Raw genomic sequence first — 62264 nt, 5'->3', positions numbered from 1 at the left:
TCACTGAGTTAAGCAAGCAAGGTGGAAACTGGTGAACCAGAGGACTACAGGCCTCAACTGAAAGGAGTAACCATTACTCCATTAGCTGTAGCTCAAGGGCTGGCATGCTTTTTATGTAAATGGCTAGATAGTAAATAATTAGGCTTTGTGGGACATGGTCACTCTGCAGCCATTCAGTCTGCCACAGTAGTATGAAAGCAGCCCTAGAAAATATAACATAAATGGGTATGTTCCAGTAAAAATTTATTTAGCAAAGTAGACAGCAGGCTGTAGTTGCCAATCCCTGCTCTAAATGGTTGTTGTCGTTCAGTATGCTTCCAGTTGTTTTCAAGAGAGAAACCCTAAATTTGCATTTATCTGTAATCTTCCCCCCCCCCCTTTTTTTTTTTTGAGATGGAGTCTGTCTCTGTCGCCCAGGCTGGAGTGCAGTGGTGTGATCTCAGCTCAGTGCAAGCTCTGCCTCTCAGGTTCACTCCATTCTCCTGCCTCAGCCTTCCGAGTAGCTGGGACTACCAGTGCCTGCCACCATGCCTGGCTAATTTTTTGTATTTTTAGTAGAGATGGGGTTTCACCGTGTTAGCCGGGATGATCTCGATCTCCTGACCTTGTGATCCGCCTGCCTCGGCCTCCCAAAGTGCTGGGTTTACAGGTGTGAGCCACTGCGTCCAGCTGCAATCTCCCTATTTTTAACTGTGTGTAACTCATTTTAAAAGTTTGCATAAACAGTGTGGCCCAAAGAAAATGTGTCTAAGGTCCGATTTGGCCAACTGATCAACTGTTTGCAGCCTCTACTTACTCCTTCATTAGTCTCATCATTCCCACAACCAGTTACCTTCTATCAAGATGAGTCCCAAATTGGTATTTCCATCCTGGAGCTCTCCTCAGGGCTGTTCTCAACATCTTAACTATTTGATTCCTTTGTTTGCTTATGTCAAAGATACTTCAATACAGCATGTTTAAAACTGAATATCTAAAATAAGTCTAAATTTCCCATCTCTCTCATAGGATCCTTTTCCAGTAATTGTTTTAGTGGTAGTTATTGTCATCAAATTGTACGTGGCGGAAATCTATGCACAGTCTTTACATCTCCCCCTCTCTCCTTTATTCAATTCATTACTGTATTTACCTAATTATTTTCTAAGTATTTCTTCACGGTCAATTTTCCTTTATATATTTTTTTGTTTGCCTGGATTACTGTGATAATCTTTCTGATTCCACCTTTGCCCCATATACTTCATTCTTAACATTGTAGTAAGACTGGTATTTGCATAATCAAATCTGATCTTGCCATCACTCTGCTTGAAACATTTGAATGGCTTCTCACTGCCTTCAGGGTAACAGACAGAATCCTGGAGGTCTACAAAAACTTGCGAAATCTGGCTTTTACTCATTATCCCAACTTCATTTCACAGCCACTCTTCTTCCCTCTCTGCGCTCTAGGGTAGCAGTTCTCAATGCTTTGGCATCAAAGGACCTACTGTAACTATAAAAATTATTAAAGACCCTAAAGATGTTTCATTTATGTGGGTTATATCTACCAATAGTTACTATACTACAAGTTAAAACAGAAAAAATTTAAGCTATTAGCTAATTCACTTTGCAGTGAGCTGAGATCCAGCCACTGCACTCCAGCCTGGCCAACAGAGCGAGACTCCGTCTCAAAAAAATAAAAATAAAAAAATAAAAAAATAATAATTGGCCACTGTGGTGGTCCACACTTGTAATCCCAGTGCCTTGGGAGGCCAAGGTGGGTGGGTCGATGGAGCCCAGGAGTTAGAGAGCAGCCTGAGCAGTAAAGTGAGACCTCATCTCTTAAAATAAAAATAGAAATAAAAAATTATAAACCTGTTACGTGTTAGCACAGTATTTTTAAAATTTAAAAACAGCTATTTTCTTTAACCAAAAACTGTTATTAAGAAATATGGCATTGTTTTACACTTTTGCCAATCTCTTTAATGTATGACATAATAGAAGGTAGTTATATTCTTACAACTGCTTCTGAATGCAACTTGATATGACTTCTTGTTTTGGTTGCCATGCATGGAGAAAATCCAGCATCACACGGGTATAAGTTGGAAAAGGAAGGAGTATTTTATAGTCTTTTCAGGTAATTATGGCTATTCTTCTTTGAAACAGCTCTAAAACTGAACAAGTGGTACTTTCTGAAAGATTAGATTCAATGTAGAATCTGAAACCACATCCGTGAATTTTTCATATATTGAAATCTGTCAGTCTTTGGACAATATTGGTTCACTAAGTTATGCAGATCTTTGTTGACACTTTATATTGTGCAATATTTTTGAATATTATAACTTTTAGTATCACAACTGATGTTACCAGAAAAGCCTTTAAGTTTTAGGAAGCCATCAAGCTCTCGGTAGTAGATAGAAGTTTTCCAAACCTTGTAATTTCTGCCTGAAAGCTCAAATTTTATAAAAAACTCATTTGTTGTCCTTGATACGACAGGTTTACTCTGTTCATTTTGGAGAAACTGTCTGCCAGATACCCAAGTTAGATAACATAGTTTGCCATTCAGTCACCCTTTCAGGTAAAATGGTGGTCTGTGAAACAAGCGGCTGGTTCAGCTCACAACTCATTTCCTCAAGATGACCATTGTTCTTTGGTATGAACAGAATTGCCTTATGAATATTTCCTATTTCATTAACCCTGAATATTAAAAAGGCACTTCAAGGGTTAAAATTCAATGAAATTAATAATATTTATGCTTCCACAGACATTTTTAAATAAAACTGGCTTTTTTTAATTAAAAAAAAAATGAAGAGTACATGATGGGGACTACTAGTAAGTTTAGTATCATTGTGTTCATTTGTTTGAAGTTGTAAGCAATTTTACCATTACTTTACAACATCATTGAAAATGTTGAGACAATGAAAAAGGCAAATAACATCTAAATCTTATTTTGAAAGCGGTTTTGAACTTACTGTTTCCCAGGGGTCCATGGACCATCCTTGAGGATCTTTGCCTCTACCTACCTATACAAGCCTTCTATCAATTTATGTTTTATTTATTTAACAAACACTTAATGTAGCACTTATGCTGTGTCAGCGTTTTTAAGTGATTCATAAATATTTGCATTTAATGCTCTTTAAGGTAGGTATTGCTATCATTCCTTGTGAGATGGGGACTGTTATTATCCCCTCTTACACATAAGGAAACTGAAATAAAGAGGTTAAATAACTTATCCAGTATCACACAGCTAGTAAGCGGCAGAACTGCAATTCAGGTTTTGCTTGTGAATGTTAGATTAAATTCTTTCTTCCTCTGTATGCATAGTGACTCTTTTTTCCCAGTGACTAGTTCAGAGCCTAGCACGTGGAAGATATTCTATAAATATTTGTTGAATAAAATGGATAGAAGATGAATAGATAGATGAATGAATATAATTTATTTGAGTGGATGAAATGAGTGACTCATCTAACTTAATTTTCTTCAAATAGTTAATCAGTTTCCATGGCATCATTGGAAAAGCAAATCTATGTTTTGTTCACTGACTGAAATACCACCTTCATGTTATCTTTGATTCTTACATATACTCTATTTCTGTATTTGCTCTTCTGTTTTACTCCTCTGTTTATTTCTTTGAACTACACTATTGAAAATATTTTATGTCTATATAAATTAGCTTTGTATTGGATATAAAAATTCTACTATATTTATATTGGATATATTTAGAGAGGTTAAGCTTCCATCTCTGCCCTCTCTCCCCTGTTCTGATGTTTTCCCTATAGGTACAAATTTTTATTGGTTTTCCGTTTATCCTTTTTTTGTTGTTTTTTAAAATGTAAGCAAATAGTATATGTATTTGTACCCCCTTTTTTTTTTCTTTATAAAACAGTAGCAAACTGTGCATACTTATTTGTATCTTGCTTTTTCTTTTTAAACTTAATATATCCTGGTGGTCACCTTATAGCAATATGTAAAGATCTTTGTCATTTTTTAAGGAGTTGCATGGTACTCCATTGTATGTATCCACTGTATGTTGAATCATTTCTGTATGGTAGGATATGTGAGATGTTATCAGTCTTTTGCTACCTCGACTAGTGCTTCAACAAAGCCTTGTGCATATATCATTTCTTGTATTTGTCATTACGCCTTTGGGAGATCATAGGAGGTTTTTGATCAGCGAAATGTTATAAAAGCATTGTTAGGAAGATTAAACTGGCAGTGGAATACATATTTGGATGTAAGTAGGACGGGAATAGTGAAAATTTAGAAGCCATAACTGTGCTGTACACTAAGATGGTTGTGTGCCTAGAAATTTATCACAACAAGTAGGTATTCTATAAAAAGTTATTTCTTCCCATCCTGATCTGTGTATGCATTGCCTGCTCATCTGTGGATATGTTGCTTCATCAGCATCTCTACTCTTATATTTCTTGTCATCTTTCCCCTCTTTGATTCTCCTGGATAGGATGTACTCGTTTTCTCTGCATATTCTGAACATTTGTTTTCCTCCATTTGTTTCTCTTTGCAAATCATCTAAAAGAGTCAAATCCACTTGCTCCTTGAAGGCATGCTTTTCACTTTCATTAACTCTTACCTATTACAGAACTGCCTTTTTGTTGAGCACAGAAAACGAAGGAAATTTGCATTTCCAATGTCTTTCAGACGTGGAGACTAGACCACAGAGCAAGGATTCAACTTCAGTGCAAGATTTTTCCAAAGCAGAATCATGCAAAGTTGCACTAATAGACAGACTGACACGGAATAGTGTCTATGACTCCAACTTGGAAGCAGCTCTTGAATGTGAAAATTGGTTAGAGAATCAGCCAGGAAATCAGGAGAGACATTTGAGGGAAATGTTCACTCACATGAATTCACTCTCTGAGGAAACAGACCATGAGCATGATGTATGCTGGAAAAGCTTCAATCAGAAATCTGTCCTTATCACTGAAGACAGAGTTCCCAAAGGATCTTATGCCTTTCATACACTTGAAAAAAGGTTGAAACAAAAATCAAACTTAATGAAAAAGCAGAAAAGTTATAAAGAGAAAAAACCTCATAAGTGTAATGATTGTGGTGAGCTCTTCACCTACCATTCAGTGCTTATTCGACACCAGAGAGTCCATACTGGAGAGAAACCCTATACCTGCAATGAATGTGGGAAATCTTTTAGCCACAGAGCTAATTTAACTAAACACCAGAGAACTCATACTAGAATTCTCTTTGAATGCAGTGAATGCAAGAAAACCTTCACAGAAAGCTCATCCCTTGCAACACATCAGAGAATTCACATTGGAGAGAGACCTTATGAATGCAATGAATGTGGGAAAGGTTTTAATCGAAGTACACATCTTGTGCAGCATCAGTTGATTCATACTGGAGTGAAGCCTTATGAATGTAACGAATGTGATAAAGCTTTTATTCATTCATCAGCACTCATTAAACATCAAAGAACTCATACTGGAGAGAAACCTTATAAATGTCAAGAATGTGGGAAAGCCTTTAGCCATTGCTCATCCCTAACTAAGCATCAGAGAGTTCATACTGGAGAAAAGCCATATGAATGCAGTGAATGTGGAAAAACTTTTAGTCAGAGCACACATCTTGTTCAACATCAGAGAATTCATACTGGAGAGAAACCCTATGAGTGTAATGAATGTGGGAAAACCTTCAGCCGGAGCTCCAATTTTGCTAAACATCAAAGAATTCATATTGGAAAGAAACCGTACAAATGTAGTGAGTGTGGAAAAGCCTTCATTCATTCATCAGCTCTTATTCAACATCAGAGAACTCATACCGGAGAGAAACCCTTTAGATGTAATGAGTGTGGGAAAAGCTTTAAGTGCAGTTCATCTCTCATCAGACATCAAAGAGTTCACACTGAAGAGCAACCCTGAAAAATTAATGTGAAGAAATGTAAGTTGGTTTTATCACTATATTAAATACTTGTGTGTTTAGGTGGAAGATCCATCCATAATATGCATGTGAGGACCAATTCTGTATACATCTAATTTCATTTGTGTAATACATAGTTTTGAGCCATAGGCAGGTTCCTTATGTCCATTAATTTGATCATTATGAAATCTAGCTAGAAATTTCAAAATTTTAATCTCCAACCTCCCAAATAGCTATTTGTGGAAGTTCAAGAAGTCCCTGAGAGTGGGTAGCAGTACAAACATTGTGAAATTCAGTTTTCCCCTCTCTTGGTTATGTCAGAGCTTTGTTGTAAGCCTCTTGCTTTGTAAGGGAATTCTTATTGGGTGGGTTAGGTTGAGGGCTTATATCCTTATCATCAGGAAGACACAATGTTGTTATTTATTATTCTTTGAGTCCCAAGTAGAGATCTAGATACACATATGGTACAATTCCTCTAGACTGTCATTTCTTTTATCCATAAAAACCAAAAAGGCTGCATTGAAAGTCCTTAGCATTCCCTTCCTCCCTCAACAAGCTGCTGTCTAATTTGATGACCATAACTAGGATATATAATATTTACAGACAATTCTAAGTTATGTTCATATGGATTGTGTTCATCTTTTTTTTTTTTTTTTTTTTTTTTTTTTTTTTTTTTTGAGATGGAGTCTTGCTCTGCAGCCCCATCTGGAGTGCAGTGGCGCGATCTCGGCTCACTGCAACCTCCGCCTCCCAGGTTCATGCCATTCTTCTGTCTCAGCCTCTCAAGTAGCTGGGACTACAGGCACATGCCACTACACCCGGCTACTGTTTTGTATTTTTAGTAGAGACAGGGTTTCACTGTGTTAGCCAGGATGGTCTTAATCTCCTGACCTCATGATCTGCCTGCCTTGGCCTCCCAGAGTGATGGGATTACAGGCGTGAGCCACGGCGCCTGGCATCATCATTGATTTATATCATTGTTATCCCTCTACTGTGGAGACCTTCTTTCATTTTCCATTTCCCTGGGAGTTCACGTGAAGTAGCAGATAGGTCAAAATCTTAACGGTGGTTGTTGATCAAGTCCCTCCTTTTTTATCCTTGGCACTGAATGAATCCTTGGTTTTCTATAATCAAAGGGTCAGGGAGATTTCCTTTGTCTACATTATTCAGCTTTCTGTAAGCTATGCTGTGTCCATTTGAGAAAAAGCCCTAGGGATATTGAGGGTCTGAGAAGTTGAGTGGCTCAGTGTGTTATTATATTTAGGGTCTCAGTAAAGAAGAACTGAAGCAACTGTGAGACACAGGGCATACTTCCCTGTACAAGTGGAAAACAGGTACAGAAAATAGCTCACAAGATAGTCCTCAACTGACTTGCTTAAGGATAAGCAGCTTCCCTTCATGAAGAAGTTGCCATTTCTGTGGCCTTCGTATTTACCTACTTTTTGTTATTGTCCTCCTCTGTTTAGTTCAATCTCACACTGCTATGAAGAAATGCCTGAGACTGAACTTAAAAAAGGTTTAATTGGCTCATACTTCCATGGACTGTACAGGAAGTATGACTGGGGAGGTCTCAGGGAGCTTTTACTCATGGCAAAAGGCAAAGCCAGAGCAGGTATCTTCACAGGGCAGGAGCAGGAGGAAGAGAGAGGGGAGGTGCTACACACTTTTTAAACAACCAAATCTCATGAGAACTCTATCACGAGACAGCACTAGGGAGATCGTGCTAAATCATTCATGAGAAACTACCTGCATGGTTCAGTAACCCTGCACCAGGCCCCACCTCCAACATTGGGGATTACAATTCAACATGAGATTTGGGTGGGGATACAAACCTAAACCATATCATTACTCAAAAAAACAAAACAAAACAAAACAAAACAAAACACACACACAGGAAAAGGAACTCACCTCTTTTATCGTCTTAGTATTTAGGACCAATGGTTTAGAGCAGGAATTGACAAACTGTGGCCTGGATTCATGGACCAACTCTGGCCCACCACCTGTTTCTCAGAAGAAAATTTTATTGGAACTCAGCCACACTTACTCATCTACATGTTGTCCTTGACTGCTTTTGTGTCCAGTGTCAGAGCTGAGTAACTGCAGCGGAGATTGTGCCTTTGGCTTTAATATCACAAACAGAGCAGCTTATAAACACCAGAAATTTACTTCTCACAGTTTTGGAGACTGGGAAGTCCAAGATGAAGATGTCAACATATTTAGGGTATAGGGGAGGTCTGCTTCTTGGTTAATAGAAAGCACCTTTCACTGTGTCTTCACATGATAGAAGGGGAGAGTTCTGTATCTTCAGCCCCTTATAAGGGCACTAATCCCATTCATGAGAGCTCCACCCTCATGACCTAATCACCTCCAAAAGGCCCCATTTCATAATACCATCAATTAAGTTTCATTATATGACTTTGGTGGGGATATAGCCCATAGTAGGTTGTATGTCCCTGAAAGCCTAAAATATTTACTATTTGGCTCTTTACAGAAAATATTTGCTTGGCCCCTGTTGTAGAGGATTCATCAAGAAATGGGATAAAGGATTTAAACCAGTCAGAGAAATTAGGTGGAATAGAAAAGTTGAACTTACTGAGAGTTAATAGGGGTCAGAAAAATAAAAGAGATGGGAAATGATGTATCAAAACACTCCTACCTCTAGGATGTTACTATATATTGTCAGGAGAATTCAAGTTATTGAAACTTGCCAAATTCTTGAGTGAAAATAAATTCATTTGAGGGCCAAAAATTTGACCAAGGAAAGAAGACCAACATGGGCTTTCCAAAGTTGAGTTTGAATTCTGCCACCCCCGCTAAGCAGTCATGTGACTTTGAAAAACTCCCTACTCTGAGTCTTAGTTTCTTTATCTGTATTAGGTTTCAACAAAGGGAATAAATCATCAGCTTCTCATAAAGTTGTCATAAGGATTAAATAAGACAATGCATATAAAGGAACTGGAAGACAATAAATGTAGAGTCCCCCACTCCTGCTTGGTGCTCTCTTTCTCTCTCCCCTACATAGAGAAGTGCTGGAGCATCTGTCAGTAGAAGTTACTTAAGGGTGGCTGTGTCTTCCCCATCTTTTGTTTACCCGTGAAGAACTGTGACCATCCTGTTCTCTGGCTTATCATAAAGATGGGACTTGACTTCTTTCTGCTCTTGCTTCCATCTGGTGCTGTTCTCTGCACAGCCTCCTTGAGACCATCCAGAACCTTCTTTTTTCCTACTTCATATCACTTAACCAGTAGCTATCTGGGATGGTTCCAGAGGCTGAAGTTTGCAGTTGAGTAACATTTTAAATAGTGTTAAGGGACTTGGGATCTCTGGCCCTTTGTGTTTCAGTATTTGTCCTTTTTATGCCTGATGTTTAACCTGCCACATGTTAGTACTGCAATGTGAATCTTGGAAATTTTAATGTTATGCATTTCAAATGTTTTGGTTATCTGTGAACTAAATGTGTTCTTATTGGCTCACTTGTCAATAAAGATGTTTTATATGTATTGTCAGAAACTTTCATAAATTGCTTTTAAATTCTTCCCTTTTTAAAATATATTTTAAGATGTAATGAAGGACCAACCAGAAAATATCTCCATACCGTTCAGAATACCAGTCCGATTTCTAGCTGTTCATCTGGCTTCACAACTTCTGGAGCGATGGAATGGGAGATACCCTCAGCAGCCCAAGTATCTACAAGAAGGTTAAGGAGTAGAAGAAGACAGTTCCTAACAAGTAGTGCTAAGTCCCCAGGACAGGTATAGGCACCACTCAGTAGGGCTAATTGGGGTGAAAGGGAGGGAAGAACTTCGTATAAAAAGCACAGTTAAAATTAGGCAAAATGGGCCAGGCACAGTGACTCAAGCCTGTAATCCCAGAACTTTGGGAGGCTGAGGGAGGCAGATCACCTGAGGTCGGAAGCCGAGATCGTGCCACTGTACTCCAGCCTGGGTGACAGAGCAAGACAACATCTCAAAAACAAAATGAAACAAAAAAAAACCTAAGAAAGTATTTCCAACATTGATTTCATAGAGTTTCTGTGAGGGTTATGTGAAATTATATATGTGAAAGGGCTTTGTTGCACATTGCTGAGTTATATTTTGGTGATAATTTTCTATTCTTTGATGCCAGGCTCTGCTATACAAAAAGCATGGACCTCTCACCAGGGTGCCAGTTCTTAATGCTAACTTGTGCTACCTGTCCTTTGTGACCGGTCAGGGAGTCTTTGCTCATCAGTAGTCATTTAGGGACCCGATATGGTATAGGGCAGCCACCACCATAAATATTTCTTCTGCCATATCAACATAATTTTATGTATGGTTGATTCAGTTCCCAGTCTTGTGACCTATGCATCTCACGTCGTAGTGACTCAAACCTGCTGGGTTATCCAGGACTGTAATTTTTTTTTTTTTTTTCTGAGATGGAGTCTTGCTCTGTTGTCCAGGCTGGAGTGCAGTGGTGCAATCTTGACTCACTGCAAGCTCCGCCTCCCAGGTTCACACCGTTCTCCTGCCTCAGCCTCCCGAGTAGCTGGGACTACAAGTGCCTGCCACCAGGCGTGGCTAATTTTTTGTATTTTTAGTAGAGACGGGGTTTCACCATGCAGGCCAGGATGATCTTGATCTCCTGACCTTGTGATCCGCCCACCTCAGCCTCCCAAAGTGCTGAGATTACAGGTGTGAGTGACCACTTCCACCCCAGGACTGTAATTTTTAAAAACCCATGGTGAGATCTGGCTTCAGATATGACTGGATTCAGATATTCAGAAGATGTCATCAGATCATTCTCTTGCTATCTCAGCACCATGTAATTCTATCTGAATTTATAAATAACGATTTATAATTTATTATAATTATCAGAATGAAGGAGAGTAAAATCCTTTATTGGAGTATAACACATGATTATTTCAAAGAGGAGTTGATCAGTGTTCCCCTGAGAGTAAGAATGCATTATATACAGTGTGGACATCTCCAGGACCTTCCGAACATAAGTAAGTATATAGTTTCTGAAACATTTATTTTAGTAACATATCTATACAAAATTAAACTAGGGAAGGTTTCCCTTCTCTTTGATCTGACACCTCTTCCCATAAACAGAGCAGCTCTTACAATCATTTTGAACTAATTAATAACTATAGGACATACCAAACAAACCCAAGTATTTCTTACATTTTCCTGTTTATGAGTGCCATATCATAGGCTCCAAGATAAGGGTCTGTTTTGACTTTGTTCATTTATGTAAATATAAATATATGTGTGTGTGTGTGTGTGTGTATGTATATATATAATGAAAAGCATAACAGAACAAAGCACAAAACTGTAGTTCTGATGAGAGACAATTTCTACTATTTGGGCAGATTACACAGAAGGTAAATAATAATCTTTCTCTTGTTGAACAAACTATCACTTAAGCAAAGATAACCAAAGTTGAATCTTTTTAAATATAATATTTTGAATTAAAGATTTTACAAAGATTTTAATGAATAAACCCATCAAAATCAAGCCAACTTTTGTCCAAATTTTAATATATTTTATTTCTTCTTTTCAGTATTCGCAGCTATTATAAAGCACAAGTAAAGTTCACTTTCCCCAAACCTTCCAAAACTTACAGCATCCTCTCCAGTTTTGTGCTTTACTATCTTTCGCATGCTGCAACAACCACACATTTCACTCTAAGAGAAAAATAGTCCTGTTTTCTTTGGATAAACAAAAACATCACATTTTCTTTTTACATGTTTAGGGATCCCCAAGACCACCCCCGGGTTCAATGATTCACTAGCAGGATCCACAGGACTCAGCATGTTGTCATTTTCTTGGCTGTGGTTTTTTACAGTGAAAGGATACAGAGCAAAACCAGTAAACAGAAAAGTCTCATGAGGCGGCAAGGTCTGGAGGAAACAAGGAACAAGCTTCCCCGGGTCCTCTCCCAGTGAAGTCACACAAGACTTGCCCAATTGCCCCAGCAAGGAGTTGTGACAGCATGTGTGAAATGTGATCAGGGAAGCTCAGTAAAGATTCAATTCCAAAGGTTTGTACTGGGTGCTGGTCACATAGGCACTCTCTGTGTAGCATGTACCAAAACTCCAGACTTCCAGAAGGAAAGCAGGTGTTCAGCATAAACTGCATTGTTTTTACAGACAGTTGAGGAGCAGTGATTCACTTTAATTCTGGAATTAGTGGGAATGATCCCAAAGTTATAGTTCCCAGATGCCAGCCATGGCCAATCTTGTAGGCAAGTCTTTCTAAAGACAGCAGGCTCGGACTTGCTATGTTAACTTTTCTGCACAGTTTCATTGACACTGTTGTTTTCATACAGCCTCCCAGCCACTCATATTAATCACAAATTTGCTAACCAAAGAAATTAATTGGGATGTAGATAATCAGAACTCTCTACATTGACAGGCAGCTTAGCAGATGAGCAAAACTCACAAACACATATAAAATGACCTCCTGCAGTCACACATCCCTTTTACACCTTCTTAGCACACACATTTCCTAGCTCTGTCTACTGAAAGGGGCTGAAAGCAATGACACCTCCTTTGCAATGAGCCCAGATCTTGGTTTCTGACATTGTTCTCTACTAAAAGGAACCAAGGCTCCTCAAAAATGGCTGATTGCAGGTCTAAGGGAAGGAAACTCCAAGAAGATCCTGGAACATCTTATTCCAGAAAAAAAAAAAAATTAATACTCAAAAAAATGATGAGGTAGGTCACAAAGACACAGGAAGTAACCCTCACTGACTAAATCCGAAACAATTTGAGCAGCAAAACAAGAAAATGATGAATTGTAAACCATTGAAAAAGTAGTAGTCCTTGAGTTCACATTGATAATAAGTAAATAAATGAGCGATAACAGAGGACCCTTGCTTTTGCAGAATACCCTGTGCCAATGGGTGAATGCGAAGGGAATGTTGGAGCTGGAAAACTATCATTTTGTAGCCATAACAGTAAAGACTGATTCAAGCAAGAATCATCAATGGATGCTAAATCTAAGGGGAAATTTTGATGAGGAACAGGATATTTGCATAGGAATTGAAGTATCTTTTCCAGAGATTGTTATGATTAGCAATTGCAAGGCAAAAAATAATTGTGGAAGAACTGGGAAAAACTTTGATTACATCATCAAAATTAATATAATGAGTAAGCGGCACATGGACATTGTGTGCCTCAGATGTGATGCCATGAGAAGGACATAACATAGTGTGTATACTATTCTGGCTGGGAATGCATAACGAATCTAATCATGAGGAAATATTTGACAAACTCCAAAATGAGGACTATTAAAAGGACTGCATTCTTCAAAAATATTAATGTCACACAAGGAAAAGCTGAATACCTGTTCCAAATTAAAAGAGACTAAAGCATCATGACAACCAAATACAATACAGGATCTTTGACTAGGTCTTGTGTGAGAGAAAATCTCTTAAAGACATTATTGGTTCAATTTTTCAAAACTGGAATACAAGCCATAGAATAGATTAAAGTAATGTATTGATTTTAAATTTACTGCAGTTGATAGCTATATCATGGTTGTGTAAAGTATTAATAATATCCTCATTATTGAGAAATGCATATTGAAGTATTTAGAGGTAAGGAAGAGTAATGTACGAAATTTACTCTCAAATGATTCAAGAAAAATTTGTATATAGAAAGAGCAAATGATAAAACAAGCAGGATTAAATGTCAACAGTGTGTCGCTCTAAGAGGAACCTGGCTATCCTTTGTAATTCTATTGCAGTCTTTGTGTAAGTTTCAGGTTACTTCCAAATTTAAAAAAAATTAAGCGAACACATATATTGACCCAAAGTTAGACCCATTCTGTAACGTAAAAATACAAGGCAAAAATATATATAATACAACTATGTTAAAAGACCCTTTTTTCTATCTTACCTAAAACTTAACATCTCCAATGATTGATTATCCATTAATAAGCCTTTTTTTTTTTTTTTTGGAGACAGAGTCTTGCTCGGTAGTCCAGGCTGGAGTGCAGTGGTGCGATCTCAGCTTACTGCAACCTCCGCCTCCTGGGTTCAAGCGATTCTCCTGCCTAAGCCTCCCCAGTAGCTGGCATTACAGGTGCCCGCTACCATGCCCGGCTAATGTTTTGTATTTTTAGCCTCCTGGGTTCAAACGATTTTCCTGCCTCAGCCTCCTGAGTAGCTGGGAGGTGTAGGTGACCGCCACCACAGCTGGCTGATTTTTTTTGTATTTTTAGTAGAGACAGGGTTTCATCGTGTTAGCCAGGATGGTCTCAATCTCCTGCCCTTGTGATCCGCTGGCCTCAGCCTCCCAAAATGCTAGGATTACAGGTGTGAGTCACCATGCCCGGCTTAATAAGCTCTTTTTTAATTTTTTTTTTTTTTTTTTTTCTGAGGCGGAGTCTGGCTCTGTCGCCAGCTGGAGTGCAGTGGCGCGATCTCGGCTCACTGCAAGCTCCACCTTCTGGGCTCACGCCATTCTCCTGCCTCAGCCTCCCGAGTAGCTGGGACTACAGGCACCTGCCACCTCACCCGGCTAATTCTTTTGTAGTTTTTAGGAGAGATGGGGTTTCACTGTTAGCCACGGTGGTCTGGATCTGACCTCGTGATCCTCCCGCCTCAGCCTCCCACAATGCTGGGATTACAGGCGTGAGCCACCACGCCCAACCAAAATCTTTCATGAAGAGAAGATACTTCCACCTTTAACTGACAAAAATCCCAAAAACTTATGTCAATAATTTATTTTTAAAAACTTCTCAAAGATCATTTAGAAAGATTGATACCACAGTAGAAAAAGTATAAAAAATTGCATAGACCCCTGAAAATATGATTATATACGTTTTCTTTTTTGTTTTGTGTTTTTGAGACTGAGTTTCACTCTTGAAGCACAGGCTGGAGTGCAATGGCGCAATCTTGGCTCACTGCAACCTCTGCCTCCCGGGTTCAAGCGATTCTCCTGCCTCAGCCTCCTGAGTAACTGGGATTACAGGCATGTGCCACCATGCCTGACTAATTTCTTTTCTTTTTTGGTCTTTTTTTTTGAGATGGAGTTTCACTCTTGTCCCCCAGGCTGGAGTGCAATGGCACGCATGTTCTTGGCTCACTGCAACATCTGCCTCCCCGTTTCAAGCAATTCTCCCGTCTCAACCTCCCAAGTAGCTGGGATTATAGGCGCCTGCCACCATGGCAAGCTAATTTTTTTGTGTTTTTAGTAGGTTTCATCATGTTAGCCAGGCTGGTCTTGAACTCCAGACCTCAAGTGATCCGCCCACCTTGGCCTCCCAAAGTACTGGGATTACAAGCATGAGCCACCGTGCCCAGCCTGATTATATACATTTTCAATAAACATTTATGAAAATGGTCTCAGGCCTTTTAATAATCAGAAGACCAAAATAAATAAAAATGAAATAACATTATCCACTAACCAGATGATATAAAAGGAAGACTGACAAAATCAAGTGTTGGAAAGGACATCTAATTAGAACTTAAACTTGTGGTTGGGTTATATATTAGTCAAAAAAGTCTTTGGAATTAAAATTTAATTGATAAATTGTATGTATTAGTGCTGTACCACATTTTACATATATATATATACACACACAGAGACACACATTGTAGAATAGCTAAATCTGTGTATGTATGTATAGCCACAGACATACGTTGTAGAATGGCTAAATCAAGCTGTCTAGCATATCAGTTACCTCAGATACTTATCTTTTGTGTGTGTGTGTGTGTGTGTTGAGAACATTTAAAATCTGCTGTCTCAACGATTTCAAGTTTTACCACATTGTTATTAACTGTAGTCAACATGTTGTACAATAGAGCTCTTGAGCTTTTTTTCCTAGCTGAAATTTTTAGTGACATGCATTGCATTTGAACGTATGCAGTTACTATGACCAAGCTATTTTATTTGTAGGTCTGTACTTAACTAAAATATCTATGCATGTGTACCAAAATAAATTAACAAGAATGTTCATAGTAGCTTTATTGCTAATAGTCCCAAAATGGAAACAAACCAATGTCCATCAACAGTAGAATTGATAGATGTGCCATATTCATACAGAGCACTACCAAGCAGGGAAAAGAAATGAGCTGCTTGGGCCGGGGACGGTGGCTCATGCCTGTAATCCCAGCACTTTGGGAGGCCAAGGCGGATGGATCACGAGGTCAGGAGATGGAGACCATCCTGGCTAACACAGTGAAACCCCATCTCTACTATAAATACAAAAAAATTAGCCGGGCATGTGGTGGGCGCCTGTAGTCCCAGCTACTTGGGAGACTGAGGCAGGAGAATGGCATGAACCTGGGAGGCAGAGCTTGCAGTGAGCCGAGATCGCACCACTGCACTCCAGCCTGGCCGACAGAGCGAAACTCCGTCTCAAAAAAAAAGAACTGCTTCATGAAACTGCCTGAAGGAGTGTCACAAATGTAATGCTGGGCCAAAGAAGCCACACACAAAACCATTCCTACCGAATGGCCCTCCATGCATCCATTTAGGAAACAGGCAACACTAACTGAGGCTGCTAAAAACCAGGTGATTCTTTGCTTTGGCAAGACAGATGGGCAGTGGTTAGGGAGCAGACCTTCAGGAGAGGGATTTCCAGATTATTATTTTTATTTCATTTTCTTGGACTGTGTGGTAGTTCCAAGCATGTCTCCTCTTTGTGAGAAATCACTGAGTAGTAGAATAATAGGATTCCTGTGTATATTATACTTGAATAAATGTATTTGAATTCATTTTTGCCATTAGGACAAATAATATAAATTATAATAAATCTTTGCAATTTTAATATTATTTCTAGTTGATGAAAAATAAGTCACCCGAAGGATTCCACACTTGGGTATTTCAATATAGAACCTATGCATGCAAATATATATTTCTAGAGATCCAAAACTAATTAATGTCGTTTGAGTATCAAAAAGCACAGTTGTGTTTACAATTTGCTCTCTAACCTTTTACTTGAAATTAAGCTAACTATCCACATCCATCAATGAAACGACTTTCACAGAAGAGTCCAATCCATGGCATAAATGATAGGAACTTTAGAAAAGTCATTTCTTCTTCATTATTTATGTAAAAACATTAAATTTCTTAGGAACACAGGCTAAGGCTAACAAACTCTGTTTAATGTTGCTTTCATTGCTTTCTGTAGTCTTGTTACCAGAGAAGATTTTTATGTTCCAGAATTGCACAGAGAGAAGAACTGACTATTATGGTTACCACTGTGGCCATCGAGACAAGGCACATGATTCCTAGGATCCCAGCAATGACCCTCCCTGGAGGTGATGGGAATTAAGGGAGCTGCTATGGAAATTGTGGGGGCAGAGCACACAGTCTCTACAAAGCTTTCTCTGCGTCTGGTACTTGAAGTCCACAGGCAGTAAACGAGGGAAGATTACAAAACAGGCTGGGAGGGATTCCATGAGCAAGAGTTGGAACCCCATAAAAATAAAGTGAAACCCATGTTCATGAAGCTAAACAGGCCAGTAACCCAGCAGTCAGAGAAACTAAAGGAAAAATCCCGGGAAAGGCAGAGCAATTACAGGCTTCGCTGCTGTTTCATGCCAGTGAGAGAAGTCAACAGATCAGCAACAAGTTTATATGTGTGTGCGTGTGTGTGCACGTGTGCACGTGGACACTTGCTACAAAATTCAATTCATTTCATTCCAGTATGTGAGTGTACACATGTGTGCATGTGTGCACTCCTGTTGACCCAGTTTCTGCTGTGTGGCCAGGTTGGTGACCCTGGACAACCCCAGTTGTGCCCTCAGTGACGTCTGCAGGGATGGAGCACAGCCCATGCTGTTGGGCATTGCACTGTGTGATGCCATCCTTGGGACCCTCGGGGTGATGGAACCCAATAGGCTTCCTTAGGCTTTCCTTTCAGATGGACAGGAAATAGATGATGCTCTATTGTCATTCTGTTTTCTTTCTTTCCATGGATTCTGTGACCATCTTCGTCTCCTCATCGACTCTGCAAGAAGGGGATTCCTGGTGGGGGAAGGGTAACTGGTGAGAAATGAGGTACCAGGAAATTAGCAAAGGGTCTTCTGGTCATCTGGGAACAGTTCTCATGCGGTCCCCAGCCTAGTCTCAAGAGTTCTGGGCCGGTCACCCTGCAGCCTCGGTGCTGTGCCTAGGAAGAACCCTGGGAGAGCCAGCAAAATGGGGTGCCTGGTCTGAAAAATGTCCCCCCGTTCCTCTGGCTCTGCGGCTCAGGAATAGGCTGAGATATCATGTCCAGGCAGTGCCAGGCCACCTCACTACCCCCTTTGAGGGGAGCCCAGAGGGCTTTTGGCTGAGGCCAACTGTCCCTCCCTGTGTCCTGGAGGAAGGGCCTGACCAAGAAGACCCCCTAGGGCATGGCCTGTGGGTGCTGATGAGGGAAAGGGAGGTCTGTGGACTGAGGGAGGAGTCATTGGCAGGGGACATTGAGCACCGCAGCTCAGAGTTCTGCCCAGTGGGAACCTGGTCGGTGGGGGCCTGGTCAGTGGGGGTCTGGCTGGCATAAGCCTGGCCAGGTGGCTGCTAGGTGACTTCAGGCAGGATTTGTCCTTGGAGCCTCCTTGCCGCCATCTGTAGTGGGAACGAGTCATGACACTCCAGAGGGCTGCTGGGAAGAGGAGGTGAGCAGGTGTGTGGAATCCAGCTCTGCCAAACAGATCTAGCACTTTACAGCCTAGCTGAGTCCCTTGCTAGGGAGGGGATCTGCCCTTTGCCTTTTGCCCCCAACCCTCAACCTTCTGCCCCCTATCCTCCATCTGCAATGCCAGGACTGCCCTGGATGGGGAGATCTGAGTTTAGGGAACACCGTGGATGCTCTGACGATGGCCATGGGTCCCGAGGCAGGAGACAGTGACAAGGGTGACCCAGTGTCTTGGGTGCAATATGAGTGGGGCAGCCGGGCCCAGCCAGAGCAGTGACAAACGCATGCACACATGTGTTCACCCACATACACATGCCTGCTCACATGCACAAACTGCACACGCGCATGTTGACACGTCAGAGGGTGGAGGGTGCTGACTGTGCCCTGCTGACCCAGGCAGGGGCCCATTGTGATGGGTGTCATGACCCCACAATATCACTGGTGCTGAGCACTCGCCCACCTGCTTGCCTGCCCTCTCTATGTCTGGAGCTCTTAGAGACAAGACATAGAGTTGTTTGGTTCTCAGAAGAGAAGATTTTGCTAAGTAAGAGACACAGCCGACTCAACCAACTCAGGTGAGTGTGACCTGCTCTGTTCCCTCCCTGCTGACCTGGGGACAGTCAGTACCTGGTGGGCAGTGCTGGCCTCTGGGCAGGTGCCAAGGAGGGTCATCCCTGAGCACTCACCGGGTGCCTGTTCTGGACTGACCTGGTGGAATCTGTGGGGTGGGTGCTATCTCCAAATGTACCCATTCCACAGGTGAGATGTCTAGGGTCAGAGAGGTGGTGACTGGCCAAGGGACCCAGATGTGATCCTGGCCTGTGCTTTCAGTCCTGCCCTGTGCACGCCCTGACCTCTGTAGCCCTAGATTCCAAATCTGCCCAGGGTTTTCTGCCCCCTGATGGGACAGAGTCTGGCCATGGAAGAGCCCCTGGGATGGAACTCCTATGGTGGGGTGGAGGGAGGTGGTGCTCGGTCCAAGTCTGTGCCCTAAGCTGGGTCCCCACAGGAGGAGGTCTCACCAACTCAGACTTCACATGCAGTCACTGATGGTCCCTGCGGGACCCACTGGACACATGGGGTCCCTTGTCTGGGAGTAGGGAGCCCTCTGCCTGTGGGCAGTTCTGGTAGGGGACCTTGAGCACTGCTGCTCTGGGGCCTGGGCAAGGGGGGGGACCTAGACAGTGGGGACCTGGTCAGGAAGGCCTGGTTGCTGGGGGACTGGTCAGCGAGGACATGGTCAGTGGGGAATTGGTCATCAGGGGCCTGGTCAGCAGAGATGTGACCACTGGGGCTTAGTCAACGAAAACCTGGTCAGTGGGGACGTGGTCAGCTGGAGCCTGGTCATCAGGGGCCTGATCAGCGAGGACCTAGTCAGAAGGCCTGGTCACCAGGAAAATGGTCAGTGAAAGCCTGGCCAGCAGAGGTCTGATTAGTGGGGGCCTGGCCAGATGGTTGCTGGGTGACCTCAGGCACAGGGTTTGTCCTTAAAGCCTCCCTGCCTCCATCCGTAGCAGAAATGAGTCATGGCATCCTGGAAGGCTACTGGGAGGAGGAGGTGAGAAGGTGTGTGGAATCTGACCCTGCCACTCACACCTAGCATTTTACAGTCTAGCTGAGTTCCCCCTAATGAGGGGCCTTGCCCTGTGCCCTCTACCTCCTATCCCCCATCTGCATCTTCAGGACTGTCCCGGGTGGGGAGGCCTGAGGTTGGGGAGGACCCATGGATGCTCTGATGCTGGCCACAGGCCTCAAGGAAAGGTGACACTGCTGAGGACTTGATGAGGACTTGGGTGCACATGGAAGCGGGACAGCCAGCCCTGGCCAGAGAAGCTACTTGTGCACACACATGTTCACCCACATAAACATCCATGCTCACCTGCACAAACACATTTTGACACCTTGGGGGCTGGAGGACACTGACTCTGGGCCCTCTTGACCTGGGAAATGGCCCATTGTGATGGGTGCCATGACCTCACAATGTCACTGGTGCTTAGTGACTGCCCACCCGCTCACCCGCCCACCTCTGTGTTGTGCAGCACTTGGACACAGGATACACACAGGTGTCTGGTTCTGTGCATAAACGACTTTTCTAAGTGAGAGATATAGCTGCCTCAGCAGACTCAGGTGAGTGACCTCTGGGCAGATGCCGAGGAGGGTCATCCCTGAGCACTCACCAGGTGCATGTTCTGCACTGACTAAGTGGACCGCCCTCTCCTTTGTCCTCACAGTGACTCTGTGAGGTGGGTGCTGTCCCCAAATGTAGCCATTCCACAGGTGAGATGTGTAGAGTCAGAGAGGTGGTGACTGGTGCAGAGACCCAGATGTGACCTGGTCTCTGCTCTCAGCCCTACCCTTTGCCATGCTGGACTTGAGCTCTGACCTCTGTGGCCTCCCTACTGTAGATTCCAAATCTTCCTGGAGTTCTGGACTTCAAGGAGGCAGGGTCTGGTCCGGGAAGAGCCACTGGGACAGAGCCCCTGTGGGTGGGGTGGAGGTTGCAATTCTCAGTCCAAGTCTGGGTCCTAAGCTGGGTCCCAAGCTGGGTCCCCACAGGAGGAGGGCTCACCAACTCAGACTTCAGATGCGGTCACTGATGGTTGCTGGACCCACTGGACATATGGGATCCTTTGTCTGGGCGTGGGGCAGGGATCCTTCTGCCCTCAAGCAGTTGTGGAAAATGAAGGAGCCCTGGAGGGCTGCCTGGAGGGTGACGATCGTCCCTCCTGGTCAAAGGGGCTTGGGGACTGGAACCCTCCCGCAGCGTCCCATTCTCTCTGTCTGATCCTCTAGAGGCCTTACCATCCCTTTGCCCCGAGTGTTCCTGGCAGGGATGGTCCCCCCAGGTGTTCTCTAGGACTAAGGCCCTAGAGTTCTCTTGCTCTTTCTTGGTGACCCAGGAAAACAAAGTCCCCTCCGGTATTGACAGCTAGGAATTGTGGTGTCTGCCATCCTCCACCTGAGACGGGGTCTCCACGAGCACAGAGGCTGCTCCGGAGTCAATAGATCATCTTTTCCTCAAACCAAACTGCTTGGCTGGTGTTGTTCCTGAAGCGGCTTCACTGGCTAGAGTGAGTGAGAATTGGGGCAGAATGAAGCAGTCACCAGATGTCTTGTTTCCTACAGAAAACTGAGTATCTTCCTGGTTTCTGAACGATCCTAAGAGACATCCGGTCCCTGACTCCACTTGCCTCCAGGTGCCCAGAACAGGCCATCGTGGGCCCTTCACCATCCGCAAGTGGACACTGTTTGTCCTGCCGGGGCAGGTGTGTGTCTGCCTTGGGGTGTTCGGGGACAATGGGCCTCTCTGTCCCCGAATGGGTCTCCACGTGCTCAAGTCCTCAGGAAGGAGCCCGTCACTGGTTGGAGGCAAGGACTCCAGAGATCCAGCCGGGGGTGGGGCCACTTAGTCTGGCCCCTTGTCGTCTGGGAGGGGTGGTGGAATGGGGCTCACCAGACTGGCGTGTGTCTGGCAGTGCAGTGAGCGTGGTTCGGCTGTGCTCTAGAGATCTTGGGTGCGGCAGAGCCTTTGGATGACTTTGTCTTGCAGGATGGAGATGGATGAGGACCCGGATACCCTGCCTGCCCAGGGGCAAGGCAACACCATCATTACTAAATATGAGCAGGTACAGGTTGGGCTGCTCCCTCAAGGGAGGCAGGACCTTGCCTCTCCCGCTGTGCCCTGGTCAGAGGGTCCTGGGCTCCCTAAGATCACCGGGTGGAGAGGGGCTGCCCACATCCCTGGGCCCCCCACACCTCTCACCTTGCCCCCGCTTACCCTGGCCTCCTCTGGGTTTCAGGGACACCAAGCTGGGGCAGCAGTGGACATGGGGAATGAGCAGGTCAACATCAGGAAATACATGAATCACCTCGGGATTGTGCAGTGAGTCTTCTGTCCCCCTGCCCCCAGCCACCAATCTCACCTCAGGGATGGGTTTTGCTTTTAGAAAGGCTTCTCTGAAGTAGGACACGTCTCCCTGGCTGGACCAATCTCCTCTCCAGGGTCAGAACTCTTCCAGGCTCTCCTGCAGGCCCAGCCCGTGGTCACGGTTAGGGCATAGCCTCATGACACATTTAGGGAACTCAGGAGAGGGAGTCAGGACAGAGAGGGGACTCTCAGGGCAGGCCCGTGGACTCTCAGCACTGTCATCTCCAAGTAAGCTGGAGAGGAGGAGGCAGCCTGAGGATCTGGCCCTGTCCCCTTAGGGCCTGCCTTGGTGAGATCTGAGAGTTGTGGCCACAGGGCAAGGGGGCATCTGGCCTGGCCTGTGGGCAGCTGTATAGCAGACCTCTGAGGGCTCGGGGGCTCAGCCAAGAGGAAGGGGCATGGGGACAGTGAGGGCCTTGGCCCTGGCCCTGATAGGTTGTGGAAGAAGAAGGGCAGGGCCCGGCCTTGGCTTCTCCCTGAGGCCAGGGGGACAACAGAGCGAGCAGCTGAAGGCCCTGGGAGTGGTGCTGGGAAGGGACCTGTGCTTGGTAAGGGGAGCCCAGCCTGGAGCCAATCCCTCAGGACTCACAGGATGGAGAGAGGGAGGAGCCTGGGGGAAGGGGGAAGGGTGAGACCTTGAGACCTGCCACTTCTGGAACGCACCTGAACCAAGCCAGCCCAGGGTGGAGTTGACAGCCTGGGCAGGACAACAGATGGGGTGGGCAGGGAACAGTGACTCATCTGGGACCCCTCAGTGGGGGGACTCGGTCAGTCCCCAAGGCTCTGCGTGGCCCTCCAGAGACTCTGTTTCCTGCTGGCTCAGTCAGCACTGTGCAGGGTGGATGGAGGGGCTAAGTCGGGGCAGACAGGACAGTAGGTGGAGGACAGGTAAGCATCCCATGTCCTGGTTTTTGCAGTGGCTGGGAGGAGGCTGAGGGCTGAAGGCCAATTACCCTGAGAGCCAGCTGAGGCTGCAGCGGGAGTGGTGGGGCCAGCCCCACTGCCTGAAGGGCCCTTGGTCACCCTTGTTGCCCTGGATGTCTCCCCAGCAGTGCTGGGCAGCCCAGTGAGAGAGTGACCAAGGCATGGGTGTGGATGTATCTGGGAGATCTCACTCAGAGGTTCTGACAGGACAGGGTCACAGAAGGGCCAGGGTGGCCGGAAAGAGGGTCACAGTCTCTGGGCCAGGCAGGATGGGGGAAGGTGGGGAGCAGGCAGGGTGAGCGGCCAGGATGCAGGGGAAGGCAGGTGCACGCTGGGAGATCAGACCCTGCAAGGCCCATGGGGAGTGTCAGATGAGATGGGCTCCAAGTGTGTCCTCAGGGCACCAGGCAGTGCTCAGGCCAGGCTCCCTGGACTCTGGTGGGTGATGTGGTCACTCCTAAGGCACTGCTGTAAGTCGGGGCTTGGCCACCCACCCGGGGCGGCACCCATCCCGTCTCAGAACTGGACTTTCTCAGCATCCACAGAGGGTGTCACCTCCAGCCCTGGAGGAGCAGCCCCATTGTGCAGCCCGAGGCACCCCATGGGCCCCGAGTGACCGCCACCAGACCAGCCTCGAGCTCCCTCCTCTTCAGGGTCCCAGTGCCTCGCAGGTGTCAGATCCGCAGGAAGGCCCTTGCCGTCCTTCTCTGTGTCTTCTCCCAGGCTGAGACTTAGGGTGGATGGGGATAGGCTGGTCCTTCCCCGGGGCCCTCTCAGGTAGGGGGATGGCTCCTGGCCCGGCCAGGTCCTCAGCTCTGCCTGGGTTGCCTTACAGTGAGATGGAACTGCCCCCGATAAGAGCCCTGGAGGTGAAGGTAAGAGTCTGTGCCTGCTGCGTGGGAGGCCACTCCAGGGACCAGGAATCGAGTGGTCAGTGAGGCAGAGGGGGTGGCCTATGGGCCTGTGTGGTGGTGAGTGGACCACAGCTGTCACTGGGAGGGGCGACCTTTCCTGCTTCACTCTGTTCCCATGAGGGCTTAACCAAAGCCCAAACCAAGAACTGCAGTCCTGGCTCAGAGTCCACTGCCTGTTTGAACCAAGACCCTAGCTGAAGGCTGGACCTAACCCAAACTCGGGGCATTTATGGCCTGAGGATGGCTTGTTCTGGCATCACCAGTCCAGACTACCAGCTCTGGTTCCTTCAGAGGGTCTCAGCCCCCGGGGTCTGCCCTTTCCTGGTTCCTTCAGGCTGGGTCTCTTTAGGGCCCCAAAGCCCTGGACCCAGCATCCACGGGCCACTGCCAGGGGCCTGGCAGCTCCACTAACTCCATCATGGCTCATTTGACAGCAAAGACACAAGGAAAGTAAACGTACCAACAAGTGGCTAAAGATGTTTGCAGACTGGCCAAAATATAGGAACACCAAGAAGGTAACATGGGGAGGGAGTGGCCCCCGTGACAGCTCTCTGCAGAGCCAGGGGACAGGCACCCATAGCAGACCTGGCACTGTCTGCCTCAGTGGGTGGGTGGCACCCTGTCCTCACCATAGCACAGCAGGCCTGTCCACCAGCTTTCCTCCGCGGAGTCACCCTGTGTCCTGTGTCACTGGTGTGTTCTTCTGTCTGTAGCTGTCTCAAAGAGTATACAAAGGCATCCCCCTGGCGGTGCGGGGCCAGGCATGGTCACTTTTGCTAGATATTAACAAAGTCAAGTCCCAGAACCCGGGCAAATATGAGGTAAGTCCCTCCCACACTCAGCCAGGGCAGGACAAACAAGCCAGGCTGTATCAGGAGCCCAGGACTCCAGCTGGAGGGAATGTCGAGCCTGGGTTGGGGATGGGGGCTGTGGTCAGATGCACATCCTGGGCACAGATGGTAACTCAGGCACCACAGGTGCGCTGGGCTCCGTGACCCTCCCTGGCTTCAGAAACAAGGCAACAAGGAGCTTTCTGCAGAAGGAAACCTTCCTTGCTTCCTTCCAGAAGTGCTGACTGACAGATGACTGCTGTTTGGGGCAAGGAGTCTTTTTGTCTGTTCTGAGGCTGCTTCCTCCTCTTGGTCCTGCCCTACAGGTCATGAAGGAGAAGGGCAAGAGGTCCTCCAGAATCATCCACCGCATCCAACTAGATGTCAGCAGCACCCTGCAGAACCACATGATGTTCATACAAAGATTTGGAGTCAAGTAAGGCCTATGAGGGCTGCAGGGGTCACAGGGAAGATGGGGGCAATCCAGAGGGATGAGGGCATACCCAGGGCAGAGGCCAGGGTCACCCAGGAGGGGTGACAGAGCCACCAAGGCCTCTCCTAGCCCAGGGAGCAGCCAGCACCATGGACTGAGCACCTCCCTGGCTCTAAGCCCTGGGCCGGGCTGGGACGTTTAGGGCCAGAACCCAGGTGGCTCCCAAGGAGATGGAAGGCAGAAAAAAAAATCATGCAGATGGTAAAAAGTGCTCTCGGTGACCCACAACTACCCAGGATAGGGACCCATGGGAAGGTGGCAGGATGGCAGGGCTTGGGAGCCTTCCCGGGCAACACGGACAGCCCAAAATACTAGAAAGCATGCGGGGCTCTGGAAACTCTCATCCCTGGCTGGTGGGAACGTGACAGGGCACAGCCACTTTGTAAGTCAGATGGGCTGTGACTCACAAAGTTCAGTGGCCTCGTACCACACATTCCCAAAGTGTCACAGATATTGACCACACTGATTTGAAAACTGAGGTTCAAGTAAAACCCGCATGCCACATTCACTGCTTGATTGATTGTCACTCACACCCGGAGGCTACCGAGATGCTTTTCAACACGGGAGCTTAGGAGGAAGGGGGTTCCACTCTTTAGAGAGAGGTGACACAGGGAGGAAAAGGAACGAACCCCTAATGCCCGCAGGAACATGGGTGGATCTTAGATGTGTATTGCTGAGGGAATGACGCCAGACCCCACAGGCTACCACCGTGGGATTCCAATTCATCAGCCATTCTGGAAAAGGGCAAACCATAGAGACAGAGAACAGGTCAGGATGGCCAGGGACTGAAGAAGCCGGGAGACGTTGGCTGCAAAGGGGACACGCTGGGGACTTGGAGGCTGAAGGAGCTGCTCTGGGAGGGGCTGCAGTGGTGGACGGGAGGCTCTGCACATTGGTTCAGAACCATGGAACTGCACATCCCAAAGACTAGACTTCTGTGTGTGCAAACTGAGAAAAAGGGGAGGAAAAAATCAACCAGAGTGAAAATAATCACTGATCCAAATGTACACCTATGATATTTGCATTGCAAGGAATGTGGATTTTACAGAAAAAAAATTCCTAAAAACTCAGGTGTCCTGAAGAGCTCACTGCTTATTTGGGGGATCATCTGGACCCAGAATTGTGTTTGCTGTCTGGGTTTGTAGAGAAAATGAAACTGACAGCATCTGCACAAAACATACAAAATCCTCTTTTCCCTCTTTTCTAGGCAGCAGGAATTATGTGACATCCTTGTGGCCTATTCTGCATATAATCCTGTGAGTATTCCCGGGCAGCGATATTCCTGGGCCATGTACCCATATTCACAGGCATGGGTGTCTCTTGGGGGTGTCGGCACTTCTTGAAAATTCAGTGTTCGTGACCCACCAGCTCGTAGTAGGCAGAACTCAAGCTCACTGCTGGCAGAAAAGGGTTGAAGCCCAGACTCCTGCTGTCACCTGGACCCAATCACCATGTCTCAGATGAAGAAATGACCTTCCCTTCCTAGTGTTGCCCCAAAGCCTAGGAGCCTGTCAGGGTCCTACCAGGATGGTCCTCGTAGGAGACAGGTTTGAGAAGTTGCTGAGGTGTCTGATGGGTCAGGCTCCTGTCATGAAATGAGTTTGCATCCTGGGGGAGCCTCTTCTTCACTGGAAACCTGGCAAGGATCCAATTTCCTCTTTGCCCGATCCCCTTAGAAGCATAGCAGATAGGGAGGTGCGTCACCCAGGTGGCTACTCCTGCTTGGCACCCACTTTCCAGACCATTCCAGGCAGGGAGAACACTGAGCTGACTGCATGAGCTGCCCACATGAAGGACCCAGCTGCCCCCTGTGTCTGGCAGGCAGCCCTTGGGCTGTTGCGGGACCGTTTGTGTGGTGGTCAGCGCCCCGCTGCCTGCCCTCGTGGTGGGTGCAGTTCAGAGGTGCTGCCCCAGGCCTGGCACAGTGGCCTCCCCAGCCTGGCCCAGGGGAGGTAGCATGAACAATCCCTGACTGTGCCCTTTCGGGCCATGTGAGCTTGGACGCTCGCTGCAGGAGTCCACCCATGCTCCTTGTCAACTGAGTTGTGTGTGATCTGCCCAGTCCTCATGCCCAGTGCCAGGGGAGGGGTGCGGAGGCTGCACCTCAAATCTCCTGGGGCCTGAGGCAGGTGTCCCCAAGGACCTCTGTTATCTCTGGTGACATAAGTCCTCCCAGGTGGCCTCAGCCCTCCCAGGTGACATCCTTCCACGGTGACTCTGGCTCTCGCAGGAGGTGGGCTACCACAGGGACCTGAGCCACGTCACCGCCATCCTCCTCCTGTATCTGCCAGAGGAAGACGCTTTCTGGGCACTGACCCAGCTGCTGGCCGGTGAGAGGCACTCCCTGCAGGGTAGGTGGACAGCTGCCCCCTCGGCCTTACACAGCCATGCCAAGGGACGGCCACCCTGGCCGGTGACCCCAACTTCCAGGCAAGGTGTCTTCCTTGTATCCCAGCTTGTTTGGAGCCTCCAGGATGTCCCTTCTGAGGTCCCACAGCAGCCTCGGTCTGGACAGGGACCCCCTCACCTCAAGTCAGACGCCTTTCATCCCTAATATCAGAGGACATGGATACCTCCCCCAGGCCGCCCTCTGTCGCCCAAAGCCAGCCCCGATTTTGTGCAGGCGCCACTCACCTCCTTGAAAGTCCTCCTGCCTCCTAGCTGGCTGTGCTCCCAGCCACCTTCCCTCCCTACAGATGGGCCAACAAAGCCAAGATGGCAGTGTCTGCCCATCCCATGTCCCCCAGCCTGACCCCACATCCAAGAGATGGCCACATAGCCCCCAGCTTCCACCCTGTTCTCCCAACCAGCGCCTGCCTCGTGGTGTCAAAGGCAGGTTGCCTTCCGGGCACCTGGACCCGGGATGCTACTAGGCAGCACCTCCAGCCAGGGCCCTCCTTGCCAAGGCTGAGGCTGCATGCTGGGGTCACCAGATGGGAGGGAGGGAGGCCTCGGGGTCTGGGGTCCCCTGCCCTGCCCAGATCTTCCAGCTGATGCCTCCACATCTTGGGCGTGGGATCTGATGGGGTGATGGGTCGGGGACTTCTCAGTATTCTACAGCCCAGATGCTACCCAGCTCGAGAGGCTCCTATCACACCAGAAGCAGGTGCTGCACAAGTCCTTCCCGAAGATCATGAGACACCTGGTGAGTGGATGACACCCTTGGCTCCTCCCCAGAGGCCCTGGGCCCCATAGGCCAGGGGAGGCTCGAGTCCCTCATGGAGCTGGCAAGAGGCTGAGTCCCAGCCACGGCTTGACCTGGGATGCAGACTCCCCATGGTTTTGGTGTTGGGTTTCCTTCTGCCCTGGCAGAGGCAGAGGCGCTGGGACCAGGACCGAGCTGCAGCTGAGCAGGGCTAAAAGAAGTGTGTCCACCGGGTATCTGTGCAATGGGCGGGTGTTGGAGCCCTGGCCATCACCCTGGGTTGTGCCTCTTAAGGAAGGGTCTGACAGGGGCCTGGAAGTGGGAGGATTTCAGGGCAGCTCAGGGGCCCTGAGCACCTCTGCTCCTCCCTTCAGGGCAAGGAAGGGCTGTGCATTGAGGGTTCCATGCTGATGAGGCTCCTCCGGTGTTTCCTTGATGTGGTAAGGAGGCACAGGGAGACCCCAGCCCTGGGACTCTTCTACCCTGCAGTGCCCAGCACCCTCAGCTCAGGGGTTCAGCTCCCCCAGGAGGACCTGGCTTACCTCTAACCCACAGGAGGTACAGGCAGGTCCCTGCAGGGCTCACAAGCCAGGCTCTGCCCAAGAGGGGGCATCCCATGGCAGAGGCCAGGGCTCAGGCCCAGCCCCGTGGGCAAACTGGGGCAGGACCCGACTTGTGAGGGCCCAGGGAAGCCCCAAGTCCTCAGGAAACCCCTCCTTCCAGAAGTCACAGCCCTGCTGAGATGAGTCCCCCATGAGGAGCCACAGGACCTTGTCTGACTCAGTCTTACGGGGGGGTCTCATCCCATGGAGGGGATCCCCAGCACTTCAGGGGACTGAAACCCCAGTGGGCCCTGCTCAGTCCACTGGCCCCAGCTTGTAAGGCCGAGCTCTCTCACACTTGCTGTCCCCACAGAAATCCTTCGGGCTCACCCTGAGACTGTGGGATGTGCTCATCTTGGAGGGCAATCGATTACTGACAGCCATGGCGCATGTATCATTCAAAATACACAGGAGTAAGTCCCATGTGCCCGAGGGTGCTTGGGGGAACACGTGGGACAGACCCCGCTGGCCTGAGGGACGTGTCCTTACACTGCCTGCTCCATCCGGGTTGGGGGGTCTGGCCTGGTGGGCTGGGCAAGGCATGATGACACTGAGTCCACCCCTGACATGACCCAGATGAAAGTCAGGAGTGTGGTGAGCACTTCCCTGCCCGGCCTTCCCCAGTTGTCGCCGCCTGTGCACAGCTGGACCCCAGGGTGGCCAAAAAGGACCAGGCACCACCCAGTGGGAGGTGGGCCTGGTGGAAATGGGGTTGCAGGCACTGACCCCTCCCAGGGAACCTTCCTGGCCTGATACCCGCCCTGTCCCTAGAGCGCCTCATGAAGCTTTCCTGGAGCACCGTCTGGGAGTTTCAGGAGCGAATGTCTCAGAGCTGGGCCCTGGAGGACAACACAGTCCTCAGGAATCTTCAAGCCTCTATGAAGGAACTCACAAAAAAACACCGGGACCTGCCACCCCCAGGTGAGCCCCAGCACCAGGTCCCCTCCCAAGTAACCCTCTGGGACAGTCAATGGTGGGGAATGCCCTGGCCCCCCCAGTCCTCCTACCTGGCCTTCCTCCTGCACCCCTTCTTCCTCCTCTTCCTCCTCTAAGAAACTCACATGGGTCTGCCAGTCCTCAGGGCAGGCACTGAGTGCATGCGTGTGCTGGACATGCTGAGTGGACAAGCAGGGGGCATGGGCAGCACCCCCCAACCCCTCCTCCACTTTCCACATTGTCCCCCTCACCCCCTCAAAGGGCCCTGAGGGACACTGGGGCAGTCAGACCCAGCTGTGGAAGCCCTCACCCCCACCTCCAAGCAGCAGAGACCCCTCATTCTCTAGTGTCCCCCAAGGGTGTCAAAACAACAAGCCAGGGGGATAAGAGAATCAGTGTCCCTGACCCAGAGAGGATTCGGGGAGAGGGCATTGGGGGAAGCCCTGACCCAGAGCCACAACCAAGAGTTCAGCTGGGTGTGGGATCGCTGCAGCCCTGGCATGGGGTGGGCGGCCTGGAGGGCAGAGGGGAACCTGTGCCCATTCCCTTCTCACCTGCTGTGGAGACAGGCCCCCGTGTGAGGTGACAAGGGGGCTGGGTGACAGTGCACGTCCCTCCCACCTGAGTCCTGAATCGGGGCTGCCAAACTGCCCTGAGGTGAGGGCGTGAGGCAGGAAGCCCTGAGCCACCCTGAACCCTGGGGGCCATTTCAGGAGCAACCTCAGGTTCCCCGAAAGCTCCCCCACCCCAGACTGCACACGAAATGCGCCCTGGGATCAGCAGCCTGCAGGGTCGTCCTCAGTGTCAGACCAGGGGGCTGCACAGGGACCCAGAGGACTCCAGAGACTCAGGCCTGTGGGGCGTAGCCCTCAAGAGACCAGATGGGCTTGGAGAAGATGCTGACCATGTCTGCTTCTTTTTTTTCAGCCGAGCTGGAGCAATGGTCCTCGAGGGTGTCCCCTGGCATTGAGCCCCTCCATGAGGGGGACAGACTGGCCGTCCCCACCCCACCAGCTCAGCTCCAGGAGCTCATGCCATCAGTCCCCCTGGGACAAAAGCCTTGTCCTCTGCCAGCCTGGCCTAACGGGGCTGTCCCCAAGGCCCAGGCTGAGGTCCATCAGCACGAAGGGGCTTCTCAAGAACCCAGAACAGAAGACTGCTGTCTGAGGGGCCTGGAGTCTCGAGATGATGGCAGCCTGTCCCCGGGTGAGGTCAGGCTTTGTATTACACGGAAACACTTGTCCAGGAACACTAGGCCACAGCTCCACACAGACCCGCATGTCGGGGGTCCATGTTTCCTGTGCTGCCATTTTGAACACAGCTCCTGGGACTCTGAGGGGGCTTCCCCAGAACCCAGGGCAGAAGACTGCTGTCCGACGGGCCCAGAGGCTCGAGATGAGGACAGGATGTCCCCTGGTGAGGTCAGGCTTCGTATTCCACGGAAACATTTGTCCGGGAACTCTATGTCACAGCTCCACACAGACCTGCATGTCAGGGGCCCAGGGGCTTCTCAAGAACCCAGGGCAGCAGGCTGCTCTCTGAGGCGCCCAGAGGTTCAAGATGACGGCAGCCTGTCTCCCGGTGAGGTCAGGCCTTGTATTCCACGGAAACACTTGTCCAGGAACACTACGCCACAGCTCCACACAGACCCGCATGTCGGGGGTCCATGTTTCCTGTGCTGCCATTTTGAACACGGCTCCTGGGACTCTGTCACTTCTCCATCTTCTGTGGACAGCAGCCCTGGAACAACAAGACGCACCCCGCCCAGCGAACCCACTGGGACCGCGACACCAGGCCCTGCCTGGGTTTATGACAGGGAGGAGGCACTTCAAGAGATACCCCTGCAACAAGGTGTCCCCTGCCCGCTACTCCCCTCAGTAGAAGAACAACATGGCATGGAGGGAGCCCAGGCAGCACCTGTCCAGCTGCCTCGCAGCCCCAGATGGCTGCTGGACCTTGACTTTTACTGTCATTTTATTTTTATTTTATATTTTGGTCTTCTGGGCCTTGGGAAGTACTTAGCGGGGGACTTGGTCCCCTCACGGCCTCAGGAGGGAAGGCTGAGCATGGGGTTCCCACAGCCCCAGCCAGCCAGCAGCGTGCCCTGGGGCCCCTGACCCCACCTGTGGGTCACAGCCCGTCCCCCAGGGCCCAAGTCCTCGGCCCAGAGGGACCTGGCTTCAACCTGAGTCCTAGGGGGAGAGGGACACCGCAGGCCCACACAGGGGACTAGGGCACAGCGAACCCTGGGTGCTGCGAGAGTTCACATCAGACAACCTGGGCAAGCTGGGCCAGAGATGCTGAGCCCGTACAGTGATGATATGGGCAGCACAAGGGGGTCAACAGCTGTGAACACCGCTGCCTCTTCCCAACTCCATCACTGCAGTGCAGGCAGTCTGCACTCCGGAGCCTGGCCCAACAGCACCCCGAGTGCCCCGGTCTGCTGTGCCAACATGCCACCTGGAGGCTTTGAGGCCCTGCCTGCCACACCACCCCCCTCCTGGAAGCCTCGTCCTGCAGCTCAGCTGCTGCCACAACCACAGCAGGCACCGCTGCCAAGCTCCTTCCAGTCAGGCTTCCTAGAATGCAGAGGAGCCTCAGCAGCTCAGACTGTGAAGGTGGTTTCATCCACATTTCCATTGTTCCCACCCAAGAGAATCCCTGCAGAGGATGCTCTTGATCAAAGGTGGGCAAAACGGCATGCCAGGAGATGGAGTCAGCTTCTTTCCCTGGCCACCATGTTAGATGGGGACAAAGTGGCCATCAGACAGGCATGGGACAGAAGAGGCTCAGCATGTTGCATGTGCCCTGACCAAGGCTGACCAGGCCAACACCACTGCCAAGCATCCCATCTGCTGACGAGGGACTTGGTGTGGATCCCTGGGCTGGCACTCTTTCCCAGGAGGACCGGTTGGCCACCTCTGGGCAGGCTGCCCACACTGTGGAGGGAGCTGAGATTGGCCTTCACTGCAGGGAGCCCCTACCTGGATATAGACTTGCTCGTCCTTCCTGTCACCATCATGGCAGCCCACACGGCATTGCTTTTGACCAGGTCACTTCATTCACAGTGAGGGACATGCAGCAGTGGCCCCTGACCAGGGAACTAACTGTTCTCACTACATCAGTCGCTGCCTGGAAGCAACTGGGCTTAGGATGGCTCAGTTACGCTGAAGTGATGGTTTGTTTTACAAGATAAATGTTATGCTTTCTACTGGAGTCCAGTATACGGTGCTGACTCTCCGACACCCAGAAGGTGTAGTTCTCAGAGTGAAAGTGTGAAACTGGATGATCAGTATTGCACCGAATGTCTCAGTCACAAAGTTTTCCTATTCCTGTCCTGGAGAAATGGAGCTTTGCTGGTTGGAAAGTCTTAGGACCCAGGCAGAGTGAAGCTTCCCCCAGGGGAAAACAACAGTGGTTCTATTTAAAATGAAGAGATGGGACTAAGCCTGGAACCCTGGGGCATTCTCTGGTGTTCTTGATGTTTCCATGTAAAGTAAGTCAAATAGGCTGGGCATGGTGGCTCATGCCTGTGATCCCAGCACTTTGGGAGGCCAAGGCGGGCGGATCACGAGGTCAGGAGATCCAGACAATCCTGGCTAACACGGTGAAACCCCACCTCTACTAAAAACACAAAAAACTAGCTGGGCGTGGTGGCGGGCACCTGTAGTCCCAGCTACTCAGGAGACTGAGGCAGGGGAACGGCATGAACTCAGGAGGCGGGGCTTCCAGTGAGCCGAGATCGCACCATTGTACTCCAACCTGGGCGACAGAGCGAGGCTCTGTCAAATAAAAGTCAAATAACAGGTTTGCCACAGAGGCATCTGAAAAAGTAGGGGGCAGAACTCAGAGGCTTCAGAATCGAAGATGAGGCCAAGCAGGAGACTCCTGACCCACTGAGGGCAAGGGAAGTAGGTGGGACTGCTGGGAGATCCACCCCCACCTTGTGATCTGTCACAGAACTGTACACTTGTATAGCTGTGCACATCTTCTCTCCACTGATTATAGTATTTCTTTCCATTTGTGACTCTCCCATCACGCAGGGAGCTTGCTACAAAATGCACATTGCTATACCATAGCCTGGGGCTTGCAATCCAACCCTGGCAAGGATTCCTGCACGTCAAGGGCCTCAGGTGACTTTCATGCACACCCCAGTCAGAAGGCTGTCCTGAATCCTGGATGTCACCTTCCTGCCCAAAAAAGGAGGAACAAAGGTCAACCAGCAGCAGACCAGTCACAAAAAGAGATGAAATGTGAGTGCGTGGCCTTCCTGACCCCCAGTCAAGACTTTGGGCACAAAAGCAGGCTGCAGCTCTGGCCACTGACTCGTACCAGGAATGCCCCCATGCAGGCTGGTGTGCCCTGGCTGCTCTTCTCCCTCCTGCCACCCTCTCCTCGGCTGTCTGTGTTAGGAAGTGAGAACCTGCCAGTTTTCAGATGAAAATGTAGCTTTATTATGACATAGGAAAGACTCAAGTTATTGGGGGGGGCGGGGAGGAGGAGTCCTGAAACAGCTCCTGAAAATAAGAGGGAAAATGAAGGTGTAAATCTGTTGGTAATAAAGTCTCCAACCACAGCACAGTCATGGGAATGTTTTTGTTACAATTTTTGTTTTCAAGGATATAGTAAACAAAACAGTCACTTGAATTGTCAAAAGAACGGCAGTTTTACAAAGTGAAAAGCATACACACCAAGCCAGAATACAATAGCACTCAGGTCTATATGTTACAGTGGTGCCAGTGCAAGAGGAAACCTTCAGGGAGGTTGCAGTGACCCTCCAGGGAGCCGAGACCCATGGAGGGCCCTAGGGCTGGAGGGAGGCCAGCAAACCACTCAGCTCAAAGCACTCCCTTCAGGCATCTGAAGAGGGAAAGCCCATGTGTCTTCCTGTGAAGCACTGAACGGGCAGCCAGCATCTCAGAAATGCAGGCGATTTTTCATACATGGTGTGAATGAGTCTGGGGTCACCCAGGGGGTTCTTCAGTGGTCAGACACACTTTGAAACAATCAGCACCTACACAGGAGGGTACTAGGAAAAAGGAAAAATGTTTTCCTGAATTTCATAGCAGATTGGGAGCTAAAGGAAGAGATTCCCAAGACCACCATGGAAATATTTTGTTCTAACAAAGTAAATTCACAAGAGCACATCAAACACGAGACCTAATGCAAGGGGCAGTGCCTATGGCCACTGCCTGCCTCCGGTGAGAAGTTCTTTAGCAGCCATCACAGGGCAATGCTTAGGCAATGCCATAGTGAATAAGGGGGATTCACTTGGATGTAAAAGTTTAGGATAATACCCACCAAGAATGCACTGGCTCCATCTCTCTTCCCAGTTCTAATGTTCTCAGAGCAGCAGCCACCCCTGAACACAAGGGGAGACAGGAAAGGGCCCAGGGGCGTGGGGATTTATTCCTGGGTTCTCTATTCTTTTCCGCTGGTCTATGTGTCTGTTTTTATGTCAGTCCATTGCTGTTTTGATTACTATAGTCCTGTACTATAATTTGAAGTCAGGTAATGTGATGCCTCCAATTTTGTTCTTTTTGCTTACAGTAGTTTTGGCTATTCTGGGTCTTTTGTGGTTCAATTTGGATTATTTTTTCTACTTCTGTGAAGAATGTCCTTGGTATTTTGACAGGGATTGCATTGAATCTGTAGATTGCTTTGGGTAGTATACACATTTTAGCAATATTGATTCTTCCGATCTATGAACATGGAATATATGTCAATTGTGTGTGTTCTCTTCAATTTCCTGCACCAATGCTTTATAGTTTTCTTTGTAGAGATCTTTTACTTCTTTGGTTAAGTTTATTCCTAAGTGTTTTATTTGTATCTATTGTAAACGGATTTCTTTCTTAATTTCTTTTTTAGATTGTTCACTGTGGCATAGAGAAATACTACTGATTTCTGTATGTTAATTTTGTATCCTGCAACTTAACTAAATTTGTTTAACTATTCTGTTAGTTTTCTGGTGGAGTCTTTAGGTTTCTCCAAATAGATGATTGTATCACCTGCAAACAATGAGAATTTGAGGTTTTCGTTTCCAAGGTGGATACGGGGCTGTTATTTTATTTCAGGCCATTTTCCACGCTCAATGGTTTTTGTCAGAATTCACTCCCTGTAGTTACGTGACTGAAGATTCTGGTTTCTTTTTGCCTGTCAATGGAGAGTTGCTCTCAACTCCTAGAGGCTGCCCACCATTCTGTTGCATGCAGCCTTTCCTATGGCATGGTAATTGTTTACCATGGAAGAAAATCTGAGAAGAAATCTTCATATCACCTACCATACAGTTCCCTCTAAATTTCAAATGGTCTTATTTTCCCTAAAGGCAAAATACATTTACTCCCTCTCAAAGATTTTGTTTCATCATCAGCTCAGATCCAAAGTATTATTATCTAAATCATATCGTCTAATCACCTCAAAGTCCAAAATGGCCCCTAAACATCATAAACTTGAAGTTTAAAATCTTACCTTCTAAATGTTCTAAATCAGGTGCAGATGTTACAAATCATTTAGTGCAGCTCCTGGGGGCACACTTTTAATTTGTGGACCTGTGAAGCTAAAGAAACAAGTTTTTTCCTCCAACAATCTGTCTGGGTGATCAGACCCAACACCAGCTGGTGGGGGCTACGAAGTTCAACGGAGTCAAAGGAATGAGACAAGACAAGAGTATGTAGGGTGGGTCCAGGGGGCCAATGCTAGTATGGAGGCTGCAAAGGCTCTGAGCTCTGGGAGCCCACACTATTTATTGGTAATCAAACAAAGAAGCAGGTGGTGTGGACGTGGGGGTAGATAGGTGAGGATGTGAGGATGTGGGGGTAGAAAGGTAGTGGTGCATCAAGCGTAGCTGTGACGGTTTAGCATATGCTCTGCTACTTGAAATAAGGGAGAACAGATTCTTCTAATTCAAGATACAATCAGTTTATGATCTTTGGAGAGCAAGAAGCAAGGGGCCAGCGAGTCTGGACACTTTCCAGAGGCTACGATGGGTTTTATGCCCTGAGCCCTGGGTGCTCTCCAAGTCACGAAGGGTTTTATGCACTCGGCTTAAATTGTAGTGCAGCAGGGCAGTCTTCCACTCTTTGGCACAGAGCTTGGTGTTCCATAGGCCACAAGGGGTTTTAGACCCTGGACCCAGGACATGTTCCAAGGCTCTTTCACATTACGTCAGACAAGCAAGCCCTGCCTCAGCCCTTCTACCAATATGTCTCCCTTTTTTGTTCTGCAAAACTGCCACAGCTATCGTTGCTTGTTCTTGGCGGCGGCTTTCTCTCCAGAGGCAGCTTCTACATCTATAGACTAAAAGGAGACAGCACAAGCACATAATTATTAGAACAAAATTTCCAAGTGTAGAGTTTCCAATGGTCTTAATTCATTTAAGAGGATTGAGTGCAGACAACCCATCGGCTGCCTTGCTTAAAATATCACTTCCTGGGAGCAGGGCTAAATGAGCCTGACAGACTTCAAAAACCTGTTCTTTTAATTTTACAATATTGAGGGTGAGATTTTCCTCTCTTCCCTCTAGATGGCGTTTAATTCTTTCCCATTGGTGTTCTGTTTCATTGTAACCACAAGGAGTAATGCAAAAATCGGATGTATTCCAATCACATTGCATTTGAATTCTAGTTTCTAAACTTATGATGCATTCCCCTATCCAAGTCACTGTCTGACAGAGATCATTAATTTGATTAACTATCTTTTGATCTATTTGGGCTTGAGACTTCCATAATTTTTTTTGTAGAATTCTTTTGCCATTTATTAACAAATTCAACAGTTTGCACAGATGAGTGTAAAGCCACACCAGCTACTTCAGCAGTAGTGGTAACCACAATGAGGCCAATTACAGCAAATATAAGAGCAACTATAAATCTTTCTGAATGGGATAAGAGTGTTTTAAGGATCTCAGTTACAATATGAATGGATGGTGATGACTCCTATGGTCTATTTAGAGACACCCGGATCCAAACTCCTTCTCTGTCTCTAATTAACAAGATAGTTTGGTTTTTATCAAAGGTTGAGTTAATGCAAGTAAACAAGTGACCTTCAGGGCAGGTGATAAAACGGGTATTCATGTCAAGAGTAATATTTCCTATTGCTAACATAAAAGGTGGCCGGACACAACTTTGAATTCAAAAGGTCCTGTTAGAAAGAAAGGAGAGAACATATTTATCTTTACCTCCCTCCCCTTTATACTTATTATATTTACCCTCTCAAATTTTGATTGAACTTTGAGCCATAGCTAATTTCCATAATTCTGAATGTTCCTGTCCTATGGCAGGAGATATCATTTTTGGACTAGGAGTGACAATGCCACCAGGGCTCCATATGTTAGAGACATCAGCTTCTGTCTGAATACACTGTGTATAGTTTTTTTCCGATTCCATTGGCCTATTTTACAAGAAGGCCCTCTAGTGCAATTTTTCTTAAAAATGCCCTTAGGGGACCAATCAATGACGATTCCATAGGAATTATTTTGTAGCACCTCAGCCTTACTTGCTATACAATTTTCCCAATTTCAAGCATCCACACCTTCAAACCAAACTCTATTTTGTTTACATTCGAGTTCGTTTGGATGGAACTGCTGAGTTTTAGGGCTAGAATGTTTGTATTTTAAACTTTGCCCTGAAATCATATGCAAGGTAGCCTGTGATTTATTTTTTCCAGGGATTACTGCCAACCAAACTTGTGTGCAAATTTGTAAGCATCCAGTGGCAGGTCCTAGGCATATTGGAGGATATTTATATCCTATTGACATATTTATTTTCATCCCTTCCTCATTAGCATGCATTGGCCCTCAGTTATCTATGGGCTCAGGCATCCAGGTACTGTCATTGGTGTACACCTCAATAACAGGTTCCATCCAACTCACAGACCTGATTAAAGGAGGAAATGGGACATATGCTCAATAAGGAAAATTTTGAGTTGCTCTTACAGTAGGGAGGCTTACCGCCGCAGTGAGTACTGCCATCATAGCCACTGTTACGTTACTAGTTGTTTTTGGTTTGTTCTGTGCTCTCAGATTGTCTTCTGCCATCTGCACCAGTTTCTTGATTTGTCCCCATGTTGGAGGATCTGCCTGGGAGTATTTTTGGTCTTTTCCTTTGTCTCTGAGAGTTCATTCATGCTATCACTTGCATCAGGAGTTCTGGCTCTTCCTAGAGTCCTCTCTTCCTGGTGAGGGTCATGATAGATCTTCAGATGTTTGGTGGGCACCCATACAGGCACCTGATTGTCACCTAGAGAGACACAAGCAAATCCTCTTCCCCATGTAATTATTTTTCTTTTTTCCCAACTCTTTGTATGTGCATCCCTCCACCATACATCTTATCCAGCTTTTATATTTTCCTTTTGTCCTGTTAAGTGTTGTTAAGCTGCTGTCATGGGTTGATCTCTTTGTAAATTAAAAAAATTTAATGTTAATAAAGCTAAATATAATTGCATATGGTGTATTTTACTTTCCTGATCTCTCTCTTTTTATTTTTGTATTTGAGTTTTTAAAGTATGATTAGCTCTTTCAACTATTGCCTGTCCTTGTGAGTTATATGGAATACCTTTAGTGTGAATAATGTTTCAATGTTAAAAAAAAATGTAGCCATGGCTTTCCTGCAATACCCTGGGCCATTATCAGTTTTGATTTTTTCTGGGATTCCCATAACTGCAAAGCAAGAAAAAAGATGTCTTTTAACATGAGCTGTAGCTTCCCCTGTTTGACACATGGCCCAGATAAAATGTGACTAAGTATCTACTGAAACATGAACAAAGGACAATTTTCCAAAAGTGGGAATGTGTGTTACATCTATCTGCCACATGGAATTTGGAGATAAACCTCTAGAGTTGACTCCTGCTCCTTGATGTGGCACATGCAGGACTTGATAGGCAGAGCAGTGTTTTACAATCTCCTTAGCCTGCTTCCAGGATAAGCCATATCTTTTTCTGAGGCCTGCAGTGTTAAGATGGGTTGAAGAATGGAATGTTTGTCATTTGGCAAAAGCTGCAGAAACCAGTGCATCTGCCCTTTGATTAAGTTTAGTTAAAAGACCAGGGAGGTTAGTATGTGCTCTTATATGAGTAATATAGAAAGGGGAATGTCTTTGTTATATTGCTTGTTGTAAAGCATGAAACAAAAGATTAAGTTGTTCATCAATCCCATCATGAATTAAAGCACTTTCAATATTTTGTGTGACTTGCACCACATAAGCTGAGTCAGAAACAATATTAACTGGCTGTTTAAAAGTTTTCAGTACTGTAATTACAGCCGTAAGTTCAGCCCTTTGAGCAGAAGCAAAGTCAGTTTGAAAAACTTGTTGTTGAGGTCCCACAAGTGAGGCTTTTCCATTACTAGACTCACCAGTAAAAACAGTAATGGCCCCTTCAATAGGGGCTTTTTGGGTAATAGAAAGTGATATCCAGGATGTTAATTTTGGAAATTGAAATATCTTAGATTTAGTATAAAGATTATCAAGAATGCCAACAAAAACCTTGCCAAATTAACTTGCCATTCCTGGGAATTAATATAAGCTTGCTGAATTTGTTGTTTGTTTAATGGAACTATAATTTGATTTGGATCATATCCTATTAACTTTGTTGTGTGCAGCCTTGCTTGTCCTATTAGTACAGCAATTTGATCTAAGTACAGAGTGACCATTTCGGTTGTATTGTGAGGTAGAAAAAGCCACTCAACCGGATCATTTTGTTGAACAGTACCTCCTGTAGGTGAATGTTTAGTAGGAAAAACTAAAAACTGTAATGGCTGCATAGGGTTTGCTTCACTTGTGCCTGTTGAATTTTTTCTTCAGTTAATTGAAGTTCGTCTAATGCCTCTTTGGATAGGGCACATTTACTGTTTAAGTTAGAATCACCTCATAAGGTAGAAAAAATGTGAGACATAGCATAGGTAGGAATGCCTAAAGTTGGACGAATCCAATTAATGTCTCCTAAAAATTTTTGAAAGTCATTTGAAGTTTTAAAATTATCTCTTCAAATTTGAACCTTTTGAGGCTTAATAGCGCTTTGTTCTACCTTCATTCCTAAATATTGAAAGGCAGTAGAAGTTTGGATTTTGTCGGGGGCTGTGATTAATCCTGCTGCAGTCACAGCCTTTTCTGTTGGTAGCATAGCATTAATTCCTCCCTAGTTTCAGCTGCACACAAAATATCATCCATGCAATGGATAACATTTTAAAAATTGTTCTCTAACTGGCTTAATAGCTTTTCTGACATAAGTTTGGCAAATAGTCAGGCTATTTAACATGCCTTGTGGTAATACTTTCCAATGGTATCTATCCACTGGTTTTTGTTATTTATAGTGGGAACAGTAAAAGCAAATTTTCCATAATCTTGGATCGCTAAAGGAATGGTAAAGAAACAATCTTTTATATCTATCACTATGAGAGGCCAGTATTTAGGAATCATAGTTGGAGAGGGCAGCCCTGGTTTCAGCATGCCCATGGGTTGAATTACAGCATTAAAAGCTCTTAAATCTGTTAACATTCTCCATTTACCATAATAACATTTTTTTCTTAATAACAAACACAGGAGAATTCCAAGGAGAGAAAGTAGGCTTTACGTGTCCCTTTTGCAATTGTTCCTGCACCGATTCTTTTAAAGCCTCCAGTTTTTCCTGTTTCAGTGGTCATTGCTCCATCCAAACCAGTTTGGCAGTTAGCCAAACAAGAGGAATGGGAGCCGGAGGCTCAGCAACTGCCGCTCCTAAAAATGATACCCTAATCCGGTTCAATCTGTTTGCCCTTTTAGTTCTAAAGGTTCTGGTTGGCCATTTTCATTTTTTCCTAGTCCCTTACCTGGGAGATATCCCATTTTTCTTATTTGTTTACTGTTATTACTACACTGGTCCATAGCAATAGATATTTCAGCACCCCATTGTTGCAGTAAGTCTCTACCTCATAGATTGACAGGAATAGGTGTAATAATAGGTTGAATTATCCCTTCCTGGCCATCCGACCCTTGACATGGTAAAATTAAAGAACTTTGAAAAACTTCTGAAGCAGCCCCTACTCCAACAATACCAATGGATGCCTTTTGTTTGGGCCAGTGTCGGGGCCATTGATTTAAAGCAATAATAGAAACATCAGCTCCAGTATCTACTAGCCCTTCAAAGTCCTTTCCTTGAAAGGTTACTGTACAAATAGGTCTCTTATCAGACACTTGATTAACCCAATATACAGCTTTTCCTGCTGGGTTAGTACTACCAAATCCTCCTGTTCTTTTTACTCTGTTGCTTCCCAGTTTTGTATAAGGTAACAGCAACAACTGAGCAATTCTTTCTCCTGGGGAAGCAGACCATGGAGTTGAGGAACCAATAGCTAGTTGAATCTCTCCAGCATAATCAGAATCAATTATTCCTGTAGGTACAGTGACACCTTTTAAATTTAAGCTAGACCTTCCAAGCAATAGATCAACTGTTCCTGAGGGTAAAGGGCCCTGAACTTCCATGGGGACCTTCTTTGATGGCTCCCCAGGAAGTAAAGAGACAGAAATTGTGCTGCAGAGATCTACAGCAGCACTGCCTGCTGTGGTGGGGGGACAATTGTTGTACGTTTGTAAGGGCACTGACTGTGCCGGATACACCTCAGTTTGTTGAGGGGCCCGAGGTGATCTCCTCTTCCCGTTTCCTGAAAGGGGTTGCCCATCTTTGCTAAATTTAGAATGACACTGATTTGCCCAGTGATTGCCCTTCTTACATTGGGGGCATACGTGGGGACTTTTCTGTTGATTGATGGTAATAGTTTTTGTCTTTTTATTTCCTTTTCCACATTCCTTTTTTGTGTGTCCAAATTGCCCACAATTAAAACAAGAGCCTGAGAAATGGGGCATATTTCTCCCCACCTTTAGTCCAGCCATAGCTTGAGCTAAAAGAGTAGCCTTATGTAAGTTACTTCCAATGCCATCACAAGCCTTAATATATTCAGCCAAATAAGCCTTCCCTCTCACAGGTCTAATAGCATTTTGACATTCTGTATTAGCATCATCATATGCAAATAAGCCTTCCCTCTCACAGGTCTAATAGCATTTTGACATTCTGTATTAGCATCATCATATGCAAGAGGCTGTATTACAACATCCTGAGCTGTTTTGTCGGTTATAGCTTTATGCACAGCCTCCTGGAGCCAAGAAATAAAATCAGCATATGGTTCTTTAGGTCCTTGTCAGACAGAACTGAAAGAAGGATATTTTTCTCCTATAACATTTATTCTCTCCCACACCTGTAAGCACATGGTGCACAGCTGAGCAATGCCAACATCCTCCATTACTGCCTGATTTTCTAATCATTCCCAATTAGGGCCGACCCCCATTAACTGTTCAAAAGAAATAGGCACAGGTGGCTGTGCTGGTGTGTTTTCCTTTGCCTGAGTTTGTGCTTTATCAACCCACCAGGTTTTAAACTGTAAGTAGTGAGACAGAGTGAGAACAGATGTTGTTAAAGTATCCCAGTCATATGGTATTAATCTATTATCAAGAGCCATATTTTTTAGTAACGTTTGTACAAAAGGAGAATTTGGCCCATATTGACTAATGGCTTGCTTAAATTCCTTTAATAGCTTAAAAGAAAAGGTGGCCCAATTAGCTATATTTTGCTCTCCTTGCTAGGTTATAGTAACTGTAAATTGCCATGCTTCTGGGTCTCCCTCAGCTCTAGCTTTTTGAATAGAATTTTGTATAGCACCAACAATCGTTCCAGGTTTTAATGTTGCAACTACAGCAGCAGTTAGTTTTACAGCTAATTCATTTTCTCGCCCATTACGGGGAGGGGGAGGAGGTGGCCATTCACTTAATTCAGCAGGCAGAGCCAACGGGCTAGTAAAACATACCTTTTTCCGTTTCCCTTTTCTTTAATTTTCTCCGATTTTTGCTCCTTGCATTCAGAATCCTAAGTTAGTTTTTTTTACACTCATCTTCCTCTTCCTCATCTGAATCTGCCTAATCATCTGTTTGAAATGGCTCAAAAGCTGCCTTTATCAATGCCCACACCGACCAAACAGAAACTGGAATTTTGGCTCCTTCTTTATACGCCTTTTAAAAATCTCTGCCAATTCTTTCCCGTTCATCCAACTCCATAGTCCCTTGTTCTGGGAACCGTGGGTAAAACTGCTCTACTGTACTAAAGAGTTTTAATAAACTCTGAGTATTAACTTTCGCTCCCCATCTCCATAATAAATGCCTTAGAAAGGTTAAATAAGCAGAATGTTTGCTTTCATTCTGTCCCATTGTTACCCTGATTCTTCCGAGCACCTAGCTTACCCGCCAAGCTTCTTTCAGTTGTCCTCAGGTGTCCTCTGACGATGGATCCCCTGCTTTCACATGCTCTAGCGTTCCTTCACCAGAGTCTTCATAGCCCCACATTGGCACACCAGAAATGTTGGGGTGATCAGACCCAACACCAGGTCATGGAGGCTACGAAGTCCGGCGGAATCAAAGGAATGAGACAAGTTAAGAGTACATAGTGTGGGTCCAGGGGACCAACGCTAGTATGGAGGCTGCGAAGGCTCTGAGCTCTGGGAGCCCACACTATTTATTGGTAATCGAACAAAGAAGCAAGTGGTGAGGACATGCAGATGTGGGTGTAGACAGGTGAGGATGTGAGTACATGGGGGTAGAAAGGTAGCCGTGCATCAAGCGTAGCTGTGATGTTTTAGCGTATGCTCTGTTACTTGAGATAAGGGAGAACAGATTCTTCTAATTCAAGATACAATTAATTTATGATCTTGGGAGAGCAAGAAGCAAGTGGCCAGCGAGTCTGGACACATTCCAGAAGCTATGAGGGGTTTTATGCCCTGAGCCCTGGGTGCTCTCCAAGCCACAAGGGGTTTTATGCACTGGGCTTAGATTGTAGTGCAGCAGGGCAGCCTTCCATCCTTTGGCACAGAGCTTGGTGTTCCGTAGGCCACGAGGGGTTTTAGACCCTAGACCCAGGACATGTTCCAAGACTCTTCTACATTATGTCAGACAAGCAAGCCCTGCCTCAGCCCTTCTACCAACACAATCCTAATATACATTACTGGACAGGCAGAGGATAACAGTTATGTGCATCTGGATAAAGATAGGTGCAGGGGGCTGGGCGTGGTAGCTCATATCTGTAATCCTAGCACTTTGGGAGGCCAAAGTGGGCAGATCACCTGAGGTCAGGAGTTGGAGAGCAGCCTGACCAATGTGGAGAAACCTTGTCTCTACTAAAAATACAAAATTAGCCGGGTGTGGTGGAACATGCTTGTAATCCTAGTTACTCAGGAGTCTGAGGCAGGGGAATTGCTTGAACCTGGGAGGCGGAGGTTGCGGTGAGCCAAGATCATGCCATTGCACTCCAGCCTGGGCAGTAAAAGCAAAATTCTGTGTAAAAAAAATTACATATATACACACACAATATGTTCACAAATTAACAAATGAGCCATAAATTGAAAGAGATTAAAAATTAAAGAAGCTATTTCACTGAATATTATACTGGTCTTCATTGATGTTTGCCAAAATGTAAACATTTCAGTTTGTTGAACATGTATGTTAATAAATTATAGATAAGAATATATGTATTTATAAATATATTTCAACAGTTTCACTTCCTCAGAATAGTGTTGCAACTCAAGTGTCAAAAAGGCCATTTGAGTCATGAACACATGTAGAAGCATAGACGCAATGTTTGTCATCTAATCTTTGTGGGAAAAAAAAGCTCAAAAACCTAGAGATGTGAGCAGTACCAATAAAATTTCTACAATTTGCCAAGATTGTTTAAAATGATAATTTCTATTTCCCTGGTTGGCTGTTACTTTTCTGGAAGCCTGAGGAGAGGAGAAGCTGCCAGTGAGGTCTCTGAAGTTACCCAGGCCCAGGAGAGACACAGCATCAGCTGACAACTGTGGTAAATGCCACTGAAGACCCTCACTGGGAAGAGGCTGCAGGACCGTGTCTGCTATGCTTGTGTTTTAAATGCTGGCCAAGATGAGTCAAAACTCCTTTTCCTTTTTCAAATAGAAGAATTTTCAGTTACTCAAAATATGTCACACAAGACTAATTTATTGTGTTTGCCCTATATAATTTCTTTCTTAAACAATTTAAGCAGGAGTTATTTCACATACTGTATTTGGCAACCAGTTTTTGCTATTTCAAACCACTGAAGACAGTAAATTTGTTTTCTTCCTCTTTTTTTCTTTTTCTTTTTGTTTTTTCTTTTCTTTTTCTTTTTTTTTTTTTTTTTTTTTTTGAGACAGAGTCTTGCTCTTGTCCCTAGGCTGGAGTGCAAGGCTGGAGTGCAATGGCGTGATCTCAGCTCACTGCAACCTCCGCCCTGGCTCGCTGCATCCCTCCCTTCTGCAGGTAAGATGTCAATATTTACCCTACTGACCGTGGCCAGTTCTTGGTATTGCTCAAGTCCCTTGGGTCTTCAGACTGGCAGGTGACTTAACGGACCAACCACCCTGGGCCTCTCCTGGGACGAACACTTGGCTTTACCCATTATCATGTCTTGTTCAGCCTCAGAGGAGCGTGGTTGGGGTGGATTATTTCATGCCTTGATTCTGCCTTGCCGGAAACCACAGTGGCAGCAGGCTTGGGTGTCACCAAGTCACCGTGTTTTATGCTATTTCTGGAGGTTCTGGCCTTTGTGGCCTCGGAAAGGAAGGTGATCTGGTGCTTTGGGGAAGGCCCTCGGGATGCTCCTCCAGATGGTCTTCTTCAGGCCTTTTGCTCAGCATTGATCTGATCAGTTCTGCCAGCTCTGGGCCATGATCTCTTGGCACTGGTGCGGCTTTCCGTCAATAATTTCATAAACTCCAGACTTCGCGTCTTTTGCATGGAAAGCACGCGGTGCCTATTTCATATGACACCGCACCCCGGAGCCCAAACGTCAGCCCTGCGGGTGTGGGGTTTGTTGGGGACAATTTCGGGCTCAGGTCTAGGGGGCGCTTCCCCAAGGTGGGCGCGTCCTGGTCCCCATCTGAGGCCGTGGGCTCCTGGCAGGAGGACCTGGAGTTTTCAGATCCCCGGGAAGCATGCATTTCTCCCGACTCTAGGGCACAAATTGCCCTTTGCTGGCGTTGGGCACGGATCATAGCCTAGCAGAAGCCCATGACAGCGTGGAGCAGGCGGTGCCCCCCGCCCGGGACTCCTCGAGGGTGATGGCTCCGGGAGGCCTAGGCTGGGACAGAGCGGGACCTCCCGGTTGGTCAGCAGCCCGCCGCCGGCTGCTGCTTTGGGAGGCTTGGGTTTGGAAGACACCGCCTGCCATCCCGTCGCGCCTCTCGGGGTCTGCTCCCCTGGACTGGCCCTGCTCACGGGCGCGGCTACTAGCTGGCGGCCAGGAGCCGGTGGCAGGCGCGGCCGGTGGGACGCTGGGCAGGAGGCTGCGCTAGAGCCCGTTGGGCAGCGCCGACCCCTAAGGCAGCTGGGAGGGTGAGCAAGCAGCGGCGTGGGCGGCTGAGGGGCTGAGGGGTTGAGGCGGCTGTGAAGGGCTGAGGGGCTGAGGGGCTGAGGCGGCTGAGGACGCTGAGGGGCTGAGGCAGCTGAGGGGCTGAGGGACTGAGGGGCTGAGGCGCTGAGGCGGCTGTGAGGGGCTGAGGGGCTGAGGCGGCTGAGGGGCTGAGGGGCTGAGGCGGCTGAGGCGGCTGAGGCGGCTGTGAGGGGCTGAGGGGCTGAGGGGATGAGGCGGCTGTGAGGGGCTAAGGGGCTGAGGGGCTGAGGGGGCTGAGGGGCTGAGGAGGCTGAGGGGATTGAGGAGCTGAGGCGCTGAGGGGGCTGAGGGGCTGAGGAGCTGAGGGGCTGAGGGACTGAGGAGGCTGAGGGGCTGAGGCGTTGAGGGGCTGAGGGGCTGAGGGGCTGAGGGCTGAGGCATTGAGGGGCTGAGGGGCTGAGGCGTTGAGGTGTTGAGGGGCTGAGGGGCTGAGGGGCTGAGGGGCTGAGGGGCGGGCAGCCTGGCGGGTCCCTGCCACAGGGTCCACCGCAGGTCACGTGGCCGAATCCCCCGGGCTGCTTTCTCTCCGGCTGCTCAGCCACTTGTTTTCTCACCGTGAACCTCGTGGGCTCCTGCTCGGCGTCCTTTCTTGCTCTGTCTCTGTGTTTGCTGCATTCTATCGGCAAGTCTTTAATTTAGGATATTTCACTGATAACTGAGGATGAACTGTGTTTTGCAGCATTTTATTAGGCGTTTTCTCCTAGATTTTGGTATCCTTTTTATGCTGACTTGATTAAACATTTGGAAACTTTCCTGGAACTGATAAAATAGCTTTGATATGATCTTTTTCTTTTTTTTTTTTTTTTTTTTTTTTTTTTTGAGACGGAGTCTCGCTCTGTCGCCCAGGCTGGAGTGCAGTGGCCGGATCTCAGCTCACTGCAAGCTCCGCCTCCCGGGTTTACGCCATTCTCCTGCCTCAGCCTCCCGAGTAGCTGGGATTACAGGCGCTTGAGGTCATAAAATAATTTACTTTGAAATGTCTCAGTCTAACAACTTTTGTGCTTTTGTTGTTTTGTGCAGAGGTGGGAAGCCTCCTTTGCATTTTTGGTATAACTTCTGTGTTAATGATTTTGTTGTTTGCTTCGCACAATCACTTAGTGATCCGTGTTTTCCAGCTTAGAGTTAACATGTATCATTTTGTGAGTTAAAAAAATGTCTCGTATATCTCTTTGTATGTCTCTTTTCGTTTGTCATATTTGGAATTGTCTTCATTTTTTTCATCATTAAATCAAGAATTTATTAAATATTCCAAAAAGACCAAAGTTTTACTTCATCTCCTAGGCATTCATTTTTCCATGTGTTATTCACTGATTTCTCCATGTTCGTTAATATTGGGAATAATTTATAGAAATTGTTTATTGCTGTGTTACGAGCTTACAGAACAACATTCTTTGTCTTCAGTATTTTAACATATTTTTCTATTAAATATACTTCAGTCACTTATACCGTATTTAGGTTTATTTTCCTGATTCTAGACCCACTAATTATTAACTGGAATGCTGATAATTTTCCCTAAGCTTCAATTGTTCATAAAACTACTTTGTTACAAAGATTTAATGATATATTGTGTAGATATTTTATACTATGTGCTTGGACACACACACTCTTAAATAATTGTTATATTTTTTCTACCTGCTTTTGACATAATGAAGGTGCATTTTTAATTTTTTAATTTTTTTATTTAGTTGTAACAGACTTTAGGATGTAATGGTCCCAGATTCTTTTGTTTTCTATTTTTTACCCACATTGTTTATTCTATTATCATTATATGATATTTACATGCTGTATTAGTCTGCTCAGGCTGTTATAACAAAATGTTAAAAACTGGGTGCTTTCAACAACAGACATTTATTTTTCACAGCCCTAGAGTCTGGGAAGTCTATAACCAAGACAATGGCTGATTTGGTTCTTGAACAGGCTTTCTGGCCTCTTCTTATAAAAGCATTAATTCCATCATAAGGACCCCACTCTCATGACCTCATGTAAACCTAATTACCTTCAAAGGCCCTATTTCCAAATCCCGTCACACACAGAGAGTTAGATCTTCAGCATATAAATTCTGGGGGAAACAAATGTTCATGCCATAATGCACACTGCTGACCCTTTCTTTTCATTTCCATAGTTGTTTAATTTTATTATTTATAATATTTTGGAGGAATACCCTAATTATATTTTGGGTACTTATTAATTTTTTAATATAAAATGCATTTATTAAGCAAACTGCTAATACAGTCATATAGTAGTTGCTTCCTATACTATATATATCTTGCAATATTTCAGAAAGGTAGATTTTGCATAATATATGTAATGCTATCATTCAAATATCTTTAATAAGTTGGTCAGAAAGAGAAGAATGTTTTCCATGTTCAGCCAAACTAAGGATACATTCCAGGTTCGAATCACCAAATCCAAGAACTTAGATTTAAATGTTTGTAGTCAGGCATTCAACTGTTTAGTTACACCACACCTGGAGCACACATTTTATTCTCAGTTCTCATATCAGCAGGGCATTGATAACGTGTATTTGTCTAATGGCAAGTCTGAACATTAGCTTTTGATAGCATCTTAACCCAATTTGACGTTTCTGTGTGTGCTTGAGTGTCCAGATAAGCTTTCTCCAACACTTTCTGATGCCGGATATGTTCTGTATTTATGCTAAGAAATGTGCTAACCACTACCCACATGTGACTTTTGAGAACTTGAAAGGTAGCTAGTGTGACTAACCGAATTTTTATATTATTGTAATTAAATTTAAATATAGTAGCTATGTGTGGCTATTGGACAACGTGCCTCTGGGTCATTATCACTGGTATCTAGATAGATGAGACAATTCACAGAAGTCTCACACTTTACCCCATTCTTCTTAATGTCAAAGCATGGGGCCTGCTACTTCACCTGTCTACACTTTTGAGTTATCACTCATTTTTTACCCTAATGTAAATCAAAGTAGACAGTATGCCAAAAATTACAGAAAAGTAGTGACAGGCCAGGCCTGGTGGCTGTAATCCCAGCACTTTGGGAGGTTGAGGCGGGTGGATCACGAGGTCAGGAGTTTGAGACTCCCCCCCCCGACCAACATGGTGAAACCCCGTTTCTACTAAAAATACAAAAATTAGCTGGGTGTGGTGATGTCCACCTGTAATTACAGCTACTCTGGAGGCTGAGGCAGGAGTATCCCTTGAACCTGGAAAGTGGAGGTTGCAGTGAGCTGAGATCACGCCACTGCACTCCAGCCTGGATGACAGAATAAGACTGTCTCAAAAATAAAAAAATAAAGAAAAACAAAAACTAGTGACAAAATCAGTAACTTAGCAGTTTTCCTTGAACTCTTCGATGTGGTTCAGTAAAGAATCTTGTGGTGTTTTGTTGTTTTTTTTTTTTTGACGGAGTCTGGCTCTGTCACCCAAGCTGGAGTGCAATGGCGTGATCTGGGCTCACTGCAACCTCTGCCACCTGGGTTGAAGTGATTCTCCTGCCTCAGCCTCCCAAGTAGCTGGGATTACATAATCTTGTGTTTTTAGTATAATCTCTATATGTTGATTTTATTATCTTTGAAATGATAACACTAGGAAGACCTACTTTATATTATTTTATTTTTTTGAGACATGGTCCCACTCTGTCACCCAGACTGGAGTGCATTTGTGCTAACGGGGCTCACCCCAGCTTCAACTTCTCATGTTCCAGTGATACTCCCACATCAGCCTCCCAAGTAGCTGGGACTACAGGTGGGTGTCACCAAGCCTGGCTAATTTTTATATTGTTTTATAGAGACAGGGTTTTGCCATGGTGTCCAGGCTGATCTCCAATTCCTGAGCTCAAGAGATCTGCCCACCTTGGCCTCCGAAAGTGCTGAGATTACAGATGTAAGCCACCGTCTCCCGCCCTCTATAATTTTAAATTAGGCAACTGAAGTAATGCATACATCATACCATATCATGTAAAGCATAAAGTAAGGATAACAAGGTAGTTAAGAGCATGAACTTAGAGGTGAAACCATGCTGGAAAACATTACTTTCGGTAAGAAGAACAACACATGGCATAGAGGATAAAATGATCTTTGAATTATTTGTAATATTTTCATTTTTACAAAAATGTTTATGTTTGCATTTAATGTGAAGGGAAAATTTTAAAAGAACTATTTTAAATAACACAAAATATTTATGTCATTACTTTTTTTTGTTTGTTTGTTGAGACAGATTCTCTCGCTGTCACCTGACTGGACAGTGCAGTGGCACAATCTCAGCTCACTGCAACCTCTGCCTCCTGGGTTCGAGTGATTCTCCTGCCCCAGCCTCCCGAGTGGCTGGGATTACAGGCGCCCATAACCATGCCCACTCAGTTTTTGTATTTTCAGTAGAGATGGGGTTTTGCCATGTTGGCCAGGCTGGTCTCAAACTCGTGACCTCAGGTGATCTGCCCACCTTGGCCTCCCAAACTGTTGGTTTACAGGTGTGAGCCACCACACCCGGCCTATCATTATCTTTTAATTATTAAAGGGTTACATTAAAATGATAGGATTTAAAATATCATTTAAATTATTCAAATTGTTATTCAAATTTGAGAAGGAAATACTGAGTTACGGAATAGGCATTATTCTGTAAGTTCTGTGTCCTGCTCTGAGCATAAGTGGTCTGATATTAGGAAAGTCAATAATTACCTTAGTAGTACTTTCTCTTTAAATACCGTAAATAAATAATGTAATGAAATGTATCATTTAATCATTACATGTGGTAAATCATTCACACACACACACACACACACACACACACAGTGAATTTACCAGATGCATCTCATCAGTCTGACAAAATGCCCATGATTAATAACACATGTGTGGAGTCATATTGGTCCCTACTCTTCAAAGTAAAATTCAAGTGGATATGGATATATTATCTTTTCCTTTGAAACTGAAATTAAGGTACTACTCTACCTTTTAAAGTGATAATCATTCTCATTTTTAACTATGAGACTACTTCTATCATTCATTTACCTATTTCACAATTCTGAGACAGCCTGAAACAAAATGAAAAAGAATAAACCATATGTATTAATATATATTACCTGACATAAAAATTATTTTGACTGTACTTCTGCCCTTTATTACGATATATGCTGATTAAATATTATTTTAGAGGATTTGTAGATGATGATGAAATAATTTTCAAGTACAATTTTTAAAAAGGCTACATCTACTCTTGCTGCTCCTGTCATAGCCTAGACTTATAGCTAAATTTCATGAGTTACAGTTTTGTATTACACATCCCCCCACCCACGCCACTTCCCAGCTTTTAAAAGAACTTAATGATTTTTAATAGGAATTTAGACAAAGTATTGCTGCCTCCTATCAGAATTTACTGACACCTTTGCTCACAAATTGGAGGAATAATATGTCACTGTGACCCTTATTGGTATCCCTGATGTATGACATCAATTGCACATTTTCTTTCCTCTGATTTTATGTGTATATTTGGTAGATCACATAAACCTGGGACATGTCGGCCAGGCATGGTGGCTCACGCCTGTAATCCCAGCTATTCGGGAGGCTGAGACAGGAGAATGGCTTGAACCTGAGAGGTGGAGGTTGCAGTGAGCTAAGATCGCGCCATTGCACTCTAGCCTAGGGGACAAGGGCAAAACTTCATCTTAAAAAAAAAAAAAAAAATCCTGAGACATGTCGAAATGTCTATAATGAAATGCTTGTGTTTGCCTAAAATAAACTCCTATTAGAACAATAAAAGTGAGAAACAAAACAAGTGTAAAATGGAAACAATTTATAAAATGTGGCAAAAGACAGTAACATTAACCTATATTTAATGAACACATCTAAACTCAAACCAATAATTATCATTGTAGTAAAAACATACAACAGAGATTATGAGATGGTTTCCTCAGTGAAAAGCACTGTGTATACAATCAGTCCCTAGGTCACTTCTTATTTCTGTAGTCCAATTCTAATAATTTGCTCATAATAGTATAAATGGAACTGTTTTCCAAATAATGTTAATGTCTACCTTTACCTATCACCATTTGGTCAATATTTGTGTGATCCTTTAAAATTTAGAAGGCCTGGAAGGATGCTTTTGCTTTTGCAATACCAAAAATGGCCTAACACAGATATAGATGATAGAGATAGAGAGAGATAGAGGGTTGCATTTTGAAATTTATTTCTCTAAGGGACTTACTGCAAGTTTGAAATTATTCTGGTTTTAAAATTAACAAATGATAAACCTTATAGAATGATACACAGTTGTACATGTTATAAAGTCACAGGGTATATCAAATGATGAACCAATCATTTTGTGTTGAGGTTGGTAGTATTTTCTTCTTTAACTGGGACTTCAATTCTCAGTAAATGAGAACCGTTTTTATACAGAGGGGCCCTAACACCACCACATACTGGGGCTGTTCTCAAACTGTGAGATTCTGCCCACACTAAGCCAGGATGAGAATTTTATTCCTCATACTGTTTTCGGTACTTGTTTGTATCCCATAATATCCATGTTCATTTTTTATGCTGTTTGTTATCCCAAAAGTTCATTTTTTATGCTGTTTGTTATTCGCTTACATTTAATACATGTATCAAAAAGTTATCTTTTTTTTGAAACGGAGTTTTGCTTTTGTTGCCCTGGCTGGAGTGCAATGGCGCAATATTGGCTCATCACAACCTCTGCCTCCTGGGTTCAAGCAATTCTGCTGCCTCAGTCTCCCTAGTAGCTGGGATTACAGGCTCGTGCCACCACACCTGGCTTATTTTTGTATTTTTAGTAGAGACAAAGTTTCAACATGTTTGCCAGGCCAGTCTTGAACTCCTGACCTCAGGTGATCCACCTGCCTCGGCCTCCCAAAGTGCTGGGATTACAGTCCAGTACAGTTTTAAATAGGATAGATGAGAAAGGGCATCCTTGCTGATTTTATGGGGGGAGTGTTCAAGTCTTTCACCATTAAGTATGATGTCAGCTGTTGGTTTTTTGTACATATCCTTTGTTAGGTAAAAGAGTTTCCCTTCTATTCCTAGTTTGTTGAGAGTTACCACATATAAAAACCGCCTTGGTTGTGGAATTTTGTATAATGCTTTTTCTTCATCTGTTGATTTGATCATAGGGTTTTTCTCATTCAGGTAGTTGATGTGATGAATTACATCAGTTTACAAATGTTGAACCAGCCTTGTGTTCCTGGGATGAACCTCCCTTGATCACGATGTATTGTGCTTTTATAGATTAATAGATTAAGTGTGTACTCGTGAGAAATTGGCATGTAGATTCCCTGTAATGTTTGTGTCTAGTTTTGGTTTCCGGATAATGTTGGGATCATAGAATGAGTTGGGAACTCTTCTCTCCTCTTCCATTTGTTGAAGAGGTTGTATAGAATTGGTATTATTTCTTCCTTAAGTGTTCAATATAATTCACAAGTGAAATCATCTGAGTCTGGTATCTTTTGGAGGGTCTTAACTACTAATTCAAACAAATGTCATGCACTATAAGATTGTTACTAATGCAGCATACTCTGTCTTCTGAAATGTACAAAATATCTTTTCACAAATTCTCAAATATGATGTTAACAATGTACTAAATATTTTTAGTTCAATTATTATGAATTTCAAGCATGTGAGATTGTCTGCGTAAAACTGTGAATATTGACTGGGCTTCTGAGTCCTCTCTGAGATTAAAGACATACCCTTCCCATCATACAGAGGAAAGTGTGCAGTGTGCCATCTTTCTTGCCTTTGTAGGCATCCCTCTTTTCCCAGAGCTCGTCTATCTCCAAATTGCATGCTCAATTCTTCATCACTTCCTTTCTGTAAGTCATGTTAGCAACCCGCCTTGGTAAGAATTTTAGCTTGCCAGGCGTCAGCCTGTGCGCAGTCATAACTATAGCAGTGTAGGTAGAAGGAGACATTCTATCCTAGTAGTCTATGAAAGTTTGTTTTTCTTTTAAAATTGTTCTAGGTATACCTTCATGGAATGTTCTACCAACTCCTCTTCCACTCTTTTCCCATGATTAATGATATGCTGATAATTTTTTAGCATCACCAGGGAGCAGAATAGGTGAAGCCTGTTCAGATGTTGAATCAGGGGACAAATGGCTCATTAACAGCCTCAGCCAGCTCTGTCAACGCCCAGGAATGGATGTGCTAAGTTCAGCCTTACTTCCATGGCATCTCTGCTTCTGGTTTTACATTAGGATACTTTCCTACTATTCTCTTGTAACCACACAGGAATCCTAATTCAATCCCAAAGTTCATTATTAAATGTGTCCAGTGGCACAAATTTCAGAAAAGTTTGACTGAGTGCCTGACAAGATGCCCACCTTCTTGTCCTTCCCTTTCTGGCCTGGACTTTATGCATGCTCATTACAAGCTCCTTGCAAAATGAACAAAAATAAATCAGTCAGTAAAACCCAGCAAATTAGCAAAAGTAAAAATAAAAATAAGCAAACAAATCACCAAACTGTATTAAATAACAACAAAAAATCACATCAAATGGTAACACTTAATGCTAGTGAAATAAATGGTTGCATTTGAAATTGGTTCAAGGCTTTTGTGACAATCCCACTCTTAGGAAGTCATCTTGAGGGACTAGTTCGACAGAAGGAAACAATACTGCACAAAGATGCTGATCGCAAAGTCTGTGGTGATGACAAGGTGAGCATACATAGCATGCCATGTCCCTTGTGGACAGCAGTTTCCCTGGTCAGTGCGCATCCACTAGAATGGCAGCCCACAGAATGGCACACCAGCACGGGGACCCGGGTGTGAAATGCTCAGCCCACGTAATAGCACGTGCACTGTGCTGGGATCCTGGGGAATTAGAAGTGTGGATTCAAATGTAATTTAGAAACTTGGAAATCATTTTAATAGTGAAATTATGGGTGACTTTTGCTTTTTAAAACTTGTTAAAATGTTGTCATATGGTTAAAAGATAAAAGTGGTGGGAGGTCATGTTTTCCATTTTTGGAAAGGGACAGTATCTCCTGAATAAGTGGGAGGAAAAGGCCTTTAACTCACCGCTTTCAGCACCACCTGTGCTGACCTTCACGTTCTGTTTGCGTAAGTGCAGGGTTTCCAGGGAGTTTAAGCCCTAACCTGGATTGAAGTCCCTGAGGGGAAGGGGTCTGTAATGTCCTGCTTTGTGATCTGTCTCCCATTCCCTTCCCCTGCAGGAACTCAGTGAGATGCTGTACACGGACCAGCCCGATGGGCACAGCGTGATGCAGTATGCGGCCCAAATCTACAAGTACTCTGAGACATAACCCTGGAGGGCCCGGAGCAACCACCACCGTCACCTACTGCAGCTTATCCTGGAAGCACCTGATCACTGTCCACCGACCCTGCTCTGCCCACCACCCAGCTGCCTAGACTTCAAAGGCAGGCTCAATCCAAGTGGACCAACACCCAACTAAGAAACAGAGTGGATCCCACCATGTACCTGTCTCAAATGCAAACGCAGCTGGACTGTAAACTGGGGACTCTTTGATCTCCCGCAGGATGCTTCTAAAGAGGGTAGCCTCCCTCCTTCCAGACCAAGACCCCGCACCCAGGCTTGTTTTGCTGATTACATTGGATGGCTGAGTCCATCATCTGCAGAAATTCAGACAAACAGCATCTCCAAATCAGTTTTTTGGTTGTCGTTGTTAAAAATCTCCTGGCTTTGCCTTTATGAAACCTTTGCCCTTGGCTGGGTGTGGTAGCTCGTGGCTGTAATCCTAGCACTTTAGGAAGCCAAGGCAGTAGAATCGTTTGAGCCCAGGAGTCCAAGGGTGGAGTGAGGTATGAGCCTAGCACTGCCCTCCAGCCTGTGCGAAAGAGCCAGACCCTGTCTCAAAAAAACAAGAAACAAAAACCAAAACTTTGCCCTTGTGAACCCTCCCTTCCCCCCCTCAAAAAACAACAACAACAATAAAACACAAAAAGTAAACATTTGTTCCAGGGCAACCTGGAACCATCTACTCACTCAGCCTTTTGAGGAAAGATGGGAGGTCTAGGTAACAATGTTAACACCTAGAACTTGATTCACTTTTAGCTCTCACAGTCCTTTATTTGATTCATTGTAGCAAAAGGAAAGCCTGTGAGAATGCAAGGGAGCCCCTGGCTGCTTTCCTGGACCCCCTGGGAGGCGCCCCACACCTCTGCCACCGCAGTCTGTGTGCTCCCAAGCAGCCGGTGGCTTTCACACTAGGGAAACGGCAGTCCTCGTCACCCGTGCCTTTGTCCTCCCATTCAGTCACACTCACACCCACATAGGCTTGTCCCCTACAGAACTTGACAGGAGGTCACATGTGTGTGAAAGGTCTGTGTCTGCTTTGCAGGGTTGAGCAGGCTGAGGGTGTGTGCCTCTGGGGACGCCGGGCTGACACAAATCCCAACAATATTTCGGCTTTGGACTGACTGGGCCTTCAGTGCTTCCCCAGGCCTCTTACATCAGCATGGGAAAAAGAAGCCCTTAGGTGTGGGCAGTGAAGGCCCATTTATAATTAACAAAGAAGAATGCAGTTGCCCCGGCACCCTACTGGTCACCTCAAGTGGCAGCAGAGCCCCCCACCCAGAGCTGCCCCAGTTCCTCAGAAGTGCTCAATCCGGCCCAGGTGCCCATCTGGTGGTCCTGTGGCATTCTTTGGGACAGATCTGTGTGCACTACACAGCAAGTGAGGGTGTGGCTCACACAGGTGGTTGAGGGAAATGGGTAATGCCCATCCCTTGCTGTTTTAAGTGCCAAATAGCCTGTTAGTGCCCCTTCAACAAAGGATCATCCTTCCAGTCCGTCACCGAGAATAACAGTGACTGCCATTACTACTCAAAGTACATTCTGATTGCTGATCTGAGTCACTGGTTCAGAGCCAGGTTCTAGAGGCTGCAGGTCCAGCCCCTGACCATTCCTGGAGAGGTAGGAGCTCAGTCCCCTCCTCCAAGCCAGACCTTTGCAGAGATGGCAGCTGGGCTGCACGGGTCAGCGGATCTCTGATTCTCAAGCCACCTTGAGACAAGAGACTCCGCCCTAGTCCTGGTAGTGCATCCCAGCTGCGGCTCTGCATCAGAACCTCCAGCGGACCCTTTTGAAAGCACTCTTGGCTGCCCTAGTTGGTTGACTTCAGAATGTCTGGAATGGGACCAGAGATGCAGTCTATATGTTTTGGAAGTTCTTTAGGCAATTGAAGCACAGCTGCATGGAGAACCACTGAAAGGGTGGACACTTTTCCCTGGCAGCCACAAGGCAGGCAGCCTGCCGGAGCTCCTGAGCAGCTGTTTGGCGATGGTCATTATATCACCCATGCCTTTGTATTTAAATGAAACTTGACACATAGTCAGAACCAATTCAACCAGAAAGTTATTACTTCTGCTGCTTCAGGCACTTGTCTGAAGCATTTTTTTAATCAACCCTGTACTTCTTCTTTGCCCACCATTAAAGTGGGGGAAAGTAATATCCCAAGTAGTTGAGTTGAGCTGTTGGTTATTAGATGTAAGCTGGAATTACTACAGGGTTTTATGTGGGGAGGTAGTTGCTGTCTTAGGATACCCAGAGTGGGAGTGGGTGTTTTCTGTGATTGGTTCTGTTCTTTATTTTTATTTTTACTTATTTATTTTGAGATGGAGTTTCATTCTTATTGCCCAGGCTGGAGTACAATGGTGCCACCTCAGCTCACTGCAACCTCTGCCTCCCGTGTTTAAGTGATTCTCCTGTCTCAGCTTCCCAAGTAGCTGGAATTACACGTGCCCACCACCACACTCGGCTAATTTTTTTGTATTTTTAGCAGAGAGAGGGTTTCATCATGTTGGTCCCGCTGGTCTCAAACTCCTGACCTCAGGTGATCCACCTGCTTCGGCCTCCCAAAGTGCTGGGATTACGGGCATGAACCACCAAGCCCGGCTGTTTTGTTTTTGTTTTTGTTTTTTGAGACAGAGTCTTACTCTGTCGCCCAGGCTGGAGTGCCAGTGGCCCGATTTCAGCTCACTCAGTGGTGAGCCACCACACCCGGCCTGTGATTGGCTCTGTTTTGAGTAATTATGTGCAAACCATCTAGAACCAGCTCTAGGCAATGGTGTTGCAATTTCCCTCCCTCCATGCTGGGGCCATACCAGCCCCTCTCCAATGGGAGCCCAAGTTGCCAATGACTATGGCCAAACTCCCCATTTTTGTCTGTATCCTGCTCTCTTTAGGTTAAAAAGAAGGAAAGAAACATGAAAGGCCATGCGCAATTTATTTTTATAACTCAAGGAGTTTCCCTGACTACCTTTTTTTTTTTTTTTTTTTTTTTTTTTTGGCCAGTGAGTGTGCATGTAGAAGAGGAATGCCATGTTCTGTCCGTAGAAATACACATGGTGGTGAGGCATGGTGGCTTATGCCTGTAATCCCAGCACTTTGGGAGGTTGAGGTGGGAGGATTGCTTGAGCCCAGGAGCTCGAGACCAGCCTGGGCAACACGGCAAGACCTCTGACTCTACAAAAAAAGAATTTTTTTTTTTTTTGAGAGAGTGTCTCACTCTGCCTCCCAGGCTGGAGTTGTATGATTTTGGCTCTGTAGAGGACTATGTGCTCGCAAAAGAGACGTTCCCGATAAGTCCTGCTCTTGCAAACGAAGCGTGGCGTTCCTGATAAGTCCTGCTCTTGCAAACGAAGCAGGGTGTTCCTTCCCTGCAAACAGGGAGGACCAAGGAGGCAGCTGCTAACAGCAGACCCTGGGGGCTTGTTTGTGTGTAAACATCTTGAAAATCCAGAAAGTCAGGGAAAGGTCAGAAAAACAACAATGTGTCTTGTGACTTGGCAACATTCCACAAACGACTGTATAAAATAAAGCAGAGGCGCAGTGGCTCAAGCCTGTAATCCCAGCACTTTGGGAGGCCGAGACGGGCGGATCACGAGGTCAGGAGATCGAGACCATCCTGGCTAACACAGTGAAACCCCGTCTCTACTAAAAACACAAAAAACTAGCCGGGCGAGGTGGCGGGCGCCTGTAGTCCCCGCTACTCGGGAGGCTGAGGCAGGAGAATGGCGTAAACCCAGGAGGCGGAGCTTGCAGTGAGCTGAGATCCGGCCTCTGCACTCCAGCCCGGGTGACAGAGCAAGACTCCGTCTCAAAAAATAAAAAATAAAAAATAAAAAAAATTAAAAAAAAATAAAATAAAATAAAGCAGAGCGGGCCATTTGAGGCGGCTGCCATGTTTGTCTTGTCTTGTGTTGTCTTGTGTGTTCATTCCTTTGTTTAGGAAACACGTGGACCCCAACAGGCTCACTGCAACATCCGCCTCCCAGATTCAAGTGATTCTACTGCCTCAGCCTCCTGAGTAGCTGGGATTACAGGCACATGCCACCATGCCTGGCAAATTTTTGTATTTTTAGTAGAAACAGTTTCACCATGTTGGCTAGGCTGGTCTCGAACTCCTGACCTCAAGTGATATGCCTGCCTCAGCCTTCCAAAGTGTGGGACTTCAGGGGTGAGCCACTGTGCCTGGCCCACATTAAAAAAGAATATTAGCTGGGTACAATGATAGGTACCTGTAGTCTCAGCTGCTTGGGAGGCTGAGGTGGGAGCAGCACTTGCACCCAGGAGTTTGAGGCTGCAGTAAGCTGTGTTTGTGCCACTGTACTCTGGCCTGGGCAAAAGAGTGAGACACTGTCACACACACACACACACACACAAAGAAAAGAAATACAGGTGGTTTTTCGGGGAAGGGCAGGTTCTGCTGGGGTCCTGGAACTGTGACTGATGGCCTCAGGGGTGCAGGAATAGGCCCTCCAGCACAGCAGCTAGTAGGCTCCCCCAACCCATCTGCTGGTGTGTGGAGGTGCAGGACCTGGGGGAGGCAGTCCCCCCGCGCCTCCCCCCCCAGCTAAGCCAAGGGGTAGGGTTTTTAGGTCTGTTTTTAACAGAGCTCTGAGCACCAGATGAAGGTGGAAAGTTGGTATACTGGGAAAACAAGGTCAGCATCTTACATTTTCTATACTCAGCAGAGTGTGCCATTCCCAGTTTCTGTCCTGAGACTTTCAGAGGCCACAACAACCATGTTTCTTTTCATCTTTCCTCAGCCAGTACACAGTCATTTAAAATTCTTTGGTGGTTCTGAAGATCCTTTTTTTAAGATCCTTTTTTTAATGTATAATTTTTATATGAAAGACAGCTGCAAAATGCAAGCCCCAGTAGAGTGGGGGAGTTTTTCAAGGTGAGAAGTCGTTGTCCTCTGCATTGAACATGGATTGAATTTTCCTTGTCTGATGGTAGCCCGTGGCTCCCACCCTGTAGGGATAACATTCTCAGGAACTTCTCTTGTCCTTGCCCCTTTCATTTCAAAAACAATATTAGTCTTTTGTTTTCCTTTTTCATTCAGTTGTTGTTTTACAGCTTTTGTAGAGACCAACCCAAGTAGATGCCAGTGGGTGTTAGACAAAAACACACATCCCCAGGGGACAAGCCATCCAGTGGTGAGGAATCTCTGCCATGTTCTCTTTCCTGCTGCCCACAAACATTACAGAGCCTCCCTTAGTCTCCCACTCCTCTTCCCTACTGAGGGGTGGCTTGTGGAGATGGAGGACTCGGGCCTCTAGATGCAGACCCACTGTCAAATCCAGCAACAGTTCTC

At 46.0% G+C, this 62264-nt stretch overlaps 2 protein-coding genes across 3 annotated transcripts; both read left to right on the top strand.

Annotated features, from left to right (window-relative positions):
• Positions 1–4413: 4413 nt before the first annotated feature.
• On the top strand, positions 4414–9559 carry LOC140708582 (putative zinc finger protein 286B). Its single transcript, XM_073004714.1, has 2 exons — positions 4414–5880; positions 9419–9559. Exon 1 carries the CDS (start codon positions 4434–4436, stop codon positions 5859–5861), a length of 1428 nt encoding a protein of 475 aa, XP_072860815.1. The 5' UTR covers positions 4414–4433; the 3' UTR covers positions 5862–5880; positions 9419–9559.
• A 9391-nt stretch (positions 9560–18950) lies between these two features.
• Positions 18951–34921, top strand: LOC103242435 (TBC1 domain family member 26). Of its 2 annotated transcripts, XM_073004715.1 has the most exons (15): positions 18951–19051; positions 21603–21742; positions 22027–22102; positions 22277–22359; positions 24164–24203; positions 24677–24757; positions 24956–25063; positions 25399–25508; positions 26773–26821; positions 27796–27895; positions 28616–28710; positions 29085–29150; positions 29626–29725; positions 30084–30233; positions 34292–34921. In XM_073004715.1, exons 3-15 carry the CDS (start codon positions 22028–22030, stop codon positions 34687–34689), a joined length of 1455 nt encoding a protein of 484 aa, XP_072860816.1. In that variant the 5' UTR covers positions 18951–19051; positions 21603–21742; position 22027; the 3' UTR covers positions 34690–34921. The 2 variants fall into 2 exon arrangements, with proteins under 2 accessions (XP_072860816.1, XP_072860817.1); XM_073004716.1 differs by lacking the exons at positions 18951–19051; positions 21603–21742; positions 29085–29150; ... (1 more) ...; positions 30084–30233; positions 34292–34921 and adding an exon at positions 28262–28265 and having other exon boundaries at positions 21988–22102; positions 27796–27911; positions 28616–28702.
• Positions 34922–62264: the final 27343 nt, after the last annotated feature.

Source organism: Chlorocebus sabaeus, chromosome 16, assembly GCF_047675955.1.
Source record: "Chlorocebus sabaeus isolate Y175 chromosome 16, mChlSab1.0.hap1, whole genome shotgun sequence".
Lineage (NCBI taxonomy): Eukaryota > Metazoa > Chordata > Mammalia > Primates > Cercopithecidae > Chlorocebus > Chlorocebus sabaeus.
This window is presented reverse-complemented; position numbering and strand designations above follow the sequence as displayed.

Bases quoted from the DNA above. Each gene is read 5' to 3' on its own strand.
- LOC103242435 (XM_073004715.1), top strand. From the start codon at position 22,028: ATGGAGATGGATGAGGACCCGGATACCCTGCCTGCCCAGGGGCAAGGC. The intron at 25,064-25,398 runs GTAAGTCCCTCC...CCTGCCCTACAG, and splicing joins AGAACCCGGGCAAATATGAG to GTCATGAAGGAGAAGGGCAA. The intron at 30,234-34,291 runs GTGAGCCCCAGC...CCCATCACGCAG, and splicing joins CCGGGACCTGCCACCCCCAG to GGAGCTTGCTACAAAATGCA.
- LOC140708582 (XM_073004714.1), top strand. From the start codon at position 4,434: ATGTACTCGTTTTCTCTGCATATTCTGAACATTTGTTTTCCTCCATTT.